Source organism: Mytilus californianus, unplaced genomic scaffold (assembly GCF_021869535.1).
Source record: "Mytilus californianus isolate M0D057914Y unplaced genomic scaffold, xbMytCali1.0.p SCAF_17, whole genome shotgun sequence".
In the NCBI taxonomy this organism is placed as follows: Eukaryota; Metazoa; Mollusca; class Bivalvia; order Mytilida; family Mytilidae; genus Mytilus; species Mytilus californianus.
The window spans coordinates 6,155,554-6,227,642 of NW_026262659.1; the positions used below are offsets into that span (position 1 = coordinate 6,155,554).

The 72,089-nt window shown below is 33.1% G+C and overlaps 2 protein-coding genes and 1 long non-coding RNA gene across 4 annotated transcripts; 2 read left to right on the forward strand and 1 right to left on the reverse strand.

Moving 5' to 3' along the window:
- Window positions 1-13,555: 13,555 nt before the first annotated feature.
- Window positions 13,556-57,123, forward strand: LOC127726289 (TBC1 domain family member 19-like). 2 transcript variants are annotated; one of them, XM_052233605.1, is made up of 18 exons: window positions 13,556-13,880; window positions 17,121-17,193; window positions 24,480-24,601; window positions 28,907-28,981; window positions 30,492-30,555; window positions 31,726-31,741; window positions 32,788-32,883; window positions 33,446-33,506; window positions 35,966-36,077; window positions 36,378-36,490; window positions 37,571-37,645; window positions 38,349-38,411; window positions 40,388-40,550; window positions 49,566-49,675; window positions 51,250-51,341; window positions 52,563-52,678; window positions 55,522-55,592; window positions 56,386-57,123. In XM_052233605.1, the coding sequence occupies exons 1-18, from the start codon at window positions 13,785-13,787 to the stop codon at window positions 56,452-56,454; spliced, it is 1,587 nt and encodes a 528-aa protein (XP_052089565.1). In that variant the 5' UTR covers window positions 13,556-13,784; the 3' UTR covers window positions 56,455-57,123. The 2 variants fall into 2 exon arrangements, with proteins under 2 accessions (XP_052089565.1, XP_052089566.1); XM_052233606.1 differs by lacking the exon at window positions 31,726-31,741 and having other exon boundaries at window positions 32,790-32,883.
- On the forward strand, window positions 18,305-20,277 carry LOC127726296 (uncharacterized). The gene is made up of 2 exons (XM_052233618.1): window positions 18,305-18,720; window positions 19,291-20,277. Exons 1-2 carry the CDS (start codon window positions 18,636-18,638, stop codon window positions 19,803-19,805), a joined length of 600 nt encoding a protein of 199 aa, XP_052089578.1. The 5' UTR covers window positions 18,305-18,635; the 3' UTR covers window positions 19,806-20,277.
- LOC127726302 (uncharacterized) lies at window positions 25,231-26,114 on the reverse strand. The gene is made up of 3 exons (XR_007993486.1): window positions 26,089-26,114; window positions 25,377-25,465; window positions 25,231-25,287 (listed from the first exon to the last, which is right to left on the reverse strand). It is a non-coding gene; the product is annotated as an uncharacterized LOC127726302 (long non-coding RNA).
- Window positions 57,124-72,089: the final 14,966 nt, after the last annotated feature.

The window sequence follows — 72,089 nt, forward strand, 5'->3', positions numbered from 1 at the left end:
ATAAACGACTATTATTCTCACCAATAATACAATTGATATTTTATAGTGTGTCTTTCTATGTTGTGATGTTATACTATTGTTTCAGAAAAAGGGAGAAGGTTTGGTACCATTAAAACGTAAAGACGTAAGAAGATGTGGTATGAGTGCCAATGAGACAACTTCCATCCAAGTCAAAATTTATAAAAGTAAACCATTATAGGTCAAAGTAGGGTCTTCAACACGGAGCCTTGGCTCACACCGAACAGCAAGCTATAAAGGGCTCCAATGCATGTTCAGGACGAGAACAAATTAACAATAAAAACAATAGTATGTCCTGTAATAGAGGGCTTCTGGGATGAAGGTCGGAGAAATTTGCACTGCAACTGGAAAATGAGGGTAATGTGGCGTTCACACAGTGTCGATTATGGCTCCCGTTTGAGATCAGACAGCGCTAAGACACGAAAAGTGAAAAAGTCGGATTACTATCCTCAATGATCTGGAATGTCCTGTCATTGTCTGAATGCAGTCGTATACGTTCGTAACAGATTCCTTCGGATCAGGAATGGTCCAGAGAGGTCGGCCAAGCACCCCCGACAGTTAGGTGCGCCCCGTAAAGCTAGGTTCACACTGCCGATCAGACCAACTCGATCAATACCGATCAAGACGGATTAGGCGATCGGAAGACTGGTCTGACTCGTTCGACAAGAATGTTCGGGGTGGTCTACCTTGCTCGTCATCGATCTGACTTTCTACCCGAGAATTTTTGACATGTCAAAAAAATTCGAGTAAGGATCGAGAAGCCAGACACTTGAGAATAGATCGGGAATTCGTCGAGTAGCGATCGAATTGATCGAGAAAGGATCGTGTAGAGATCGATTTTGGTCGGAATACAAATATTTTACCGATCAGTACTCGATCATCTCGACCTTTGCTCGACTAATATCCGATCGTTTTTCGATTAACGCCATCTTGTTTGATATGTAATCCAGATTAACTCGACCAATTCCCGATCGCTTCCCGATCACTGCGACTACTATTAATTTTGATCCCAGACCAACTCGACCAATACTCGATCTCTACTCGACCAAATTATACCACTTTACGACCTCTTCTTGGTTATACACGAGTATACATGCCTACTACAAGTTTCTATAAAAGAGTTGCAGATCTGAACTATCATATATTACTTGAATTGCTTCCGCAAGAATAAATTGTTCTTGTTTTTTTTAAAACTGTACAATAGATTACCTCCTCAAAAATTCTTCCGTGTACAGTACTTAGCTGTACTTTTACAAATTTTTAAAGAGAGGCCAAAGATACCAAAGGAAAAATCAAACCCAAAGGTCATAAAACAAACCGACACAGCCATGGAGAAAAACGAAAAACGACAAGACAAACAGCAGTCCACATAACACATCATAGAAAACTAAAAACTTAGCAACACGAAACCCAACAAACGCATACTGCACCCGTCGTATTGCTTAACATACATACCAATCCGGTGACAAGTCTCATTTGGTAGTGTCATTTTCAAGAAAAGAGCAGTTAATTTAATAAATAAGAAAATACAAATGTTTCGAATTATTTTTGAAACGCAGACAAAAGGTAATATATATACAACTTTAAACAAAACAAAACATAATTTCCTTTGATAATATCTTAAAACAATATTGACAATTTTATAACACATGAGAACAAGATGTCATACTAAAATAACTACATCAGCGGTTTTACGATGAAACTACAAGTAGCTGTATAATAACATGGATGAACTGAATCACGCTCTCTTGCCACTCAACTGAACCTACTGGTGAATTGAAATACTACTTAAGATAGTCTCGGTTTAGTTACGTATGGAGTATGGCTTCATCCAGGTTCTCAATTGGAATGCATCATATTCAATCATGAGGTATGGGGTGTTCTTCTTATCGCCGAGCAGTGAGTGTTTTCCTCAATCAAAGTCCTTAGTTCAGAATGGTTGAAGAGTTGAGCGTCGGACGCACTTCCACCAACACTGACCCATATGAACTTGTAGTCTGCGTCGACGAGGGCCAGTAGTGTGATTGAGAAAAATCCTTTGTAGTTGCAGTCAGTGTACCAGAGACCTTTGGGCATTTATCCTCACGTGCTTGCCATCCAGTGCTCCACATGCAATGGGAAAGTTCCCCTTTGCTTGGAGGACATCGGAAATATGTTGCCACTGTTCGTATGTCCCGACGGCTAACGTCAAATCTTTCGAGTACTCACGTATGCCAATACTTTCGAAATGAACAAGATAATGGTGTTTCACCCACTTAGAAAAAAAACGTGAACTCTGCATAAAAAGCGCCATTATCGAATGGTAACAGCCAATTTCAGTCCAAGCTCTAAGGTTTCTCTGAAATATGAATAAGTTACCTCGATTTCATTCGGATGAAATTATCAGTCATGCATAAACACGTCAATTTACCTAAAATTGGTTATATATATATCATTTTGTGTGAGATACGTTTTGAAAACTCCCATAACATATCAACGTCCACTCCAAGGAAGATTTTATGACCATTTGGGTCCTCTGAGTTGAGCTCCTGCATGTAACAGTCTCTTATACTGCCCATATACTGGTCGCCGTATCCATCAGCCACTGCCAAATACTGAATGATAACCAAATAAATGGAGAATGTGTCCATGGGACACAGATAATGCCCCCGCTTGCATATAACGTTATAACTCAAGAACGGTAAAAATAACGCCACACAAATTCAAATTTGATCTGTGTTTTATGATAATAAGCAGTTTGTATGAGTTTCATAACATTTGGTTGAGGCAAACCAAAGTTAGAGAACGGATACTAATTTTAAGGACGGACGTACGAACGAACGGACGGACGTACGAACGGACGGACAAAGGTAACACTAAATGCCACCTGCGCTGCGGCGGGGCATAAAACGATCAGACGTTTTTATAATGAAAATGTACATAATTGGCCAATTCCCGGCTATTCCTACGACCACTATACGATCAAGTCGATCTAGTCTGGTCGAGATCGGACTGTTTATTTGGTCTAGCTAGTCGAGTAAAGATCTTGTAGAGATCGTGAGTTGGTCGGAATAGTTGAATATGTATTCAATTAGTGGTCGTGAAGGAGTCCTTAAGGAGTCGTGAATTGTCGAGTTAAAGTCATGTACAGTCGGATAGCAGTCGGTTAGAAGTCGTAAACAGGCCCGATCAAGAGTTTTGCTACGCTTGGTCGTGGGAATTTGGGCAATCGGGATCATCGAGTTGATCTGATCGGCAGTGTGAACCTAGCTTAATTTCTACGACCAAGCGTAACCAAATTCTTGATCGGGCCTGTTTACGACTTCTACCCGACTGCTATCCGACTGTACACGACCTTAACTCGACCATTCACGACTACTTAATGACTCCATCACGACTCCAACCCGACCACTAATTGAATACATATTTGATAATTCACGATGTCTACACGATCTTTACTCGACTACACTACAAACTAGTAAAAGTCTGAAATGGCCTATATTTGTACTCGACTGTACTGATTTTTACTCGACCCGTCTGAATTGGTCTGAAATTTACTTGATAATACTCGACTGTAGTCTGAACCATACTTAACAGTCTGAACTTGTACTCAACCTTTACTCGACCAGTACTTTACCATTTTATTTTCGTCTGAACCATGCTCGACCTAGTCTGAACCATGCTCGACCTAGTCTGAACCATACTCGACCTAGTCTGAACCATACTCGACCTAGTCTGAACCATACTCGACTAAGTCTTAACCAACCTAGACCTAATTTTTGTATCTATCTATTGTATTTCATCAATTTAGGAACTGTTTTTAACAGCTATTTCCTCTGGCTAGAAATTTGAACAACAATTTTAAATTTCAAATGAATTCAATAGGGCATTGAAACCAAAATTTCACAATTAACATAATATAAATTCAACACCATATTAATCAACACTTACATATATATATCACCTTTAAAATTAAATAAAACAAGCTGATCAAATAATCTCAAAACTGAATTGTGACTAGTATTTTCAATGTTATTCAATTTTTTTTTAATGTTTCAGATATATTTTATGGTTACTGGACAATTTTCAACATTTACTTAAGCCTTGTATAGATTTATGGTGTCAGTTGAGTTTAGTTAATAATGCAGTGAACATTTTTTTTATTAAAATATATTTAAAATAGTATATAAAGCAACTTAATAAATTTTAAAAATCACACCTTTGTTTTGTAAAACCAAGAATTTAATATAATCATAATAATAGAACTTCCATAGCAATCCTTGATAACCATTTAAAAAAGGAAATGTGTTCCAAAGTTGCAGAAAAAATTTATTTCAATTAAATTTAAATAACTTTTATCAAAATTAAAGACATGGCATACAAGAAGCACTTTAATAAGGTTTAATTACCTCAGTACATGTGTGTTTTACAGGTAAAAAGAAAGCCCTTTTTTTCTTAAACTTGTGTATTACTTATCTAGTGAATTCAAAAGGCCTTGCGATTTAAGTTTTACAGGATGTTGCAATTTTTAATGAATGCTAATTAGAAAGTAATACTCTCTGACCAGGTGTGATCTTTTTAATGAGTTTGCCCCAAGCAGGAGGTATTACTTTATACTTTACCACTAATCAGAAGAAAATTTTTATCTATTTCTTTAATTTTTTTATCCCTTTTTTATATATATTATATCTAATATATCCCAAATTATAATAAGAATAGATATATTTCTAATATAAGGTTAAACAATTTCAGTGATTTTTTGGCTGTTGTTTCCCCATTAGAAAGATAATTATATAACTATTGTATGTAACCATGAAACTTATATAGTTTTTCTTTAGGAATTTAGGAAAATTAAGTTTAAAAAAAAAAAGAAGCACCTTAATAAGGTTTTATTACCCTCAGTAAAGGTGTGGTATTTAGTTAAAAGAAAATCTTTTTTTTAACAAAACTCTAAAACTTTAAAATTAATATAATTAAATTATTATATAAGATAATTTAGTTTAACTATCTCTATTGGATAAATCTGAGAATCATGTAAGGATGTAAAAATATGTTTTTATATATATCTTTATTTTATTGTGGCTGTTGTCATGTCAGAAAAAAAGAAATTAATTTTAACAGCTAAAATTAAAAAAAAAGTATAGGTTTTTTGGTCAAGTATGGTTCAGACTGGTCGAGTATTGTTCAGACCTTTGGTCGAGTATGGTTTAGACTGAAAAAATTGGTCGAGTACAGGTCGAGAATCGGTTAAGACTGTTTCAGACTGGTCGAGTAATAGTTCAGACTATTTTCAATGGCAAAAATAAGGGTCAAGTACAAATCAGTACGGTCGAGTATGGTTAAGACGGGTCGAGTAATGTCGAGTAAAATTCAGACCAATTCAGACTGGTCGAGTAAAAATCAGTACAGTCGAGTACAGACATAGGCCATTTCAGACTTTTACTGGTTTGTAGTGCTAGCTAGACCAAATCAACTATTCTCGATCGCAGCCTGATCTCCACCAGACAATATCGACCTCATCGTATAGGGATAGTCGGGAATAAGTCGGGTATGTACAATTTCAGTATAAAAACGTCTGCATTTTTTTTATATGAGGGGGCATTAAGTGTTACCCTTGTCCGTCCGTAAGTACGTACGTACGTCCCAACAATTAGTTTCCGTTCTCTTATTTTATTTTGCCTCAACCAAATTTTATGAAACGTATACACAATGCCTATTACTATAAAACACAGATCGAGTGCGAATTTGGGTGTCACTTTTACCGTTCTTGGGTAATGACTCTTAATAACGTTATATGCAAGCTTGGGCATTATCTGTGTCCCATGGACACATTCTCCGGTTATTTGGTTAGATTCAGTAGTTCACAGAAGGTCTGAGTAAAATCATACATTTAAAATACCTACATGGAAATAAAGCAGTTGGATTAGTGGGCAAGGTGGTTAGAGCTCAGAGAGACAGGTTAATAGCTGTGACGGAGCTTGAAGAGAGCGTAGAAGACGAACAGGAAGGCGTAGACAGCAACGGACGCCGAGAAATCTAAGTGAGGCAGTGGCTGACACGGCGACCACTGTGTGGGCAGTATAAAGTAAAATCACAAAAATCTGAACTCCGAGGAAAATTCAAAACGGAACGTCCCTAATCAAATGGCAAAATCAAAAGTATGAGAGACTTGCAGCTCAACAAAGAGGACCCCAATGGTTATAAAAACTTCCTAAGAGTGAAGTAGGACGCTGATATGTTATGGGAGTTTTACTGCTCTTTTCTTGAAAATGACACCACAAAATGAGATATTTCTTTTTGGTGTATCCATGGCAACAACCTGTTTGTTTTTGCTAAAAAATATTGCAAAAAGGGGGTAAAGATGTCACATATTTCCCAAAAATTTGGCCAAAAATAGAATTTCAATTCCCTGGAGTGATACCTTTTCTGAAACTGTTTACATATGTCTATCAAGAATTCAAAAAATAATCATTTGTCTTCCGTCTCATTTTTGTGTAAAATTGCGTCAAAAAGTCCGTGTGAAAAAAAGTGTTTGTAAACATTCGACCGTACGGTGACATATAGTTGTTAATTTCTGTGTCATTTGGTGTCCTGTGGAGAGTTGTCTCATTGGCAATAATACCACATCTTCTTATTTTTATACTACAAAAATTTCTGGACATACGGAAAATAAGGACAGTCAAACAAAAAACAGCCCATAAAACAGGTAAAATATAATCTTGATGTTCTTAAAAACTAACTTTGAAGGCTAAATTAGTCATCAGCTGTCTAATAATGAATTTTAATGCACAATTACTTTCATATTTGAAAAATCCTTAGGGGCCAAAATGCATGATCTACTTCCCTTCCGGAACACCTGAGATCATCCCAGGTTTTGTTGGGTTTCGTGTGTTATGTTGACTGCTGCTTGTCTTCTCGTCGGTTTTCGTTTTTCGCCATGGCTGTGTCGGTTTGTTTTCGACCTTTGAGTTTGATTGTTCCTTTGGTATCTTTTGCCTCTCTTTTAAAATTTTAACCCTCCTTGCAAAAGTACAAACACGTACTGTACATGGAGGAATTTGTGAACAGTTAAAAATAAATAGTGACAATATATTTTTGCGGAAGCAAAGTAATGAGAGTTGGTCAGATCTGCACACACTTTTAGAGAATCGTGTAGCAGTCATGTGTACTCGTGTATGGCCGAGTAGAGATCGAAGAGTGGTCGAATGAGGTCGCGTAGAGACCGGGTATTGGTCGAGTTGGTCTGGGATACAAAAAAATATAGAAGTCGCAGTGATCATGAAACGATCTGGCATTGGTCGAGTTAATCTGGACCACATATCAAACAAGTTGGCGTTGATCGGGAAATGATCGGATATTAATCGAGTAAAGGTCGAGATGATCGAGTACTGATCGGTAAAATATTTGTATTCCGACCAAACTCGATCTCTACACGATCCCTTCTCGATTAATTCGACCGCTACTAGACGAATTCTCGATCTCTTCTCGAGTGACTGGCTTCTCGATCCTTATTCGAATTTTTTTGACATGTCAAAAACTCTCGGGTAGAAAGTCAGATCGATGACGACCAAGGTAGACCACCTCGAACATTCTTGTCGATTGAGTCAGACCACGGTCTCCCGATCGCTTAATCTGTCTTGATCGAGATTGATCCAGTTGGTCTGATCGGCAGTGTGAACCTAGCTTTAAACATTCGGGGAAACTCGGCCGATTTTGTCTATTCTGATTACAATCGTGACTATATGTCGTGACAGATTCTGCTGTATCGGATCAAAATCGTAACAATGTTCTTTGTTTTCTGGACGGTGTCCTGTGGAACGGGCATGATCTGGTGAAATTTTTCAGTGCTGTTTTTTAGGCGTTTGAGTCCATATTGCATCCAGATCGTGCCGAATGCGAACCGTCTTTGTTCCGGAACAGTCCCGTTTTTAATACGAAATTCGGCAATAATACCCACGTCAGAGTTCCGACAATTACAGAACACGATACGACTGAGTCCAGACAAATCCGTTTGTAATGCGATAGGATTGCCTTCCGAAAGTACCTGATCATCTCGACTATGGCGATTTTTTTTTATAGGACAGGACTATCACTTCAAACGGTTTTCTAACGGATCTCTTCCGTCAGCGTCCGTTCACTGTCTGGTCACTGTCTGATCTCTGTCGGATGGCATTCTGCAGAATCGGGACGCTGTCGGGACAGATTCGGTCGTTTTTTACCAAGCAAAAGATACAAATTGGATTAGAATCGGATTGAGAACGGGATAATTGGAACAAATTCGGCTGGAAACGGCTAAATTTGGACGTTTCCTGATCAATATCTGTTTGTTGTCGTGATCAAGTAAATGTTTTTACAAATTTTAATTAAAGTTTAAATTTTCTAGCCACGATTCACAGGATCTTGATCAGATCTTTGACAAATTACAATCGGTAACGGTCCTTTCAAGGACGGCAGTAAAAATCGTGAATGTGTGACCCCGGCTTAAGTTGGATAGGGACGGACATTTATCCGTGTAATAGGCCACCTACGAACCCCTCAAAGGAGTTGTTACAAGGGTTCTTAACGTGCACATAGCTTGGCACTCTCTCTACACGAGGTTTAGGATTTAACGTCCCCAATCTTTATTATTTTCTTGATAAAGGGTTTCTGTTTACAATGAAGCTATTGGGTGAAGGTTAACAAGTGGTAAAGTGGATGTCATCATTTTCAGACGCTTTCACGGGTTGGTTATCCTTTAAAGAATATCTGTGATCTCAGATCACCACCACGGATATGTTCAAGTTATCGTAACGAAGACCGCGTTTGTCTTTTTCTCGATTGTGACATCACCGAATGAAGTATATAACCTATTGTGAACTTTCCATGAGCAACATTGTAGCGCAGGATCTATTTATCTTTGCCGATGGGATAACCCCCAGTTTTTTTGTGGTTTCGTGTTGCTCAGTCCTTTAAGTTGTCTTCGCAATGTTTTGTGGACTTGTTTGTCTTTTCGTCGTTTAACTGTTTTTTGCTATTGCGTTGTCTGTGTTTCTTAAACTTACGAGTTTAGAATGTCCTTTTGTTATTGCGTTGTCTGTGTTTCTTAAACTTATGAGTTTAGAATGTCCTTTTGTTATTGCGTTGTCTGTGTTTCTTAAACTTATGAGTTTAGAATGTCCTTTTGTTATTGCGTTGTCTGTGTTTCTTAAACTTATGAGTTTAGAATGTCCTTTTGTTATTGCGTTATGTCCTTTTGTTATTGCGTTGTCTGTGTTTCTTAAACTTATGAGTTTAGAATGTCCTTTTGTTATTGCGTTGTCTGTGTTTCTTAAACTTATGAGTTTAGAATGTCCTTTTGTTATTGCGTTGTCTGTGTTTCTTAAACTTACGAGTTTAGAATGTCCTTTTGTTATTGCGTTGTCTGTGTTTCTTAAACTTACGAGTTTAGAATGTCCTTTTGTTATTGCGTTGTCTGTGTTTCTTAAACTTATGAGTTTAGAATGTCCTTTTGTTATTGCGTTGTCTGTGTTTCTTAAACTTATGAGTTTAGAATGTCGTTTTGTTATTGCGTTGTCTGTGTTTCTTAAACTTATGAGTTTAGAATGTCCTTTTCTTATTGCGTTGTCTGTGTTTCTTAAACTTATGAGTTTAGAATGTCCTTTTGTTATTGTTTGCCTCTTTCGTAATTGTCAATGAGAAACAGTCCATCGCTGGTGAGTTAATCTAACACTGATATGAATCAATTTGAGAGTTGTATCATCCTGAACGGTCTCCAACCATCAGCATTTCGACAATCACGATCGTGAAAGATACAACTACTTTCTTTCACCCAGGAACAACCAGCTACATAAGCAACAAATACGGCCGAAATGATATCACTAAGACTGAACTTTCCGTAAGTTTTTGATACCACATCGTTAACTTTTATACAATCAAATGGTATGACAATTGTCGATGCATGACAAAAATTGTATAGAAAGCTTTCTATAAAACAGCACACAAACTGTTGTCCCGGTCATATCTGGTGTGGCCATTAGTACTGCCATAGTGTTTTATATACATAAATTACCAGACTACTTAGTACATAGCAAATGCAAGCAATTTGCAGACAACAACTTTATAAATCGGCAAGTCAGAACCAAAAAAAAGACTAACAAGGGAAAAATGAAAAGACAAAAAACAAAATAAAAAACAAAAAAACAACAACAACAACCAATAAAACATACATAAAATCAGGAGCCTGTAATTCAGTGGTTGTCGTTTGTTGCTGTGTAACATATTTCTTTTTCGTTCATTATTTTGTACATGGATTAAGCCGTTAGTTTTCTCGTTTGAATTGGTTAACAGCTGCCATTTTGGGGCCTTTTATAGCGGACTATGCGGTATTGGCTTTGCACATTGTTGAAGGCCGTACGGTGACCTATAGTTTTTGAGTTCTGTGTCATTTGGTCTCTAGTGGAGAGTTGTCTCATTGGCAATCATACCACATCTTATCATATATATCCTACAAATTAATAGATTATAATTGTATCATCTCCTTAATACAAATTAATTTTACACTTTTAGTCAATTCTAAAAGAGTACAAAGTTGAAACAAATAGATGATTTAACTAATAAAAGTAGCAAAAGTCTTGATTTTCTAAATCGAAATCTAAAGACACCCAACCAGAATATCAAGAGTCAGGCACACCGAGCGCTTGTCCGCCCAGGTAAGAGTCTTATTCTTATCTAGGACCAGCACACTCCATGATCTATATCAAAAACTAAAATTTTAAAGTGAGCTGGTCGGTATGTCTGTAATAAGTATGTATCTTAGTTATGACATGCTGAACACACTTAAATGCCTTACGCCATCTTTATACCGTAAACTATATGTACTATGATACGCGTCTTATTACCCAAAGATCCAAGAACCAGGAAATGCCATTAACTCGCTTAAAGACATATATATACACATCAAACGATACAAATAGACAATCATTCTTTTCTAATCCAGTCTCACTCAGTGATATCTTTACAGGACAGCCCACTGCTGATTGTCTCTGTACTATCATTTGAAAATAAATTTTCTTTTGCACATTTAACAATTGCTACATGATTCATTTCTTGTACTATCCTTTCAAATTGTATACTGAATTCAGTCCTTATGTTATTACTTTTGGTTGATTCTCGAATTTGTGTAAATAGGCAAATCATTGAACAGTTTATTATCAGCAGTCCGTTTGCCAGATTACATGATGTATGGATGGGTGGATCTGATTGATGGATGGATGGATGGGGTGGAATGGAATGGGGTGGATGGAGGATGGGATGGATGGATGGATGAAATGTGATGGATGGATGGATGGATGGATGGATGGATGGATGGATGGATGTACATATAGAATAATTGTATTGTCCGTCATATAAGGTCTACAGAGGATACTTTTCGATTTATTAGTAATGTGCTAAAGAAAACATAGCATTATATATATGGCTGCTTACGCTGATTCTGCTCGACCTGAGTGATGTGATGCTTTTTGTAATGATCCCACTGAACAGGGGGAGATTATTCGACGACTGGACGGAAAAGCGATGAGTACGTAAAGTTTTTAACCTTACGTGTGCAGTATTTCAGATTTCTACAAAGAAAGCCTAAAGTTTTATTTGCCTTACAAGTAATATTATTTATATATGTTCCACAGTCGAGATCATGGCTATCTTTAACATATTATTATACACGATTATGCAATGTATAATTAAAAGAAGAAGGGTTAATTTTGTTGAATATGTATGACATAACATTTTTCAGGATTGAAATTCATCTGCCAGTCCCTTTCCCATTGCACTCAACTAGATAAATCATTTTGCAGTAATTGTGCATCATAATTATTGTTTTCGCAGTCATCTGCGAAAAGTCTTGCATTGCAAGTAACATGTCTTGTAAATCATTAATAAAGAGAAGGAAAATGTGGGGCCTAAAACTGTTCCCTGGGAAACACCAGAGTCAACAGCTAATTAGAAGATTTAAAAGTACATCTGCTGTTGCCTGTCGGTTAAAAGATCCGATATCAAATTTAATTTTTGGTTCCTAATACCGTAAAAACTTAATTTTTGAGCTAATCTTTGAGGGGGACTTTATCAAACGCTTAAGAAAAATATAAAAGTATATCATCTATTTATTGCCATTTCCCATTGATTTTGGTAGATCTTGGATACTCAGATAATGAGTTGGGTTTCGCAAGACCTTTGATTTACTCATAAACCCATGTTGACTGTCATCATGTTTAATATGTTTTTATTTGTACGATGTTTTCGGATGTTACTTGTTAAAATATGTTCCACAATTTTACAATATATTGAAGTTAATGAAACTGGTCTATTGTTTATAGGTCTGTGTATATTATAGCGTTGTGATCCGTTATGCTTGTCACCTTTTTTATACTCCCGTTAACGGGACGTATTATGGTATACCGTTATCCGTCTGTCCGTCTGTCCGTCTGTCGTCAAAATGTCGGACAATAACTCAGAAACGCTTTAACTAATCTGCATGAAACTTTGATGAATTGTTTATATCTATTGACGTGAGCTCCTTTTCGTTTTTTTATAAATTGTAGATTCTAAGTTTCCGAGTTATGGGGTTTTATTCATTAAAAAAGGGGGATTTTCCAGTTTTCGGATAATAACTCATAAATACTTTCACTAATTTGCAAGAAACTTTGGTGAATTGTTTATATCTACTGACATGAGCTCCCTTTCGATTTTTATAAATTTTTGATTTTACGTTTCCGAGTTATGGGGTTTTATTCATTCAAAAAAGGTTTTTTTTCCAGTTTTCGGACAATAACTCAAAAATGCTTTCAGCAGTTTTCATGAAAGTTTTGGTGAATTGTTTATATCTATTGACGTAAGCTCCCTTTCGATTTTTATAAATTTTAGATTTTACGTTTCCGAGTTATGGAATTTATAAAAAAAAGGGTGATTTTCCAGTTTTCGGACAATATCTTTAAAGTGCTTTGAGCAGTTTTCATGAAACTTTGGTGACTGGTTATATGTATTAAGTTAACCTCTCTTTAGTTTTTCATAAATTTCTGAAATGACATTGAGAAGTTATTGGACTTTATTCTTTAAAAAAGCGACGGGCCGGTATCATGCGCTCATGGCGCAGCTGCCAGTTTATTAAATATAGGTACAACATTAGCCTGCTTTCAATCTGTTGGGATTTTACCAGAATCAATAGATTTTCGGAAAAAGTGTGTCAAAATGGAGACAATTCTTCTAAAAATTATGTAAGAAAATATGCTGGCAAATTATCAGGGCCAGTGATAATCAGATTACATTAATGATTAGTGGAGAAACTCCTGATATCTATGCTTTATAACTGTAAAATGAATAATCCGAGGGTCAAGTCAACAGCCCAGTAAATCATAGTGTACATGTACCATCTTTACTGGACTTAAATAACTTACTTTTCTCGAATATAGAGAAGTAGTGAAATAATTAAAAAAAGTACCCTTTTTGAGTCTTAGATCCGGATTTTGTTACACCATTCGTCGGTTATCGATTTAACTTTATATTATAAACATTTTCAAGACTCGAATGATCATTGCAATGCTTGTGTAAATACTCATTGAACCAAAATAGGATAAAGGCTGTATTTTTTCTGCAATTCAGTGGCATACCCTAAGCTTTGTACATAGTGAAACAAGAAATGTTAAACAGTAGTGAATTATACATGTGACGTGTTTGCTTACACCCTAAATATCAGTGTGTCAGCGAGTGTTGCTATGGACTCTTTATATTTTCAAAGAATTTAGTTGAAATTAAATATGACAGATCCAAATCTATCAAAGATTTTCATGCAAACTCTGATTGAAGACTTAAAATCATCTAAAATTTATACAGACCTGCAAAATGCTGCCCAGGTATGTATGTATGGTCTGTAAAACAGTTGATTGTGGTCATTATCTGGCAGAAGCAGAAAAAAAGCCTGAGTGTGAAGCCTCCTTTCACGAGGAGCATCACCATGAGATAATGTGTCAAAAAAGGACAGCAACTTGTATAGACCTTTTTGATTTGTATCTATAATTGGACATCACAGCCATTCCTGCTAACCTTTGACAAGTAGTTACACGAGCATATCTGCCAACCCTCCCATTTTGAGCGGGAGTCTCCCGCGCAAACAACGAAATTCCAGAAATCACCCGTGCAAGAGTATAGAATCTCCCGCTTTTGGATATTTTAACCCGGAATGACCCACCTAAGTCCTTCGTATTTCTCAGGATTTTTCTTTACTGTCAATAAAAAGAAACAAACAATCAGCAATCATTTGAAAACTTTGGTCAGTAGTTTTTATGTTCGATTTATTAGCAATCGAAAATCATTTCTGCTATGTCATCTCCAACTGGATAGAGGTCTTTGTCTGGACCAAGCGACAGTGTAAAGAAGAAGAGATGAAAAATTTCAATTTTTACGACCAAGTTCACTTGGCACAATGTATCTTTACTGTGCACATTATGTTCAATCAACTTTTCGGTTGCTTCTGGTGGTCTGTACGACGTTCAAATGCATGTCAGTGTGAGACTCTCAACAGAATTAAAATATTGAATTTTATGAGTTATGAGACTCGGAGGTATTGAATAAGGAAAAAAAAACAAAACTTTGTATAGATTACAAAAATGAATTGAAGAAATAAAGTATATTTGTTAACTCTTATTGGTGTTTTATAGATGAATAAGTGTACAGGTCATATATTTAGTTTGAAAATGTCGTTCATGCAAAACCTCCCTCTCAGCTGTCATAGCTGAGAGGGAGATCTCCCTCTTTGAAGGTTTCAGAGGTTGGCAGGTATGCAAGAGAAAATGTCTGATGCATCAAACACCATCCTGATAATTAATAAAATATGATTAGAGACAGGTCACATGCTACATTTTGTACATTTGTATCATAAATGTCACACCTCCGTTATTTCTGACATTTAGTGATACAGCAAAACATAAATGAACGGGTGCACAAATTACTAAATTCATTTTTTTTGTATATGAAAGAAGATCAAATTTATAATGAGTCTCCTGAAGTGGATACCTTGTTATACTTGGTTGTCAATTAATGCAAACTACAAATGTATTGCAAAACTTAAAATACAAAATGTACCTATTTATGACAACAACACTCCAAAGAGTCTGCAATTTTATCAAACTTGGTGACAAGTAACTGGTTTTGCCTGCCAGGCAGGCATCATCAAGACAGTTTTACATACAGAAAGTACTGAAGTATAAAGCTTGGTACATAAAATTTTGGCCTCACAATGTGTACAAAACTTGCTCTGGGTGAGAGAAATAATGAAAAGTGAAAGTAGAGAGTTATAAATAGATCAGATAGATATAGAAAAATAAAGTTTGTAAAAAGTCAGTTTGAGTTTGATTTTGTTTTATACGATGCATGACATTGTTCTAAAAGGCTTGTTATGTTATATAATAGACGAACTTCTTATAGTCCCCACCGCTTTGCAAGGCTTCCCTTCTGATCCAGTGTTAGAGGGTTCTACTGTCTGGCGCATCCCTAAGGCCAAACAAAAAAGTATGTGTGTTTACTGTACCCCTACCTACCCTAATTTTTATTCCCTACCCTAAAGTTTTTTTTTACCATTTTTGATTAAGCACTGTTAAAGTCACAATGTTGCTCCCATAGACTCAATGTAAAAATAATATTAAAAGTAAAAATAATTCCCTACCTACCTACCCTATTTTTTTTCAGCATGTAACAATATGGGAATTTTTTTTATCTGATTCTCTGCTAATAATAAATAGTGTTGTCAGAAATAGTTCAGATGTAAAATTATTTGGTATAGGCCTTTTATAAATTTGTTGATCTTCCAGCATAGTTAATCTGTTTATTGGCATAGATGTAAATTTATAATTCAATTATATACGGCTCCTGCATGGTATTCGGTTGTTTCTGTCTCTCATTTATAGAAATAGGTTGGTATCAGAAATCTTGGTGCTGTTGGTTTCTTTTTTGTTGATCAGTTGCACGTTTGGAATATTTCATAGTCAGTATGTTCACTGGTGACCTGTAGGTTAGCCCTGTTAGCATAGCTGTTTCTTTCTGATGCAGGGGTTCACATAAAATATAACAATTATAACTCCATGTGGTGAACCAACCCTGTTGTGTTTACTTTCGATAGAGTCGCCTGAAGTGCATAAAAAAAAGATGACATGGGAGTGACAATAAAATTCCGCTTGATAGTATAATTTATTTCAGTTGGATATATATACAATAATGTACCTTAATATACAAGTGCTAGCTTGGCTCTAATATTAAAACCATACAATGGTATCAATTGTCTGGTAACTACATTGTAGGCAGTTCAATTTGAATTTTATTTAGGGAGATGTAAAAATTGTATGAAATGAATTTAACAGCTGACTACAGGTGACATTATTTAGGCAAGTTTGAGTTCTCCTGTGTAATTTTGGTTTCCACACAGTGTCACTTGAAATATTTGTTTATCATTCTTAATCATTTAATTGTGTTAATAAAATCAGAAAAGAAATGGCATGTTAAAAGAAAACTGTATACCATGTTATAATTGTTGAAGTAACAAAATAAGTGTGAAAGATAGATTGAACTGATTTATGAACAAATTATCATGATAACACCTCAAAATTCCAAAGTAATTGGCATGCATTATCAAACCTGAGCATGATCATCAAAAGGCTGATGAAAGTGGGTAAGAAAGAGTTATTTTTCATTTTGTGTGTTAAATTATATTTTTATTTCACATGTTTAAATGATTATTAATCTGTTTCTTGTAAATTCATAAAAAAAAGCACTTTTGTATATATAAACTACATGTATCTTTTATTTCTTTTTGTCTGTGCAAATACCCCCAATTTACAACCCCTGTTTCCCTAAAAACTAATGTTATGTTATTATAATATTCAAGAATTGGGGGGATTGCCTCTCCTGACTCACTGCAACAATGAATGATCTATGAATTATCAGAAATATATTATATACTATCAGATTATTCAATCCATCTTGTATGGGGAAGGATTTGTATAGGTGTTATCTTTTGTCAAATCCCTTTGTTTAAATGTACGTTTGATATTTGAGCAATAAAAACAATTTTGAATAATATTCTGTACATGTGCTAATTTCAGATTGAAATCACCAAACCAGGTGTGAGACTATCAGAATTAAAGAAAGGTGTACAAGCAGGCTTAATTCACTCAGGTAAACAGTTTGTATCATCATGCAATGAATTTTCTTAAAATTTGTTATATTTTTATTTTCTGCTTAAAACCTTTATATGTTTCATACATCTGAAAACTGCATGTTTAACATTACTGATAGGGTACAGAATGTTATGTAATTATAATTTCAGGAAGACTTTAAGCTCTAGATATGTGAGATATGTAAGGAATGTTGTTTTTCTCTTGAACAGAAGATATGACTAGTACTTCATGAAGAACTAGAAAAAAACAAAATCTACATGTATTACACTATATCATGTATATACATGATATACACTGGGTGAATATTAGCTAACAAAATGGCGTTTTCAGTTTTTGTTCAATTTCTGTATATTTAATGTCCACTTGGTATCTTTAGCCTCATTTTTAAAGGCAGTGCTTTAATGCCTTTCTAGTTGCCGGGTTAATCCTTCCTTCCGCGATATCCAACTTATCTACGTGGGGGGTCATTAGACTCCAAGTAGATCCGGAAATGTTGAATTCTCTCCTCTTCTTATTGCGATATAAAATGTTTTTTGTTTCATTTCATTTACATTGGGAAATAGAGAAACGATCATTGTGTTTTGTTAGTTTTAAAAACTTTTGATATATTAGTATTTTGCATTATAAGCAGTCAACCGATTGACAAACTAGAATTATTCTCAGATCTGCAGTGACATCACAACATGTAACTGACCAATCAATGATTAGCATTTGTGTTATGTAAACAATGTTGAGAGGTGATGCCAATAAGAATCCTCTAGATTTTCCATATACTTCAATGCAAATTAATTTAATTGATAATATCGACACCAGTTGAATATAGTAATTTTACTCTTTTAATATTGTTAAAGACACTATATAATATCTCCATTTTTATTTTTATCATACTATATCCTCTGGTTAAAAAATAATCGGCAATATAAATAATCAGTAATCACCTTCAAATAGAAGAAAAATCTAGAGGATTCCTATTGGCATCACCCCTTGAAAAATTTAAATGCCAGGATGTCCGGATCTGAGAATTTGAATTCCGTGTGGAAAGAGCTCGGGTTAATTTCGAGTGTTATCTGCAATCTAGATGTTTATAAATCATTTCAGTCGTTGATATAATAATTAAAGGTCGACTGAACATGAATTATATTATACAATTTAAAGCGCATTTCTGTTTATGCACGTGAACCCGTCTAACGTTATTTTCGCAGTTATATAAAGTAGCAAATTATCGTTCCTGAATAGGTGGCGCCGTGGTAGCGGATCCTGTTCCTCTTCTTCCGGTTTCTGTGCAACTATTTCAGTTATATTTTTAATTAACGATGCCAAGTACTTGTTGTTGTGTACCTGGATGTCATTTAAGAGGAGGACATGCATTTCCAAATGACTTAAATAGAAGGAAAAGTTGGATCAACGCCATGGCCCATTCGCAGATTGGACGAGAACACGATGATATCGTGGAGTCCATCTCAATCAGCTGTTGTTTGCAAGGCACGTTTTACTGAAAAAGACTACGTGCAGGAAACTATTAATGGTAAAACTCTATTTTCTTTGTGAAATATATAGTTATATATGTAATCTCCATGCGAATAAACCAAAGTCTGTTTACAACCGCAATTATCGTTTTAGAATAAAATGGGGTGGGTAATTCAAGACGTCATAATTTTTTGGATTACGATTCAATGTGATCTGTTTGAGATTTTTTGGTGATTGCTACAATTATAATGATTTCTTACAAGAGGTATATCATACTGAGAATTATTTTAGCAGTAATTATGCTAATGAAGTAATGACAGGAATGCATAAGCTATGCCTCATAGACTTTCTTGAAAAATATAAATGACAATGTTAACAGGAACAAAACAATGACATGCTCTCATCTATATTATAGTTATTTAGGTACAAACAATGTACGTTTGTTGCATAAGTCTCTCATTGTTTGTCCTTTGGATTTACATAACATACATTGAATCAGGCAAACATAGTTTTATCCAGATGTAATGAATAAATCTAGTTAATATTTCGCCAGGTAGTACAAAGTATACATTGCTAATGGAAGTTCATTTAATTATAAAAAAATCTAATGTTTTATAACCTTTTTCAGGGCGCAAACCCACCATACAGAGACTTAAGTCTACTGCAATTCCCAGCCTATTTTCCTGGACCAAGCAAGAGACTGAATCGTCCGCAAAAAGAAAAATCAGGGCAGTTTCCTGTGAAAACAAAAGAACTAAACTTGATGAATATTGTAGTAGAAATCTAGAGGAAAGTTTTGATTGTAAAGTTGGTTTTCCTGAAGAAGTCATTCATACTGCAGAAAGGATTTATGACTGTCCACCACCAACTGCCGAGCTAATGTTGAGCTTCACAGATGGAATTACGGAAACACCATCAATGCCTATGTTTTCAGCAGAGAATTTTGAAATGAAGACACGTGACACAGCCATGCATTTTTATACCGGTTTAGAGTTGTATACTAAATTTTTATTTGTTTTGACCACACTTGGTCCAGCAGCACATTGTTTGAGATACATATATTTTCAAATTGATAGGGTGTCAGTTGAAAATCAGTTTTTTTATGACTTTGATGAAATTGAGGCATCATACAACCAACTTTGAACTGTCTAGATTTTAGATTGAATCTAGTGTTAAGAATATTGTGTATACATGGATTATTTTTATGTCTAAACAGTGGTGTGAGGCTAACACTTGGCCATCTAGTGGTTTAGTCAGGTATTTTTCACCATCCAACTTCAAATTAAAGTTTCCTACGACTTGGATTATTATTGACAGCACAGAATATCCCGTGATAAAACCTAAAGCTCCTAGAGCTCAGGCAACCTTTTCATCAAATAAAAACAGAAACACTGAAAATTCTTGAATGTTCGACACCTGGTGGTTTAGTCAACTATGTCTCTATGTCACATAGAGCGAATTATTGGACTTGGCAAAACATACAAAATTCTAATAAATCCTATGAATGAAACTGAAACAAAACTTTCATCTGAAATAACATTTAGTTGTTGTATGTTGTGTAATTTTAGAACTTGTATTGTGCCAAAGGATGCATAAATAAAAGTGACGCAATGAATTTTGTTCTGATATATATATATTTACAATTACATGCACATATAAATTGTAATGCATATAAAAATAAGGAGATGTGGTATGATATTCAGTGAGTTTATCAAACTAAAGTGCGTAAGAAATGGGTTTAAGCAGTAACAGGTGTTACTGTCACCGTACAATCTCCAACAATGAGAAAAACTCGTACCCTGTAAAAAATTTCAGAGATCTTACAACTAAGTTTTGTTGTCTCACCTTGACTTTGGTGAATTTTTTATATCTGTTGATGTAAATATAAAAAAGAAGATGTGGTATGATTGCCAATGAGACAACTCTCCACACATGCACAAGAGACCAAATGACACAGAAATTAACAGCTATAGGTCACAGTACGGCCTTCAACAATGAGCAAAGCCCATACCGCACAGTCAGCTATAACAGGCCCAGAAATGACAATGTAAAACAATTCAAACAAGAAAACTAACGGCCTATTTTATGTAAAAAAATGAACAAATATAACAAATATGCAACACATAAACAAACGACAACCACTGAATTACACTTTTATAGGCTCCTGACTTGGGACAGGCACATACATGTACATACAGAATGTGGCTGGCTTAAACATGTTAGCGGGATCCCAACCCTCCCCCTAACCTGGGACAGTGGTGTAACAGTACAATATAAGAAAGAACTATAAAAATCAGTTGAAAGAGGCTAAACTCATCAGATGGATAAATACAAATACAAGTGGACGTGGTCAGGTAGTTGTACATCCAAACAACAAAAAGACACTAAGTACAAATCTGACAGTATTCGCAGTTACTGACAGCTAGTTCAAAGCCACTAACAACTGATAAAAAAATCTTGCATCTAAGACTAAATTATCAATCCGTAAGCTCCCTTTAGAATTTTATAAATTTTAGATTTTACATTTCTGAGTTATGGGGTTTTATTCATTAAAAATGGGGGGATTTTCCAGTTTTTGGACAACAACTCAAAAATGCTTTAAGCAGTTCACATGAAACTTTGGTGAATTATTTTTATAGCTATTGATGTAATCTCCCTATTGATTTTCATAAATTTCAAATATGACATTGAGAAGAAATTGAACTTTATTTGTTTATAGTCTGGCAACAGATTTATTAAGTATTGCACAACAGCAAGAAATCTTTAATTGAATATAAATTCAATTCATATAACCGATTTCAAGTTCATTGACTACATTTATTCAGAAACTATAATATGTCAAATATTTAATTACAATCCAAATTCAGACCTGTATCAAGCTTGAATATTGTGTCCATTTTTGCCCCAGCTGTTCAGGGTAGTACCTCTGCGGGTGTATCCAGCTGCACTCAGCGAATCAGTTTATTTCTTAATTAAGAACTCCTTTTTATACGACTGCAAAAAAATTTTGTGGTCGTATATTGGTATGACGTTGGCGTCGTCGTCGGTGTCGTGATCCGAAGACACATTAGTTTTCGCACTCTAACTTTAGTTTAAGTGAATGGATCTCAATGAAATTTTAAAATAAGGTTCAATACCACAAAAGGAAAGTGGGGATTGATTTTGGGGGTTATGGTACCAACAGTTAAGGAATTAGGGGCCAAAAATAAGCATTTTTGTAACTTCCAGACATAACTTGTGTGTAAGTGTATGGATCTCACAAGGTTCCATATCACAAAGGGAATGCTGGGATTTTGGGGGTAATTGCCTCCAAATTTTAGGAATTAGGGGCCAAAAAGGGGTAAAAAACAAGCATTTTCCTAGTTTCATGACAATAACTTGTGTGCAAGTCTATGGATCTCTCTGACATTGTATCACAAGGTTCCATGAACAGCTGGGGCAAAAATGGACACAATATTCAAGCTTGATACAGGTCTGAATTTGGATTGTAATTAAATATTTGACATATTATAGTTTACTTGTGTGTAAGTGTATGGATCTTTATGAAATTGTACTACAAGGTTCCATATCACAAAGGGAAAGCTGGAATAGAGTTTGGGGGTAATTGCCCAAAAAGTTTAGGAATAAGGGGCCAAAAATAAGCATTTTTCTAGTTTCCAGACAATAACTTGTGTTCAAGTGTATGGATCTCTCTGAAATTGTACTGCAAGGTACCATACCACAAAGGGAATGCTGGGATTGATTTTGGGGGTAATTGCCTCCAAATTTTAGGAATTAGGGGAAAAAAACAAGCATTTTTCTAGTTTCATGACAATAACTTGTGTGTAAGTCTATGGATCTCTCTGACATTGTATCACATGGTTCCATATCACAAAGGGAATGCTGGGATTGATTTGGGGGGTATTTGCCTCCAAATTTTAGGAATAAGGGGCCAAAAAGGGGCAAAAAACAAGCATTTGTCTAGTTTCATGGCAATAACTTGTGTGTAAGTGTATGGATCTTTATGAAATTGTACTACAAGGTTCCATATCACAAAGGGAAAGCTGGGTTTGAGTTTGGGGGTAATTGCCCTAAACGTTTAGGAATTTTGGACCAAAAAGGGGCCAAAAAACAAGCATTTTTCTAGTTTCCAGACAATAACATGTGTTCAAGTGTATGGATCTCTCTGAAATTGTACTGCAAGGTACCATACCACAAAGGGAAGGCTGGGATTGAGTTTTGGGGTGATGAATCATAAGGGGGTTCAAAAAATTTGGGGGGGGGATTCTTTTTCCTTTTTTTTCTTTAAAATTTTCCATTTTAAATTGGTTATTTCTGATTTATATATAAAAGCAAATAATAATGATATGGTTTGAATAGGTAAATTAATTTTTTTTAAGTATCTTAGACCACTTTCATTCTGTGTCAGAAACCTATGCTGTGTCAAATATTTAATTACAATCCAAATTCAGTGCTGAATCAAGCTTGAATGTTGTGTTCATACTTGCCCCAACTGTTCAGGGTTCGACCTCTGCGGTCGTATCAAGCTGCGCCCCAGCGGAGCATTTTATTTCATTCATAAATTACTTTATGCTTGGAAATATAATTTTGCTTGGAGTTGAAAGAGTTGACATGTTGCAATGTACATTTACTCTACATAGTTCTATGGTACCAAATCAAAAGTTTATATAAAGAAAGAAGTCAAAGGTTTCCCATCATAGTTTAGTTACATACATTTTTTTTGTACCTGAGGTCGTTGAATATAGATCATTATATAAATAAGGAGATGTGTTATGATTGCCAATGAAAAAACTAAGGATTTTCTTATCCAAGGAATAGATTTCCTTAGCCGTATTTGGCACAACTTTTTGGAATTTTGGGTCCTCAATGCTCTTCAACTTTGTACTTGTTTGGCTTTGTTACTATTTTGATCTGAACGTCACTGATGAGTCTTATGAAGACGAAACACACGTCTGGCGTATTAAATTATAATCCTGGTACCTTTGATAACTAATTTGACTATAAACATAGATAAAAAAGGTACAAACTGGACATAATGCACTAGTTCATAAACAAGTGAGAACAATCGCCTTCATATAGTGCTCAGAATATGACATTCATAAAACTTATTCAATATCATTAGAGAACTCTAAATCTTAAATACTGAAAACCACCTCTGATAAGTACACTGTACTATGCAAGATAATGATATAACTGGACTTAAAATACACACAACCTGTAATTAACTGCCTTTACAGCCCTTTCGTGCTTTGATTTCTTCCTGGGGGTCAATCTTTTTGTGTATAAAACAGGGTAATTGGTGATTGAAGTTGAAAAATCTCTGTTTTGCAACCATGGTATATATGTTACCATGCGGGGCAGGTATCTATGACATCTGTGTATACAGAGGAATATTTCATGAAAATTCATCACCCATGAATGATTTTTAATTAAACCCCCTTGTGTTGAGTATATCTGGTATTTATCTAGTAATCACCAGAGTATAGTTTCACAAATCCATTTAAATTTTAACACACTAATTTGTTTATACAAGAACATCTATTGCATTTGCATATGATGTCTGTTCTCAATTATTTGTTGGTGGGGATACAGGTATATGTGCAAGGGTCATGATTGGTCATATTTGCCAGTCATGACTGAAACTGAAAGCTATATATCTTAAACAGCAGATTTGGATTTAGGTCAAAATTCATGTGCCTCTGTCACAGCTGTGCCAATTATATTACAGATTTTTTACAAATGGCATAATTTATTTATGTATATATATAACAAATGTTAACATTGATACAGCTTAATGTATCAGCTACTTTGTTACAGGATGGGACAAGAGGTTAAAGAACGCAGTATTTAAATACCTACAGACCAAACCAAAGTTACAATACCCAGTAACACCACCAGAACATGCTAAAGAACCTCTTCTTTACCTCAGAAAAGCTCAGGTAAAATATCTACAAAACCAAAGTTACAGTACCCAGTAACACCACCAGAACAAGCTAAAGAACCTCTTCTTTACCTCAGAAAAGCTCAGGTAAAGTATCTACAAAACCAAAGTTACAATACCCAGTAACTCCACCAGAACATGCTAAAGAACCTCTTCTTTACCTCAGAAAAGCTCAGGTAAAATATCTACAAAACCAAAGTTACAATACCCAGTAACACCACCAGAACATGCTAAAAAACCTCTTCTTTATCTCAGAAAAGCTTGGGTAAAGTATCTACAAAACCAAAGTTATAGTACCCAGTAACACCACCAGAACATGCTAAAGAACCTCTTCTTTATCTCAGAAAAGCTCGGGTAAAATATCTACAAAACCAAAGTTACAGTACCCAGTAACTCCACCAGAACATGCTAAAGAACCTCTTCTTTATCTCAGAAAAGCTCGGGTAAAATATCTACAAAACCAAAGTTACAGTACCCAGTAACTCCACCAGAACATGCTAAAGAACCTCTTCTTTATCTCAGAAAAGCTCAGGTAAAATATCTACAAAACCAAAGTTACAATACCCAGTAACACCACCAGAACATGCTAAAGAACCTCTTCTTTATCTCAGAAAAGCTCAAGTAAAATATCTACAAAACCAAAGTTACAATACCCAGTAACACCACCAGAACATGCTAAAGAACCTCTTCTTTACCTCAGAAAAGCTCAGGTAAAATATCTACAAAACCAAAGTCACTATACCCAGTAACTCCACCAGAAAATGCTAAAGAACCTCTTCTTTATCTCAGAAAAGCTCAGGTAAAATATCTACAAAACCAAAGTTACAATACCCAGTAACTCCACCAGAACATGCTAAAGAACCTCTGCTTTATCTCAGAAAAGCTCAGGTAAAATATCTACAAAACCAAAGTTACAATACCCAGTAACTCCACCAGAACATGCTAAAGAACCTCTTCTTTATCTCAGAAAAGCTCAGGTAAAATATCTACAAAACTTAAGTTATAGTACCCAGTAACACCACCAGAACATGCTAAAGAACCTCTTCTTTACCTGAGAAAAGCTCAGGTAAAATATCTACAAAACCAAAGATACAGTACCCAGTAACACCACCAGAACATGCTAAAGAACCTCTTCTTTATCTCAGAAAAGCTCAGGTAAAATATCTACAAAACCAAAGTTACAGTACCCAGTAGCACCACCAGAACATGCTAAAGAACCTCTTCTTTATCTCAGAAAAGCTCAGGTAAAATATCTACAAAACCAAAGTTACAATACCCAGTAACTCCACCAGAACATGCTAAAGAACCTCTTCTTTATCTCAGAAAAGCTCAGGTAAAATATCTACAAAACCAAAGTTACAATACCCAGTAACTCCACCAGAACATGCTAAAGAACCTCTCCTTTATCTCAGAAAAGCTCAGGTAAAGTGTCTACAAAACCAAAGTTACAATACCCAGTAACTCCACCGGAACATGCTAAAGAACCTCTTCTTTACCTCAGAAAAGCTCAGGTAAAATATCTACAAAACCAAAGTTACAATACCCAGTAACACCACCAGAACATGCTAAAAAACCTCTTCTTTATCTCAGAAAAGCTCGGGTAAAGTATCTACAAAACCAAAGTTATAGTACCCAGTAACACCACCAGAACATGCTAAAGAACCTCTTCTTTATCTCAGAAAAGCTTGGGTAAAGTATCTACAAAACCAAAGTTATAGTACCCAGTAACACCACCAGAACATGCTAAAGAACCTCTTCTTTATCTCAGAAAAGCTCGGGTAAAATATCTACAAAACCAAAGTTACAGAACCCAGTAACTCCACCAGAACATGCTAAAGAACCTCTTCTTTATCTCAGAAAAGCTCAGGTAAAATATCTACAAAACCAAAGTTACAGTACCCAGTAACACCACCAGAACATGCTAAAAAACCTATTCTTTATCTCAGAAAAGCTCAGGTAAAATATCTTAAAGCTCAGATAAAGCTTCTCAGAATCCTATTTCAGAAAAATTGCATAAAATATCTTAGCATAGAAAATTCCTGTGAACACTATTACATCTTTGAAACCTTCCAATTTCCATCAAACTAATTGCTGTGGTGATGTATTTATTTTTAAAAAATAAGAAAAGGTATATTACACATGCAAGATACTACAAGCAACATACAAAAAATATCCATTGTACAAACCAGGATACTATTTATGGTTTATAATTTGTTCATACAAATGTCAGACAAGTTTTTTGTCTATCGTTAAGATTGAAATATGTGTCAGAAAGACAGCAAACTGTATAAAAATTTGAATGGCACAATGAGGAAATAAATGATACTAATTAAGCACAGTTTTTGTTGGAAGAAGACTTTCAAGTCTTCTGAAATCCAATATTGCCAGCTGGTCAAGTCTAAACATAGAACATTTCCAGGAGTGTTTCCACATCCCTTTCTGTGCTTTACAATTTTATAACTTCCATGCCTCATCTCGACACCAATTTGTAAACATGATCGGTAACAAGTTGGTAGAATAACTAGCGTCTGCATGATTTTATGATACAAGGACAGAGAAACAAATGTACAGTTACCTGAATTCAGGCTTGTATCGTCAGCAGTTTTTTACTCCAAAATTAAAATTGCAGACAGGAGTGCGGATTATAGAGTACAATAAGCAAGAAATAAAAGAAAAACTTGATTTCTCGAGGTTTGTTTACATTCCGCCATGTTTGGTATTAAAATTGTAAAGGGCACCCTTATTATTATCAAAACTAATAATTTACCTAATCCATATTAATATGCAATTTAAATTCAAAGTCCAATATTAATTGATAAAGGATATCAAAATTAAATGCTTCATTACAAATTTCTCGTTTCTTTTCATAGCATTGCATAACATAAACTGGGATCCGCTTGAATAAAACAGAATGAAAAAGGTGTATAAGTGAACTGGGAACCAGCTTTTGCATTATGATGTATAAACTATAAAAACGTAATCGATTATTTGTTCCTTTTTGGTATTTCATCCTGATGCATGTGGTTTGTTTTAGCTAAGATCCTTCAAATGTTGATGTGATGGATAAATTTAATAGTATTTTACTAAAGGACGGAATTGTTTTAATTTCTCAGTCGTATTCTATTATATATGATATCTATTAAGTACAGATTTTCCGCACACTTTTATTTATTTTTGATTTACATGTGCTATTCATACATCCACTTAATGTCAAAGACAAATTTCCCAATTGTTTTTTTTGTGATTCTGACTTATTTTAGCACTCGTGTTGTGTTTTAAAATCTTTAACAAGCATTTTCAACTTCTGTTTGATGATGAAAAACCGAGTGGATCACACAAGATTTGAAATTACCAGAGTTTCATTAGAAGTTTTCAACCATTAAAAGTATTTTTTTCCTAAATTCTTATGGCGAAATGGGGGTGCAGACTTTTCTTTTTATACTTTCTAGTACAGAGCATGTGAATGTCATTTATAGGAGCAGCATTTCATCAGTCCTGTCTTTTTGGCTCTGATGATACAGTACAACCTGGGACATACTCAGTCCAGATCATTTGACCATAAAACTTTGAAATGTCTGACATATGTTGTTACAATGTCAGTCCAATTGTCTGACACAAGGAAATTAAATTTTTTGATAAAATTTTACAGGTTCCTGACTTGGGACAAGCAAATACAGAAAATGACTGGGTTTAAAATGTTAACAAGTGCTCAAAACCCAACCCCTGACCAGGGACAATTGTGTAACAGCACAAACATAAAAAATCAGTTAATGAAGGATTCTGAACCACTTTCATATAGAATAACAACTATAACTGTTCGTGATTGATTGTTGGGTTAGTGTTGTTCAAATTTTAGTTTCCGAGGAATCATAAATCATGGTGGCCAGTTTTTATTGACAAAGGAAGCCGGAATACCTAAAGTGAATAACCACCTTTGTCAGAAAAACTTTCAAGTGAATCCTAATGAATTCCTGGTATATTTGCTTCCCTCCAGTTGAACATGCTGGGATGCAATGTATGGAATTATAGAAAATGTAATTTGAATCAACAATATTAGGAGATTTTTATGTTCAGTTTAATCTGTTTTGGTGGAGACATAAGTTTATTATTCTTGGAAGAAAAAAATACTTCCAAAGAAACAATATAATGGCACAAAGCAGGCTGAGTTGATGTGGTCTGCTTTCATTGTAATTCAAGTTATCCTTAATTATAATCTTCCACCCGAGAGCTATCAGCTCTTTGATTTCTATTTGAAGACAGTTTTATTTTATACAAATGTAAATTACATTGTAATTAATTTTAGCATGCATGGGAGAAAAGAATATTGAAGAGTTTAAACAGCATGTGTACAGAACTGAATATACCTCTAGCTAGGAAGGTAAGTTGTGTACAGAATAGAATATACCTCTAGCCAGGAAGGTAAGTTGTGTACAGAATTGAATATACCTCTAGCTAGAAAGGTAAGTTGTGTACAGAATTGAATATACCTCTAGCTAGGAAGGTAAGTTGTGTACAGAATCGAATATACCTCTAACTAAGAGGTAAGTTATGTACAGAATTGAATATACCTCTAGCTAGGAAGGTAAGTTGTGTACAGAATTGAATATACCTCTAGCTAGGAAGGTAAGTTGTGTACAGAATTGAATATACCTCTAGCTAGGAAGGTAAGTGGTGTACAGAATTGAATATACCTCTAGCTGGGGAGGGTAAGTTGTGTACAGAATTGAATATACCTCAAGGTGGGAAGGTAAGTTGTGTACAAAATTGAATATACCTCTAGGTGGGAAGGTAAGTTTTTTACAGAATTGAATATACCTCTAGCCCGAAAGGTAAGTTTTTTACAGAATTGAATATACCTCTAGCCTGGAAGGTAAGTGGTGTACAGAATTGAATATATCTCTAGCCGGGAAGGTAAGTGGTGTACAGAATTGAATATACCTCTAGCTGGGAAGGTAAGTGGTGTACAGAATTGAATATACCTCTAGCCCGGAAGGTAAGTTTTTTACAGAATTGAATATACCTCTAGCAGGGAAGGTAAGTGGTGAACAGAATTGAATATACCTCTAGCCGGGAAGGTTAGTGGTGTACAGAATTGAATATACCTCTAGCTGGGAAGGTAAGTGGTGTACAGAATTGAATAAACCTCTAGCTGGGGAGGGTAAGTTGTGTATAGGATTGAATATACCTCTAAACAGGAAGGTAAGTTAAAAGTGTTTTTCAGAGGGCTCTTTTTGTGTAATCACAGATTAAGGAATGAAAATTCACTTATATTACTTTTATTTTCAGCTGGAAATTTTGATTTGCCATTAATATGAAAATATACAGCGAAAAAAGTTTAGCAACATGTATTTCGATTAAAATGCTTAAAAAAAACAATGGCCTGACTTTAAGTTATAACATTAAATGTAAAATAGCCTCTGGACGGAAGACTCCTGGCTTGACACAGTGAAGTAAAGAATGAAGCAGAGTTGTGTTTCTTTGTGTTCTATACTCAACAGCACAACTTTAAAAAAAATTGTAAAAATCAGTTGTAAAAGGCTAACCTCATCAGATCAGCAATAACAAAATAACAAAAGACATTCATACTGATCTTAGAGTACTAACAGTTTGATTCTGAAAGCTTGTTCAACCAAATTCCAAATTTCAAATAACCATTAACTAATCAATATTTGTTAATATTAGATAAACATATATCTACCTTATTTGAACTCTGGTAGATATTTGTCTTATTGGCAATCATACCATATCTTTTTATTATTATATATGATTTGGTTTAATCCAGTGGTAAATGAATACATGACAATTGAATTATTTCTCCACAAAAATATATTTATTTAAAATTAGAATTAGCAATTTATGTAAAAACAATTTTATTCTTTTTTTCTCAGCGTCCAGAAAAAGAGCAAAAGGAAATGAATTCCAAATGGACAGAGCTTGGAGTTGAAGGTCCAGGTTAGTAGTTATGAATGGTTTACTGTAAATACTGTAAATTCAGAAATTATTGCAAAAAAAGCTGTGACTGACTGACCATTGCAATAATTAAACCTCTATTCTTACATTTATTTTGCCCGGGTCAGTGAGTGATCCCCTGTAACCAAATATGCAATCAGTAAGTTAACTTTTACCTGCAGCACTTAAAGATTGTTGTTTTAACAACTATGTTCTGTGGACTGTATGATGGTTAGCCAAGTCACATTTTTAACAGTTTGATTGCTTATTGAATTTTTCTCATGTTAAGGTGTGATCAAAAGATACGGGGAAGTCAAATGAAAAGAGAAACTCTCCATCGTCTTGAACTATGCTGTTTGGTTCATGTGTCCATTTAAATATCACAATGTTTACATATCTATACTTTTGCTATAAACAGATATTTCAAATTTTCATCACTGTAGGACAAATTAAATTTTGAGTATTGAATAATTTGTTTTACCACTAATGCTTTTGATTTGCTGTGATATGTAACTTTGTAAAGAGCTGATTACAGTAATGATTATTCATCTGACTCAATTGCATGCTTTTGTAAATATTCACAATAGAAACAAGATAATGAATGCCAATGTCAGGAGATCAAAAAAGAAAGCCAGTACCTTTCAAACAAAAGTTTTTTCCAACTTTGTACTTTATAAAATGAATAAAAATGGATTTCAAGTTGCCATGTATTTATTAACTATATTGTTGTTACTTTAGTGAATTAAAAAAGGATGTGACTGCTACATTTTAGCCAAGATGCATATAAAAAAATTCAGAATTTTGTTTAAAGACTGTTTAATATTTTGATAACCCTTGATAGATTGAAATTCAAAGCTATAAGGAAAACCTTGATGCTTACTTGCTGTAGTAAGGAAAAAATAGAAGAATAATAACTAAAGGGAGATAACTGCATGCCCATTTTATTTCAGATATTTTATATTCAGAGGATTATATCATACATGGTATTGTTACAGGAATTGTTCTGTTCATTTTGTATTGTGGTTAAATGTTATATCAATTTGTTTTACTTAAGTACATATATACAGGTTATATTTACTGTCAGATTGTGTTGCAGGTATATAATTCACAGAAGGCTATATGTTCTCATACACTTTCATTCAACTGTTATCATTCATAATTTCTTTTCTTTAGGATATTTTTCTGTCAAAGATAAGTCTAATTAGAAAAACTTATATAGCAGGATGTTTTTAATCGTTTAAATTAGTTGATGCATGCTTAATTATCAAGTTGTCTATAATCAGTTTAGAAATACTCATGCTTATTTGTACAAGCTTTTCCTCAAAAATATTTACAGGGTGCATACTGTATTTCTAAGGACTTTTATATGAAATGAAGAGACTTTGTAGTTTATATGTGTATTTGAAATATTTAAATAGACAAAAAAGGTGGTCAAAATATCTGATGCATTTACATAGGTCCTTCATTGTTTAGCCACATATAGAAGTAATTTTCTTCTTAAAAATTGCATAAAACCTCCATATTTTTTCCTGTTTTGAGAATTAAATCTATTCAATTAACCAATCACTTATTCCAAAAATTCCTTTGTAGCGAAAGAATATATTTAACATGCCTGCATGCATTCAGTAAATAGATTATATTTTTCATTCCCAATGTAGGTGTTTATTATTTATCAATTAGATATTAATTCATAAGATCCAAAAAAATATACTCATTAGTATTATGTTACTAATATTACAGTCATAAATGAAATAGGACAGTACACATTATATATGAACACTACAGACATTACACTTTGTATATATAGACAGTACTGTGGACACACACAAATGACAAACCTGTGCATTATTATGTCCCACTTTATTTACTTGTGCAAAACCCAAATGTTAAAATACAGATATTTTCTATATGTTTGATATTTATGCAATCTTTTAGAAATGGTATTAAATATATTTCTTTAGAAATATTTACAGTCATATGTTGATAATTTAGACTTATTAGTGCTTAGAAATTTATGTTGTTTTGTTTGACTTCAGACAAAGATGAATTATATCTGGTTTATTTAAGACTTTTGTTTCTTAAATTTTTTATAAGTACCAACACACATTAATGACTTTTTATATAAACTGTAATTAGAAATAACAGTTAAAAGTTTGATTTATATACTTAATGTGACATACTAGTATATATTCATATCTGTAAAGGACATGATATTTATTTATTGGCTTCTTTTTTAGACCTTACCCAAATCCGACCAGTATATGCACCAAAAGATTTCCTTGAAGTGATTGTAGGCATACAGAATCCTAACTACCATGGGGATAATAATGGGTAATTAATTTACATATTATATTAGTAATGGTTTACATTTACATAACAATTATCATAACTTAAGAAAGGTACTCTTCTTTTAATGAAGACACTTGCTAAATCAATGGTATGTGTTTAAAGAAACAGAAAACTCTGCATTTCCATGCTTTGATTAGATCAGACAAAACATTTTTTTTAAATAAATGAAAGTATTTGTCAAAAGTAAAAGTTAAAATTTCAATTTGGTTGTTGGAGTTATGGCCCTTGTTCATATCTCATTTGCTGTTGATCAGGGTGTCTGCATCCTACTGAAATATCCACTCACTTTTTAAAACTATATCTTTCTATTGTTATTCAATCATATCAACTTGGGAGGTAAAGACATTGGGAATATAATTGTAACCTCTCTCTTGACTGTTTATCATGTTTTTTTTTTAAATGAATTTAGAGATAACTTTGATAGTACTAGTATCCAGTGGTGATTATCTCTATTTTTTAACTTTATGTCAAGAGGTGATTAGTATTGTAAAGCACAGAAGAATCTTGATGAAAAATACATGAACTTATAAATTTTATTTTACAGATTTTTCCCACTGTGGGGAATAGTTCAAGTTCCTGTCAAAGTCAAAAGTATAAATAAACTTGTAAGTTGTCATGTTAAAGTCAAGGGGAGATAATGTTCAAGTAAACATATATCAACCAAGGGTAGATAATGTCTAAATAGCCTTATGTAGGTTCAACTTTCACGATTTAGGCGTGTACAGTCGTGAAAAAGCTCTAAAACACGATTTTGTGAAATTCTACACCTAAAAAAAATTATTGTTCCCGATTTTGAATTGTTCCCCAGGTAAGACAATCGTGATCAGCCAATCAAAGTCTGTTTCTCATGATCACATTTATAATAAAATTGAGAATGGAAATGGGGAATATGTCAAAGAGACAACAACCCAACCAAAGAGCAGATAACAGCTGAAGGCCACCAATGGGTCTTCAATGGAGCGAGAAAATCCCACACCCGGAGGTGGGCCTTAGCTGGCCCCTTAATAAAAATGTGTACTAGTTCAGTGAAAATGGACGTCATACTAAACTACAAAACATATAAATGAACTAAAATTAAAAAACATACAAGACTAACAAAGGCCAGAGGCTTCTGACTTGGGACAGGCACAAAAATGCGGCGGGGTTAAACATGTTTTGTGAGATCTCAACCCTCCCCCTATAACTCTAGCCAATATAGAATAAAGAAACACACAGCAATACGCACAGTAAAACTCAGTTTAAAAGAAGTCCGAGTCCGATGTCAGAATAGGTAACAAAAGAAAGTAAGGAAAATGACAATGATACATAAATAAACAAAGGACTACTAGCAGTTACTGACATGCTGTCGTTGTTTCTCGTGATTATTATTGGGCATTGCAGACATGCTAAATTTGAACTTGTTTGGAACATTTGAGTTGTATTCCTCTGTATGTATGTCAGAATTGCAAAAATTGTGAACATAGCAGGTGAATTTTCATCTGCAAGAAGGTTCTTACAAAGCTTAAGAAGAAAAGCATGGCTGATTAACAAAATTCAATGATGCAGTACTACCTTAAACATAATAAATAGTGGCTTATGGACATTACACTTACTGTAACATATCAAACCCTGTTGTCATTCTTGTAATTAGATTACCAAATCATTTAAAGTACAATGTACTATGTTTTATTTTCACAAGGATCAGATAAATTTTCTTCTTTGTGCATAATTTTAAATTGGAACAGTCAACAATCACTTTAATATTCTTACACAAGAAATTATATCCTGGTATTGTAGCTAAATGTTCATTTTTTCTACTGATATAAGTACTAGAATCATGCAAATAAAAAGAAGAAAAAGGCTTGTAAGCTCATCATCAGTATACCATATAAAAAAAAAATATATGAACTTTTTCTAGAGCACAAAACAGCATGTGCAAAAAACACTGCAAAGAATTTGAAATTGTTGTCACGCACTAAAACCCCCATGGGGATTTTCAAAAGTTGGCAGGTATGTAGGTTACGCAAACTACAATAATGGTTTTTCCCACAGGTGATAATGGTACCTCTTTATGAGATACAGATTTCATAAAGCTGATTTTTATTACAAAACTTTGTTACTATTTAGCCTTTTCTAAACGGAAGATCGAGCCTACAAGGTGTCTAGTAATAAATAAATATAAGGTCTTATAACGAATAATCAGAATTAGTCATACTTTTAATTCTGAATAGCATGTTATCATCATTTCGATAGCTGCACACATGTTACTCTCATTATTGTAGCTAGTAAACTGTCATATGTGTTATCAAAGAGAGATAATGTTTACGATTTGATTTACTGTACTACTTAGGAAAATACAATTATTATACCATATTTCCTAGCAAGTTTTCCATCCATTATACTTTGCATGAAATAACAACTTTCTGAAAGATATCTTTAGAACTTAGAATTTGGGAAGAATATATTCATGGAAAAGTGTAGATGAAAAGTTTAATTTGTTATTGAACAGAAGTTAGTTTGTTTTATTACATATAGATTCTTATTTGTTGTAAGTTTGATACAATGTGTTTATTCTCTCAAGTTAGTTAAATTTAGATTTTGATAATCTTTGCTTAAATGAACATGTTAAAGTATATGATTTAACTATCAGCTACCAATCGCAGCATCTGAAATTAACTGTTTATTGCACTTGATCAAGACAAATTTAACATTTTTTTTATGAAAAATAGTAAAAAAACTAAGTAATGAATAACAGGTTATTACAATTAGAGCAGTTTATTGTAACAAATACCTTTACTTACCAACATGTATGTCAGATATGAAAAGAAATGGGTCAGAAGATGTTTATTTTTGCCATGACATTGTTTTTCTTTAACTTATGAGTTTTGAATGTTTCAAGTCCACAAATCACTATAAAACCAGGGGGTGAATTCAGGTGCCCCTGAAGGAAAGCTTATCCTGCTTCACAAGAGGCACCCATCATGTTGCTCATGCAAGTACAAATCTGGTGATAACTCTCATTTGGTGAAAAAACCAACACTTTACATACATAGTACTTATTCTAACTTATGACCTTATCTTCCAGAGATTACAGTACAGTGAGATGGCAATCAATCAATGTCAATCTGGTATAGATGACTCAACAGATATACCTTCTGAATTGTTTGACTTAGATAGGAGCAAACTTGGTAAAAAAGGTAGGTCTAGTGAACCACATCGTATGGTGAAAAAGGTAGGTCTAGTAAACCACATCGTATGGTAAAAAAGGTAGGTCTAGTGAACCACATCGTATGGTAAAAAAGGTAGGTCTAGTGTTAAATATCATATAGATGGCTATACTATTATATATATGGATGTAGGCAAGAGTAAATGTTGCAAAAAGTCTGATCGTAAGTAAATGGACAAGAAAGATGAAAAATTCTGACTTTTTTTGCCTATGTCAAGTCAGAACTCATATTGGATGATGTTGTCATTAAAAATTGATTTGTATTTTACAGTTGTCAATGCAAACCATGGTCCAGTAGCACAAGAGTTTTCTAAGAAAGGATGTCCAAGCAGTTTAAGAGCCACACTATGGTCACAGATGTTATGTGTAGAAGTAGATGATGTGGTAAGTCATATTTGTTTAGTTACACAGAACATTTAATCTACCTTCTACATAAGTTACCTTCTTTGTCATGTCGTCGTCTGATATTTTTGTAACAGTTTATTTGGAACACTTCCATTAATTATTTGATTAATCATGTAACATTAAAAAGACAGTTGATACAATGTTTAGAATGGTTCTGGAAGGAAGAGGCTTCCAAGGAATAAAATTAAATTATAAGATTTATAAATTAAATAGATGCAGACAGTTTGTGTTGAGGTGGTAAAGCTTTATAAAGATGCAGACATTATGTGTTAGGGTGGTAAAGCTTTATAAAGTTGCAGACATTATGTGTTGAGGTGGTAAAGCTTTATAAAGATGCAGACATTATGTGTTGAGGTGGTAAAGCTTTATAAAGTTGCAGACATTATGTGTTGAGGTGGTAAAGCTTTATAAAGTTGCAGACATTATGTGTTGAGGTGGGAAAGCTTTATAAAGATGCAGACATTATGTGTTGAGGTGGGAAAGCTTTATAAAGATGCAGACATCATGTGTTGAGGTGGTAAAGCTTTATAAAGATCGATGCAGACATTATGTGTTGAGGTGGTAAAGCTTTATAAAGATGCAGACATTATGTGTTGAGGTGGTAAAGCTTTATAAAGATGCAGACATTATGTGTTGAGGTGGTAAAGCTTTATAAAGATGCAGACATCATGTGTTGAGGTGGTAAAGATTTATAAAGATGCAGACATTATGTGTTGAGGTGGTAAAGCTTTATAAAGATGCAGACATTATGTGTTGAGGTGATAAAGCTTTATAAAGATGCAGACATTATGTGTTAGGGTGGTAAAGCTTTATAAAGATGCAGAAATTATGTGTTGAGGTGGTAAAGCTTTATTAAGTTGCAGACATTATGCATTGAAGCACATGTGTGTTGTTGTGAACATGTATTTTCAAATATTATCCAATTTAGCGAAAGTTATTTGGTCTTTGATGGAAAGTTGTCTTATTGTCAATCATACCACATCCTCTGATTTGTATATTGATACATATTTTTATGCACTGATGTTAGTTGAAATAACAACATACTAAAACTTATTTCAGGACAAACTGTACTATGAACAGTTGAAGACCAGTGTACTACACCATGACCTTTTAGTAGACAGCTTATTGTACAAGGTAATATCATGTGTAAATCGTTCATTGATTGATTGGTGTCTGTTTAATGTCCAGTGGCAAGTTAAATGCATATTCAGGACAAGAACATGTTAATGTGATATGTATATAAATCCTGCTTTGTACAAGACCACCATTTTGAACTAGATTTCTAAAGTTCTAGTACACAATGTAACATTCCAAAAAAAGACTGTCACCCTAACCTTACACATTATTCTGACTCCTGGCATGACCAATCTTTGCTTTTACTTCCAAATGTTGTGTGATAGCGAGCATGAGACCAAGAGGCGTTAAAATCTTTCATCATAAAGCAAGAAACATTTAACTGCAATGGGTGCAGAAATGTTTTACTTTGAGAATTAGAATTATCACAAAACTGTTTAAAGTAACAGTTAATATTTATGTTTTTGACACAATGAATGTAATGAAAATTTAGTATAAGAATATTGAGTTGTCTCCCATTAGTAGCAAAAATTTATAAGAACCATGAATTTGTCATTTAAATTGAAAGAATTGCAGGATAAACAAAATTGGAAATATGAATATGAGTTTTTTCATAAAACAGGAGAACATTGAGTTATTTTTCTTCTCTTTTACTTACCAAAAAAAAAAAAGAGTATCTTGTAATTATACTTTATGATTGATTGTGTCAGTTAAGTAAGACAAATCTATTTAGTTTTAATGTTTGTTTTATCTATTTTGATAGGATGTCAAGCTTACAGCAACCAATGATGATCAATATTTTGTGTTCGAAGATTTTTTATACCAGGTAGGGTTATTGAAAGTATAGAGTTCCAAGATTTTCATTCCTTTGTATAAATTCCCTATAAACATGTACAGCTTAAATGGTTCTTTCTGCCATATTAACCATAGCTATAACTTGGCAACCATTGTCTTATGTGTATCATCTTTCATCAGTTTTAAGATTTTTATGCCCCTGCCCAGGCCGAGGAGGCATTAAGTTTTACCCTTGTCTGTCTGTCCATACATCCCAAAAATTAGTTTCCGCAATCTACCTTTATTTTGAATCAACCAAATGTTACGAAACTTATACACAATGCTTATTTCCACCAAACACAAATCAAGTTCACATTTTGGTGGCATCACTTTTGCTGTTCTTGAGTTGTGTCCCTTTGTAAATTGAAAAATTGCAGAATTTGTTGAAAATTTGCAAGCCGGGGCATCTGTGTCCCATGGTCACATTCTTTATTTATTTTTCTTTGAAATTACAGTTCTTATTCAAACCAAAGTTGACCTTACATGTTTAGGTTATTATTTATGGATTATAATTTGGTCCATCTACCTACTTGACAGATATTTCTTAAAATGGAATCTCAGGATAAAATGTGTTAGATTGTCTTAAGCTTAGATCTTGAAAACCCTAAAAAGGTAGGCCTACTTTCCATTTTTACATAATAATTAGATGACTCCATATTGAAATTATTGATCTTAAAATACAATTTTAACCAATATTAGTGTTTTAGTCTGTTATTTTGAAAACTTCATTAGATAGCAATATCTGTAACCAGACAAAACTATCTGCACCACAAAAAAATAATATCAATTTGGTATGAAGTGATATAATTAGAAGATACAGATTGTATTTGGGGTTTGTTCCTGTTTAATGATTTTAGCCTAAGCTATGAACCATGAATGAAATCAAATCTACTTGAAAATATCAGAATTCCTGAAAACAGCATGTTAACCATAAAACAACTTTATCAGAAACAGTTATCCTTCTTTTTATGGCAAAAACAGCTTTGAATGTTGTAAAACCAGGGTGGTAAAGCTAGGGTGGGTTTAAATTATCGACCTCTCAATTAGCCCGTAATGGCAAAGCCAAAGGGAACCTAGTTTGTCCATCTATCAGTCACTATGTCTGTCTGGTAAGTTTTCTGCACTTTTTTCTGTGATACTTTTATCTATTGGTTTGATATTAGGTATTTAGTCATATCATAAGAAATTACAGACAAATTTGAGCTTAGCTTCTGTTGAGCAATTTTTACTGAAGTTTTGGCCCAGGGAAATAAAAAAAAAATGCTTAGAAATCTGAGTTTTTTCTGTTATGCCTGAATCTATTGATTAGATATTTGGTAATTCTAAACAGTTATAATTGCAGATAATTAAATTTTGTTCCAGTTGAGTATTTTCCAAAGTTGTGATGTAAAAAAAAAATATGTTTAAAATAGATGCTTTTTGGGGATTGGGCCTGCATCTTGAAATGAATTTTCTGGACCAATGAATGATAAGACTGAAATTCCATAACTTCCCTGGTACATCAGTTGAAACGTAATACTTGTCCCAAATAAGTGTTGACACAAGTTATGTAAAGATAACAGCCAGACTGAGCCAGTAGAGGACTTAGAATTGAAATGCTATACCGACAAAAATGCTTGTTTAATTTTGTTAGTCACTATTTGTGAGGGAGTTACTTGACTTAGTGTTACTTGTTATTGAATCAGATAACTGTAAATTCAGAAATTATTGCCTGCTTTTTTTTTTTGAAGAATGAACTAAAACTGCGATGATTAATTATTGCAATTTTGAGTTAAGCTGCATATTGATATATCTATCAGATATCAGAATCCTAGTTCATGATTTTTTAAAATACTTAACAATTGCATAATTTGCATTGATAAAAACCTCGCAATAATTTCTGAATTAACAGTATCTCATATATAATCTCTATGTAAACAGCTTTTGCAATATTCCATTACATAAATCGGAATATTATTCCTTTTTCAGGTTTTATTGCCATTCTCAAGAGATACCTTTGTGCTGAATCATTTCTCACAGAACAGTGCTACACCCCCTAAATCATATATCCGTGGAAAGTTAGGAGTTGAAGAGTTCTCTGTTCTATATCCACCCAATGGGGTCATTCCATTCCATGGATTTGCAATGTATGGTATGTTACAATGTTGAAATTAAGGTCATTTGAAATTTATATGATTAAGAATCAAACAGAAAGATATTTTGTGAGAAGATCATTTTTAGTAACACACTTCTTCTGTTTAAATATGTGATGGCTAAGGCATGTTCTGCATGTTAAGAAAAGACTAAATGGCTAACGATTGAAAATTTGCAGTGTTTACTGTTTTTGTCTTCCTTGAGAAACATAGAGAAGACACAAGAAATGATTGTAAAGTGTACATGTCCATCTGGCAGGGTTTATCTTACCATGACCTCATTTTCATGGATCATCGATAATGTTAATTTCATGCATCATTTGTAGTAAAGTTTGATCATAGAGATTTTCAACATTATCTCAGTCATGATCATTTACAGGGGCATCAGCTACGAGATATAATAAAAAATTAAAAACCAATTGTTCACAGAACAATTGAAGGTCTAGATCTTTCCACATCAATTTTCTAAATAATTGATAAGAAGCTACTTCTTCTTCACTCAAAGCAACTATTGGCGTCCAATCATAGGTTTCTTCATACTGATTCAATAAACATATGGTTTCTATAGACTTTTGCCTGAAATAAGGGAGATAATTGCCAACTTCCGGTCTCATATGATAGCTTTATTCACACTGATTCCAAAAATATATAGTTTGTATATACTTATGCCTGTAATAAGGGACATAATATGCTACTTCCGGTTTATAAAATGTCACTTCCGGTCTCAAATGATAGGTTAATGTATGACCATTCAAAAAATATATGGTTTCTATGTACTTTTACATGAAATAAGTGCAAAAATTACTACTTCCGGTTTGCTCAAGGTCACTTCCGGTTGACGTTTTTCAAGGTCATATGTCGCCCAACATTTTGCAAAAGATCTTATGGCTTTATCATGTACCAATCTGAAGAAATAATTAATTTACCTTAAATAAAACATTTCAGGGGCAATAACTCCTATAAGATGTCACTAGATTGATTCAGACCAAATGTATCATATCTTCATTACAATATAACAAACATTTTGCACTAGTTCTTTTATATATAACGTTAAAAATATCGAAGAAAATGCAAAAACAAGCAAAAGACAAAATTCAGAACATGACCTTTAACCTTTGACCTTGACCTCATTTTCTAAGTTAAGACCCAAAGACCTGAAATAAAAAGACTATAGGTTTATACGGATTACGGTTTATGAGTTACAAAAACTTTACGACAAATTTATTTGATAAAGGTAGATAACTCCTATAAAATTTCACTGGATCGCTTCGATCCAAATCAGCCAAAAATTCTTTAGGATGTAATGAACAAATATGAAAATGAATTTTGTGGTTATCTTTTTTGGTTACGGAGGAGATACACTAACAAGAAAAATAGTGTCTTGGGAGATAACTCTTACAATAAAAAGTCTTTGCCTTAACAAGATGAGTTTTTAAAAGCGCAATAACTGTTTGATACAATATCCAAAATATCTAAGCAACATCTTGCGAAACAACTTAATACCGCAAGAAAAGGGTTTGGCGGAAGAAGAAAAAAAAAAATAAAGATAATCAGAACAAATACAATAGGTCTTTCCACAGAAAAGTGGAATGACCTAATTAAGATATGATTTTTTTTTGTTCAATCATTAATGAAAGTGAAATAGTGAAATAATAATAATAATTCGCTTTTAGTAGCCAGTTTGGTTCAATTTTGTCAAAATAAGCTAAGAAACATCGCTGATGAATTTTTCACTTGCAAGTGAATAATTCAAGCTCATTGAATCCATATTCATGTGATCTTCAATTTAACCGATTAGCTAGAGATGGGTTAAGCATAAATTAGGCGTATTCAGCTATTAAAAGGAAAAGAATGTCAGTCAACATTGAAAGTGAAACCAATCGGCTGACTGATTCGATCCACAACAACTCATTCTTACTCAGGTAAAAACGATGATTAACATATTTTTTAATCTGTAATATGAAACGAAACAGATCTAGAAAAGTCTGATTGCAGTGTTTGCTATTTATGTGTATATCTATATTTATGTTTTTATTGGGTTATTTGACCGTCTGCAGCCTTTGGTTAATTAATCTAGACTAAAATACACACGAAATGCCGATACATATTATCTATTATCGATCCCATGCATCATAAATCGTTTGAAAAGCAAAAATAATCAATGATGAAAGATTTAAGCAAAAAATTAAAGCCGAGCGATTCAGGCTCTTGAGAGCCTCTTGTTAATTGTTTATTTAAGACTTTTTGTAATTTGGATATACATTTTAGTATGTTATAAATCAAATATGAGAATTGGAGTTAAATCAGTGAACATAAATTTGACAGCTAATGCCCCTTTAAGCAGGAGAGACATTTTAACCTGTGCAGTCTTGTTTGATACACTTGGAATTTCAGATAAAAAGGTCACAAAATAAAATTTTTGCTATTGTTATACATATTTTCCAAGCATTTTAGCAAAATCTATCTGATTAGATAAATGGCATTTTTTTTTCCACAAAAAGGTTTCCTAGCACTTTGTCATTTTACAGAAAATCTTGTTTAACCATTATTTATTTGTACAGGGATGAAATTGATTAATACTGCTGGTTTAACCAATGTCTGAAATACTTTATGTATCAACACTTTAATCTAAATGTCAAGTAGATTGTACATTATTTAAATTAAATGTTTCAATTTTTCGTTTTGTCTTGTGAATCACTTGAACTAAATGATCCTTGGACGGACTATATATATGTTTGCTTATTTTTTGAAAAAAATGTTTTTTACAGTTAGATATTTATTTTACAATTTCCACCTCTGATTGATTGATTGATTGATGATTGCTTAATGTTGCTTCAGAGCAAAAATACTCATTGGTGACAATCCTCTTCCTCTGAAGTTCAAATCTATTCCAAAAAAGTTGAGAACAATTGTTTAAGAGATCTTGCTTTTTTCAAAGTATCATATCAAAATTGACCATGTATGGAAAATAAAAAGGTGTGGTATAATTTCCAATGAGACAATAAGCCACCAGAGACCATATAATGGAGATGTTTGCAACTATATAGCATGTAAACTATTAATTATTCATATTGTTATCTAATATCCCTGCTCTGAAGGATGGTATACTGTTTTACCTCTGTCTGTCAGTCTGTTGCATTAAATTCTGCCACATTTTTTAATTTTTTTAAGGAACTACAATTAAGAGCTACCTGAATTTTCTTTATCAGTCTCCATGTGAACATGCTATACCTTGTAATGTGGTTTCAGATTCATCAATCCTTAACTTCTTGTTTACTAAATACTTATTTATTCTAACACAAAATCTTCAGATTTTTCTAGGTAGAGACAGTACAAATAAGAGCTTCCTGAATTTGTTAACAGGCTTCATTTTAACAAGCACACTTTACTGTGTGATGCTCTTTTTAGATTAATGGCTTATCAACTTCCTGTTGACAGAATACTTATATTTTCTTACATGTAATGATCAAGTATGAAATATTTGTCACACTTTTTTATGGAATTACAAATAAGAGAATCCTAAAATTTGATGTTAGGCTTCATGTGAACATGGTTTATCATGTAAAATGTTTTGAGATGATTTATCACTCACCAGCTTCTTGTGCACAGCGGGGGTATCATTAGTGAGGAAGAGCTTACAGTTTTACTTGTTTCAGAATGGGGATAAAGCACTTTATATTTCTACTTAAATATTTACTACAACTGTTTCTCAATATTGAACTGGCAATACTCCCTCCTCCCCTCAAAATTAAAATAATTGAAACAAAAAGAGAAATTCAAATAAAAACAAAATTCAATATAGACATATTTAATGCATGAAATAGAGAAAAATTTAAATGCTATTTTGTGTTTGAAATTATGTTTTATGAATCATGATGAATAGCAGCTTTTTTAAATTGAAAACAATAAAGTAAAATTATTTTAGATTGTACACCTATGTTTTTTTTTATGTATTTACATGTGAAAATGTGAAAAGTACACACTACTAACATGAGTGTGTATTTATATGAGAGATCACAAAGGTCTATAACCTCAGTCTTAATCAGTAAAGGATCAGCAATATAAAGACTCATTTATTTGAATGGTATTGCTGTAGTTCAAAATCCTTAGTTAATTGGAAGTGTTGGTCGAATAAACATCATGATCATTGGACATTTGGTTCAGATAATTATTGCTGCAAATAACTATTAAACTTGGTCTTTCAAAAACTCTATTGTTATTCTTCTGATACAGCACTGGAATAGATTTAAAATGATTAGGTTAGATATAAGAAAAAAAGATTAACAAATCCAATATCTGAATTTTTTTATTCTGGCTGAAATTTCAACATATAATTTGATTTTGAATAATTTTTTTCTCAAAATGTCAATAGTAATTTTGGGTAATTTTTTTATTGATATTTCAAATTTGGTGGTTTGTATGTCTTAATATTTTCCTTTAAAAATTTCAACAATATTGGTAAGATATTCTGAAGTGAATCTCCAATGCATCAATCATTTCAATATTGTATGGGGTAGACAGTGTATTGCTATCAATTGTAATCTATTAAAACAGCCATGCATCAGTAATGAAACTTGTGTCCATTCATGTCCTTCAGTCTATTTTGATCTGTTTGTGACCTTTTGTCAAACAAGCATATGCTTCAGTTTAGTCAATGTCATCTTTTTTGTGACCTTTTGTCATCCAAGGACATGCTTCAGTTTTGTCTATGTCATGATGTTTTTGTCTTATACAAGGACATGCTTCAGTTTAGTCTATGTCATGATTCTTTTTGTCTTTTTGTCTTACAAGGACATGCTTCAGTTAAGTCTATGTCATGCTTGTTGTGTCTTTTGTTATACGAGGACATGCTTCAGTTTTGTCTATGTCATTATTGTTGTGACCTTTAGTCATACAAGGACATGCTTCAGTTTAGACTATGTCATGATTGTTGTGTCTTTTAATCATACAAGGACATGCTTCAGTTTAGTATATGACATGATTGTTGTGTCTTTTGTCATACAATGACATGCTTCAGTTTAGTCTATGTCAGAATTGTTGTGTCTTTTGTCATACAAGGACATGCTTCAGTTTAGTCTATGTCATAATTGTTGTGTCTTTTGTCATACAAGGACCTGCTTCAGTTTAGTCTATGTTATGATTGTTATGTCTTTTTGTCATACAATGACATGCTTCAGTTAAGTCATGTCATCATTGTCGTGACCTTTTGTCATACAAGGACATGCTTCAGTTTAGTCTATGTCATGATTGTTGTGACCTTTTGTCATACAAGGACATGCTTTAGTTTAGTCTTTGTCATGAATGTTGTGACCTTTTGTCATACAAGGACATGCTTCAGTTTAGTCTATGTCATGATTGTTGTGACCTTAAGTATGTCATGATGTTTTTGTCTTTTGTCATACAAAGACATACTTCAGCTTAGTCTATGTCATGAGTTTTGTTACCTTTTGTCATACAAGGACATGCTTCAGTTTAGTCTATGTCATGATTGTTGTGACCTTAAGTATGTCATGATGTTTTTGTCTTTTGTCATACAAGGACATGCTTCATTTTAGTTTATTATACTTCATGTTAAAATGCCAGATTTTGATTGGTTAATACGAGGGAGACAATTTACTCTATTACCCTTCACGGAGACGTTTGATCAAGTGTGCGTTTTAATAAATACGGATGGTTGTTATGTACAAGACCTTATAGTTTATTACTTTGAATTTGAAATTTAATAGACAGTAATAACAGAACATTCAGTATAATAAATTAAATAACACATATCTGAGAGGGTGATAGAGCAGATTGTTACCCCTCGAAAAGACATTGTCAACCTTGGCTTCGCCTCAGTTGACAATGTTTTCTCGGGGTAACAATCTGCTCTATCACCCTCTCAGCTATGTGTTATTTATATAATATCTCATGATTGTTGTGTCTTTTGTCATACAAGGACATGCTTCAGCTTAGTCTATGTCATGATATTTTTGTCTTTGTCATCCAAGGATATGCTTCAGTTTAGTCTATGTCATGAGTTTTGTTACCTTTTGTCATACAGGGATATATTCTTCAGTATAGTTTGTGTCATGTTTTTCATGTCTTTTGTCATATAAAGACGCACCTCAGTCTAGATAAAGTCATTGTTAAACCCTTGAAGTCTATGAAATAGCAGACTTAAGAGATTTATATTCTACAGACATGTTTATCTTTTGATTAGATAAGATAGACTTCTGAATCATAGCCTATAGATGTCATTGAATAAGATATAATAGAATTGATATAGTTGCCTTTATTAATTTCCACTTTTATATAATATCATAGAAATGTAAATCAATGGATATGGACAAGCATACTAATAATTCATTTTGATAGCTAGATTTACACAACTTATATAATACATTTTCCAAAAATGTTTCTCGTGTAATGTCATGAGTGCGATATAATTGAATTTGTATAAGAAGTACGACCTTATTTTATACTGGTGGATTGAAGTATTAAAGCAGCCGTCCAGATTTTGATTGAATATGTACCTTTGATCTAAGACTATATGTCTATGGTCAATTTCTAGATTAAACTTGGCATAACTTTAGTGACAATAATTATAAGAATTTACATAAACCAATTTTATGGATTAGATTCTGACAACTATAAGGGTTTTACATAACCTTTGGTTAACGTCATTATGTAATTTACATTTATTACTTAAAGCTGAACAGATCGATTTCATGGTGTTATATGTCTATAAAATGAAATGGGAAGAAGGCCATCTTTACATTAAACTGCAACAAAAAAGACATTTACACAGGAAATCTTGTCTTTCTTTATTACCATGCTTGATATATTTGTTTGTACCAAAAACTTTCAGATTGACGCAGAATCAAATAGAATTAATGAATTCAAAATTTCTGGATTCTATATAAAAGCCTTAATTGGTCTATTTTTTCACTGAGAATGTTATTTTTTATTTGAATTTGCACATTATATCTATGCCATGTTAGAAAAACAGGTACATCTTGATCTATAATATCAGAGATTTTATTCAAATCTTATTTTTAGATATTTTTGTTAAAATGCACATATTTTAGTGAATTTTCAAATGGTTTTTTTTTAACAAATGATGAGCACGTGCAAGAACCTACTAGGTGATTTTTTTTTTTTTTTCATTAAGTGAAATTTATTTGCTTAGCACTGTTTTTCTTCTTGATTTTGGTTCTGAAGGAAAGAACTTTACAGTTTGTAGTTGTTGGTAAACACTGATAAACTCCTTTTAACTGTTGGGCTGAACAAAAGAGAGTATTTACTCTTCTTGACAACCCAAAAAAAAGGAGTTGATTTGGTGAATACTGTGGACATAGGGGAACCAAGGATTCAAATGTTCAACAAAATATAAATTTTCTACTGACTGTATGCAGAATTTGTCAAAAGCATGAACATAAGTATCAATGACAATACATTTTTCCTTCAATTCATGAAAATCAGTACCCACGAAAATAAACATTTCTTTAAATTGCTGAAATTTTTGCACATGTTATCAAGTGTTTCGCACAGTAATTGATTTCATTGAAAAACTGTCAAATTATTTTAAAAGAGGAATAATTTATAAGATTCTCTGAATTCTACTAAGTGGATATTTATTCTTTCAGATTGTCAATTATTTTCACCTTATGAATAAGTCAGCCTATAGGTGATATTGCATTAGAATGAATTAGTAGATTACATAATGCTGTGTGTTTAAATCAAATTGAACAATTTGAGTAAGGTTACATTATTATATTGTCACTCCTGTTATAATTGGAGAGCTGTGAAACCTATTGACATTTATTAGATCCCATGTTGTTAAAAGACAGTTTGAGATATCTTTACATTAGCACAATATCCTATGTATGATCAGGGAAGTATTGATGTCAATATATTACTTCCTTGGTATGATGTTCTATTTTTGGCTGTTTTGAAATATTGTGTTCAGCCTGTGTTATTTGACAGTTCTGTAAATTTCAAGTATTTATTGAACAGAATTAATTATGAAATCGTTTGTCTTTTCCAAAAAACTTATTTAAAATTGACTGAATAATAGGAAATAACTTGAAATTGGTATTGTTTTTGTTCCCTATAGCCTTTTATATGTTTAATATCAGATGTGAAAATATATAAATTTAGTAGTTGTTAACAGTGAAATGAGCAGGTTTAAATCAGGTCGTTGGTTTTCTCATTTGAATTGTTTAATTGTTTCACATTTTGTCATGTCAATGTCTTTTATAGCTGACTAATCAGTTTGGGTTTTTCTCAGTATTAAAAGCCATACTGTGCTCTATAATTCCAGTAATTCACGTACCGATTTGTCTCAGGTGGATAGTTGTCTCATTGGCAATTGGCAATAATAACACATCTCCCCTATTTCATATTAATTGTTAATTCAGGTATACCTCATTTTTAAATTCTAATTTATGATGGATCTATGGATGGATGGCTGTTTAACATCTGATGGTTCTTACTATGAGTGTTGAACAATAGGAGAAAAAAATCTTACATTTTAGTGCAACGTCAGTTATTGTTATGAAAGAGTAATGCTATTATTAGCATTTAAAATGAAATTTCTTATTTATTTGATTCTTCCATCATCATACATTTGTAGAACATGTATATAAAGTTACAAAAACTATTTAATTTATAGTTATACTATCTACATTTACTTATAATGGTATAAACATTTGTTTATCATTTTGTGAGACTGGGGACATTGAATTATAAGTCCTTTATTTTTTTGCATAGATTAAAATGTGCAAAAAGAATATCAATTGGATAAGATATTCATTGCAGTTTGCAAATTAATCATTGAAATAAAACATTTGTAACTCATCAGCATTCATTTTTTGCTCCAAATGTTCAAAATTCTATGCCAATTCTCTCCACCAACTAATCATACAATATATTGTTTTCTATATTCTCAATCTTATCATGTATTTTGTATTTACAAGTGGCAGTAAACTAGCAAGAAACTATCAATTAATCAGTATTTTTTATTATTTCAGTTGCTCCTTTATGTTACCTATATAATGATCCAGTCATATTGTACTACGTGTTTAGAGAGATCTACACTCGCTATTTCTACAGATTACATAGTATATCTTCTCATCACCAGGTTGGTACACTTTCTGGACACTGTGGATTCATTTATTTTCATAATTACCAATTTATGTGGATTGAGGAAAAAATTGGATTTCCATGGATACTTGATGTCATTGTTTTCACAAATTTTGTGTACAACTCTTTTGGAAATTTGTGTACTTATTTGAACAATGAAATTTGTTGTTAGACTTAACCCATGGTGACTATGTAAAAATTAGTACCCCATGGATTATAATAAATCCACTTTATATTCTAATTCGCCAAGCTCTAACGAATGTAAATTATTAAATAAATAAAACAACACATAAATAGGATAAGTGTGCCTACAGGTGTAGCAGCCTTTAATATATTTATTACAATCAAAATTCTTCAAAAAGTCCTTCACTATAAATTCAGGCAAGCACACTACTAATCCAATCATATAATAGAATACACAATCAAAATCTATCTACAAAGAGGAAAAATACATATTAATATAATTTAATGAATTTATATACCCACATTAACAATAATCAACTCAAAAAGGGTGGGTGGGTGTATAAACATAGTAACAAACTGCTGCTACGTTAACTATAGGCAAACTTCTAATTAACCCGAATAATTCAGTCGTTATATTCCTCTGCTCTACGATGGCTACATTAACTCCTGAAGGCCTTGTCAATAAAAAATCGTCAAATAATCATTCAGAATAAGCTCAGGATTTACCTATCTCGATAACATCGAGCTATTAGCTGATTGGCTCTCTCTCACAGAGAGCACCAATCAAAATCCTAGATTTTTGACATGTTTTTATTGTATAAAGAATTCAGGCCCCATAGCAAGTGGGAGAGTCGATAACCAGAGGGACTGAATTATTCTGGTTAACTTTGAATAACTTTATTTTCTCAAACGAACCCCTTAAGTAATACTTAATTATGCTTTTCACAAATCTCATGAGCTGCATATACGCGTGTATATGCCATCCAATCATATTTAACATAAACACAAACCATGTGCTTGATATAAACACAAACATGTGTTATAGTAAACAATCACTTGACCGTTACTACTTCATGTGACCAATAACTTTAATAAATATATGTAATTTACTGTACCCATATTCATATTTATTTTTTAATGTTTAATTCTGTCACATCTTTAGTAAAATTATGATAAGTCAGACAAGGAAATATGGCTGGTTAATGATATTAAGTATCAGAATATTATATGATAAATGTGACTTTGATCTCATTTTCGTGCTCCATTGGTCCGGTTTAATATTTGAGTTAGGTTTTGTAATCACAGAAATTATACATGATAGATATGAATATACTTAATATGTGAAATTATTACATGTACATGAATGATTTCAATATTTCAGCCTTTTAAGATATTTTCCAACTTTTATTATTTGAGACATTTAAGTGTGTTCATTTTTATTGCCTGTTATATATTCTGTAAAATGTAAAAGGAAAAAATTATTAACAATTTTTCTCAGTCTTGAAATAACTTTAACACATTTTTGATAAATTTTTATTGAAAGATTTGTTTAATGAATTGAAATAATCAAATATACATTTATATAACAATCTGTAATTTTACTGCCAGGGAATTGTTGCACTAAGCCTGTTATTTGAAGTTTTACTACAAACCCATGAACCCGAGTTGTTCTTCCATCTAAAGACAGTTGGATGTCAGCCGTAAGTTTTTTAATCGTTGTATATCATGATTTCAGTATCATTTAAATCTATTATGAATGAATATAGTCTTTGTGTGATATAGAGAGCTTCAAGTTATAATCAAAGCCAATGAATGGTAGTTTCATTATTTATGATTTTGCATGTGGCATTAACTATTTTAAACAGAACAAGGATTTTTCCTTAAATGATTTTATGAAAGAGAAAAAAATACTTTTTCAACACGATTTCAAAAACTAGCTAGACAAGGATGATTCTGTATTTAAAAGTGTCTAGTAAATAATACCACATGGGAAGGGAAAGTTCATTTTAATGTCTTGACAGTCTTGGTAGAAGGACATTTTTTAACAGTAATTGTCAAATATCATAAAACAGTTACTATGGCCAATAGGTAAATATGTGATTTTTTCTGGTAAAAAGTATTTTAAGGAGTTCTACATCAGTTATCCTTATGTAAAACTGGTAGGTTTAGAATTAAAGATTAATATAAATTGAAGATTATATGAAATACTGGACATGTGAAACACGGTTTTAATTAAACTAAAAAAGGAGTTACTTAATGGCTTATCAAAATCATATATCGAAAAAGGTCAGAAATTTCCATGAGCAAAAGAGAATGAATATACAATAAAACACTTTGCAGAACACTAAAATTTGAGCATTATGAATCCCACCAAAACTGGATTTGGGGTTGAACTCAGGTGCTGCCTGTGATTAAACACTTCCTGCTCTCCATTTTGCTTTCTTTGTCTTATTCATGACATGAAAACATCTTACAAGTTAAAGAAGGATAGAAAACTGATTATGGCTTCTTATAAAAAAGTTAAGTTATTGAAAACAAATGGTCTGTAATAGTCAACCAAGCCATGATTTTATATTAGATATGACTTAAACTTATGACTTCAACTTAACAATAAAGTAGATTTATTGTAAACAGCAACAAATTGCTATCATGGTTTAATCCTTATTAGAATATTATTTCAACTTAGAGATAAATATATCATTGTATGGTGTTGCTGAAATGGAAATTACACAATGAGAAAATTGTAGACGTCTCTCTCTCACAGTAAAGTTAAGTTCTCAACCAACCCTCACAGTTGTTTTTGTTGTATATCAGCATTAATTGTGTTCGAATTATGATGGTTAAGAAATGTTCTATGAAGCCTTGTATTTGTTTTAACTGTATATATATACAGACTATTAAAATGATTAATTTTATTCCAGATTGAAAATAGCTTTTAAGTGGTTAGTAAGAGCATTTTCTGGGTATCTGTCCAGTGATCAAGTATTGTTGTTATGGGATAGAATTTTAGCTTACAACTCATTAGAAATCCTCCCAGGTAAGTGAAATTAGAATTTTAGCTTACAACTCATTTGAAATCCTCCCATATAAGTAAAATTAGAATTACTGGTAATAAAATACAAATTTTATGTTTTATGTTTATTTCCTGAAGTCAGGTGGTACTGTTTGGATGTCAAAATTTAAAGAAAAAAGATTTGTGATTCTCTAAACATGGAATGTAAATATTTATTCTGTAAATAAAAATACCAGTAAGTTAAAAGATGACCTAGAAAATTGAATTGTTTTTGAAAATAGACTTATTAGGAAGAAAGTTACAAATATGTCCCTTTATAAAAATAAGGAGATGAGGTATGATTGCCAATGAGACAACTATCAACCTAAGTTCAAATAAAGTGGATGTAAGCAATTACAGGCAACGCTTTGTCTATCTAGATCATGAATAACTTTCTTCCTAATATTTTTTTTCCAAACAACAACTAGAGGTCAAGATACACTTTTTAACTATAGACAATCATCTATGCAATGATCCAAGCTCTTTATTGCCCAGAGTCGAGGACAGTTGTGAATGAATTTGTCAGGGAGTAGACAACCATCTATGCAATGGATCAAGCTCTTTATTGCCTAGAGTCTAGAACAGTTGTGAATGAATTTGTCATGGATTAGACAACCATCTATGTTATGGGTCAAGCTCTTTATTGCCTAGAGTCTAGAACAGTTGTGAATGAATTTGTCTTGGAGTAGACAACTATCTATGTTATGGGTCAAGCTCTTTACTGCCCAGAGTCTAGAACAGTTGTGAATGAATTTGTCATGGATTAGACAACCATCTATGTTATGGGTCAAGCTCTTTATTGCCTAGAGTCTAGAACAGTTGTGAATGAATTTGTCATGGAGTAGACAACCATCTATGCAATGGATCAAGCTCTTTATTGCCTAGAGTCTAGAACAGTTGTGAATGAATTTGTCTTGGAGTAGACAACTATCTATGTTATGGGTCAAGCTCTTTATTGCCCAGAGTCTAGAACAGTTGTGAATGAATTTGTCTTGGAGTAGACAACTATCTATGTTATGGGTCAAGCTCTTTATTGCCCAGAGTCTAGAACAGTTGTGAATGAATTTGTCTTGGAGTAGACAACTATCTATTTTATGGGTCAAGCTCTTTATTGCCCAGAGTCTAGAACAGTTGTGAATGAATTTGTCTTGGAGTAGACAACTATCTATGTTATGGGTCAAGCTCTTTATTGCCCAGAGTCTAGAACAGTTGTGAATGAATTTGTCTTGGAGTAGACAACCATCTATGCAATGGATCAAGCTCCTTATTGCCTAGAGTCTAGAACAGTTGTGAATGAATTTGTCAGGGAGTAGACAACCATCTATGCAATGGATCAAGCTCTTTATTGCCTAGAGTCTAGAACAGTTGTGAATGAATTTGTCTTGGAGTAGACAACTATCTATGTTATGGGTCAAACTCTTTATTGCCCAGAGTCTAGAACAGTTGTGAATGAATTTGTCTTAGAGTAGACAACTATCTATGTTATGGGTCAAGCTCTTTATTGCCCAGAGTCTAGAACAGTTGTGAATGAATTTGTCTTGGAGTAGACAACTATCTATGTTTTGGGTCAAGCTCTTTATTGCCCAGAGTCTAGAACAGTTGGGAATGAATTTGTCTTGGAGTAGACAACTATCTATGTTATGGGTCAAGCTCTTTATTGCCCAGAGTCTAGAACAGTTGTGAATGAATTTGTCATGGAGTAGACAACCATCTATGTTATGGGTCAAGCTCTTTACTGCCCAGAGTCTAGAACAGTTGTGAATGAATTTGTCATGGAATAGACAACCATCTATGTTATGGGTCAAGCTCTTTATTGCCCAGAGTCTAGAACAGTTGTGAATGAATTTGTCATGGAATAGACAACCATCTATGTTATGGGTCAAGCTCTTTATTGCCCAGAGTCTAGAACAGTTGTGAATGAATTTGTCATAGACTGTCAAATATTGTGTTTTCTTTCTAGCTTTGATATTTTATAGGGAAATTACCAGTGACTATTTATGTCAGCTTGGTTTTCAACATGGCAACACCACCTCAAGCATAACTAGTTGTTAAGAGTAGAAAAGATTGAAAACCTTTTACACTTGGGATTATTTTTATACTATTCAGTATGCAACTGATCGATACAATTCCTCCAACATGCTATATCAAATGATCATAAATCTTTGTGATTTTAAGATTGTAACCTGAAGATGTAAGATGTATTTATTGGTAGGGCATCCTGGTCCATTTTCAAATCTTAAAGTTTACCTTCTAATAAATACTTAGATTTTATTAAATCTATTCAGTATGCTTTTTAATGGACACAACTCTGATCCACCTGTATGCTTTTTAATGGACAAAACTCTGATCCACCTGTATGCTTTTTAATGGACACAACACTGATCCACCTGTATGCTTTTTAATGGACACAACACTGATCCACCTGTATGCTTTTTAATGGACACAACTCTGATCCACCTGTACATGAGTTATCAGATATTCATGAAACTTTGTTCATTGTAAAATCCAAACACTAGGATACAAATTTTAGTAGGGCATCCTGGTCCATTGACAAATCCAAAAGTCTCATCTGTTTGATCGATATAAGTGAATAATAATTTTAAATTTAAACTGAAATAAAGTTTGGATGCGATGACTAATAGCAGAAATGTAAAAGTGCCTTACCAGAAAACCTCTTACACGCTTTAAAAGAACTGCCATATTCATGTAGAATATACATGTTAACCTTATCATGATAAATCTTACAAGCTTTAATAGAACTGCCCTTGATAATGAAGAATATAGATCTTAACCTATAGTTTGATTTATATCTACATATTGTTTTTCAGTGTTAGCTGTAGCCATCTTCTCATTTAGGAAAACGAATTTACTGAAAGTGCAATCTTACAATGCAGCAGAGGTAATTATCTTATATAAGTACACGCTGATAAAGGCAATCTCTCGAGAGTTCAATATCTTTAGATTGAATGCTTCCTTTTATTCTTTTAATGAAAGAGGTTTTGTATTATTCTTTACATGAAGTAGGTACAATACACATTACATAGTTCAAGAGTAGGTTATTCATAAAAATAAGAACAGAAGTATATAGTATGAAATAAAATAACTAGCATGAAGCTCAATTTTGTTGCTAAGAAAAGAATTTTAGCTTGTGATTGAACATTGTATAAGTATCCTATTGAATTCCTGTTTATTGTTCAATATAGAATATGAATTGGTGTTACAGGTGTTTTATGATGCATGCTAGAAAAATAGATTTTTCAAATTCAAATAGAAGAAAATGTCTGGAGTACCTGAGATAAGCTCCTGTTTTTGGTGGAAGATGTACTTTATAGACTGTTGTTTGTCTTTTCATTCTTCCTTTTTAAATCATACCAGTTAAACTGAAGAAAAACGAAAAACAAAATGCAGATCAATCAACTATGAAAGTTTGTTCTTTCTTTCCAGGCCGTGTTAGCAGAAAAAATTACGACAGTATTACAATTTTTTCTTCTTTGAGCAGGATGTGTAAATAGAAATAAGAAGGGCAGATGTGGTATGAGTGCCAATGAGACAACACTCCATCCAAGTCACAATGTGTAAAAATTAACAATTTTATGTCAAAGTACGGCCTTCAACACGGAGCCTTGGCTCACACCAAACTGCAAGATATAAAGTATATATACTAATGGAACACATTCTCCTTCTCTTTGTAGGCTGTGTTAGCAGATCTAACAACATTACAAGTTATTCCATTGATACAGCTTAGTTTGTTTTCCAAATGAATTCAGTTTTGAAGAGGTGGTCTTATAATTGTTTGAAAACTACATATATGAACTTGATAATCATATTTATAAATTGCTTTTATTTATTTTTTCTATTTATCATGATTTTGATCTTAATTTGAATAACAGCAATAAAACTGTATCACATATAAGGACCATTACACAAGTTACCCATTTGTATACAGATATTTATAATGACAATAATTTCATTTATATTTAATGCCATTCAAACATTCCTTCTTGTCTTAAATATATTACAAATATACAGCATCATGGAAAGTATACCAACATTATTGTGAACAGTTGTCAAACATTTTAATTGAGCTGTCAGGAATTTGAAGGAATATTTGATATTATGTGTTTTGTGATTATTGCAGATTTTCTGTATGAGTTTTACCATTTCTGAAGTGAATATTATATTACAAAGAGATGTGACAAGACTTTTAATGATAAATTTCTTTGACATAACCATGTTTAGTTACACACTGTGAAGCACTGTAGAATCAACATTATAAGACATTGTCTTTATAAAATTGAACAATGTTATCCTTTATGTTATATTCAAAATTTATATTGTATCATTTGAAAAAAATGACATATTAAGATGTAAACGTTTTGAATTTGTGAAGGTGAAAGATATGGTTGTGATAATAAATGCTTAATCACTGATCAGATGTTTAGTTTCTTAATAAAGAAGCTGACAATAGATTCTTGAGATTATATATTCCGAGTCAGACTTTGCACACACCAAATTATTCCAAGTATTTGTATATGACTCTCCTTATGTATCTGTACTTCCCTATAAATGTTTTATCTGGATTTAGAGGATTGATTGCTTTTTCAACATGGATTTTGTTTACCTTCTTTTTTTTATAGAGCGCATTTCACTCTGACTTTAGTTGACTAGGATTACTAGTTTCCCTGCTAAAGGATGGTGGTTCCCTCTAGGTTTGCCAACTTCCACCCCGCAATACAAAAACTGGCCGCCCTGATATATATAGCTAAGAGCGGTGAAAGGGGCTTTAACCACCAACAATCAATCAGTCAATCTTTCTTTTGTTAACTTGGTAGCTGTGCTTTAAAGAAAACTATGAAATTGATATCTTTTGAAAAATATGACTAACAGAATTTATTTGGCTTAGGAATGAGTGGAGTAGATATCAATGAGACATGCAGTGAAAAACAACTATAATGTTTACCAGTATTAATACATATTGCAACTGAAAATCTTATTTTATTTCATATTTTGTACCAACATCATCTTTTTAAGCTATTGGAAGCTAGTTTTACACACCAGATAAAACGATAGTTGTGTACTAATTCTCACTCTTATTGCATCATCTGTGTCACAGTTTAATTCAAAGACACGTCCTTCAGCAGTTATCTGAAATTAAAGAAACCTGTAAGGTAAAACTATGGGAGTCTAAATTCAGTTGATTGTTTCCCAGGTCAAGTGAGGCTTTCAAAAAATAGGGTCCTTACGTATGCAAAATGAGCTATTAGGTATTTGGTATTTATAGATCAGGAACTTCTTGAATAAATATATTTGTTTTCACTAAAAAGAGAGATCAAACAGGAAAAGTGTCTTCAATCAGCTGTAATTATGTACAGGTCTTTGATATTACTTCATGAGGATATCAATTTATATGGATTTCCTATCCCTTAGCTAGTGTTTAAATCTATATAAGGAAGTGCACACATTTCTAATCTTCAAAATGTCATTACTTTAATAGACTGTAAATCTGGTTACATAATAAATAGAAGTCTGAATCATCCTTCAGAATCATTTCAAAACTACTTTTAATGACTGGTCAGCAGCAGCACCATTTCATTATAAGGCCCACAATAGTTATAATATTTTATGAATTAAAAACCGATCCTGTTTGTACAATAATGAGAAACAGATGTCTTCTTTTTGAAATTTAACAGATGAACCCATCTAAAACATAAGACTGACGGCACCAAATCAGATTTTTGTTATGTAAGACTAAAATGAAAGAAAAACAACTGTAAATATCAACAGAAGAAAAAGATGTCCAAAAATATCAAAATTATTAGAAAAACTAAGAGGTGAATTTTTTCTGCCATCGTTTGTAGTTGGAAGAAATTGCATTTTAGCACCAATGATTGTATTGTTTCACCATGATTTCATTGCAATTGACTTAACCAACTTAAAGGCCCATAAATTAAAAACGCCCATCTCTTTTGTTTGAAATGTGTGTCTGTCTTTGTTTTCTTAATTTTTGGTGAAAGAATTTTAAGCATGCAATTTTGTATTCTTGCCTCAAGCATTTACGTCATCAAGGGTCATTACAACCTAGCATTTGTCTCACCATCTACAAGTGTATTGTAATCCAGCATGGTAATTAAATTATTTCTATACACCACGCAATTTTAGTCAAGCAGACTTTGGCAGATTTTGAGAGGATCTTGTGAAATAATTGGGAAATGACTAAAATATATGATTGATTAAATATTTTCTTTGACAAAAAATAAATTACACAACACAGCATTTGAGGACATTGTATTGTAGAACCTGTCATATTGATATGCCCAGTATGAATGACTCGAAATGAAATTTAAAAAAAGTTTTCATAAATAACACATTATTAATTACGAAGAATGTACCGTGATGGAAAGCATGTTAAAATAGTTAAAACTACTAGTCTATGGTCTACTATTAAAAGGGTACATGTACACACATTGAAACACGGACCGAAATAGCTTACTACAGAATAGCACAAAACAGGAAACTCCGTTGATTTTTTTAATAGTCTTAGTTAAGACAATTGAACCAAATCTATTTAGAATAAACTGAAAGAGGTGATTTCAGGTTTTCATTAATGCCAAACCTAGTATGCTTAATAGTGAATAACACTGTCAATTTTAAACGATTAGGATCGAAGTAGATCAAGAGCCTTTTTTTAAAGCCTTTCACCTCTAACATTGCGTTTAGATTTTCGTCTCACGTCGTCGAAGTCGAAAAAGAGAGACTTAGGCGGGCTTTGTCGACGGCGGCGGCGTCAACAATGTATTAGTTTGTGATCAGGTCAGTTTATGAGGGACCACTAGTGGTATGTCAGTGATAGTTGGTATGCAGTTGAATTAGCATTCATACATCTCATTTCCATGGAGATTATATGGCCCTTCCTCCTCAGTGACGGTCTACTGACTTCGAAACTTTGCTTAGTTCACATGTATTAGTTTGTGATTATATCAGTTTTAGGGGAACCATAAGTGGTAGGTCAATGATATTTGGTATGCAGTTGTATTTAAGCATTAGCACATCTCATTTCCATGGAGATTATTTGGTCTCGCCCCTTCAGTCATGGTCTATTGACTTTGATTGTGTTGCATAGTTTACATGTAAAATTTTGTGTTTAAAGGGAACGACTTATGATAAGTCAATGGTGTAATTTGTATTTGCTATGTATATATTCCCGCGCAATGCCAGAAAATGACAAACCTGCTCCAGATTATCTTCAACTAATACTGTTCGTTCATCAATGAACGGAAGAACCTTTTCTCTTTCTTTTTCACATGACATTACTTGAAAACCCAAAGCCTCATATATCTTGTAACATGAACAAAACCGAAATGTAGTATTCAATATGTAGGGCAAACTGGACGTGAATTTTTCAAACGAGCACAAGAACATCTATACCGCTTCCGCAGACCTAATTAATAAGAAATTCAAAAGTTTAATTTACCAACATTTAGAAAAAGACAAACACAATATTAAATTTATAAAATTCCAACCACTTCAAACCGTCCAGAAACAACCAGGAAAATCACATAAACAGTTTAAAGATTCACGTAAACTTTGCGAACTCTCTTGGATTAAACGACTACAGACAGCGTATCCCCTAGATCTAAATGACAATATCATGGGCCAAGTGAACATATCTAAAACTTCCTCTATTGATATCATGACTATTGTTGATAAAAGACAACGCAATCATAGGTCTCAAGGCAAACGCATTAACCACAATCAACGAAATAAACATCGTTCTAATTTTACACTTGGTGATTTTTTTATCTTTATTTTAAAACAATGGTATGGTTGGTGGTCTAATGACCTGTAGTTGTTAATTTCTGTGTCATTTTGGTCTCTTGTGGAGAGTTGTCTCATTGGCAATCATACCACATCTTATTTGTATAGTGGTTAAGACCGATGGCTACAGTGCTGAAGGTCCCGGGTTCGATCCTGACTCGGGGCGCTGGAAATTTCAGTACATTAGAAGGGTGATTTTCACCCTCCCACACACATCTCTGGTACCCATACCGGAGTTTAAACTAGAATGGGTACTTTGGGGGCCTCGGTTGATCGAAGTGGCCCCGACTTTGACCAGGAGATCCATCTTCAGATATCAATTCGGTTTGTCTGTTCCCGCCGAGTTGCCCGGTGGTTCTCTCCGAGTACTTCGGCTTCCTCCACCATAATAACAGACATCCCGGTGTGCTAGCACTCCCGTGGTGTTGGGTTGGGGATTTGTCCTTGGTGGTGGGTTGTACATATGTTATTTTGGAATTTCAACCAAAGATGAAGAACTGGATCTTCCATCACTGTATTGGATACCTAAACTACATAAGTGTCCTTACAAACAACGGTATATTGCTGGGTCTTCCAAGTGCTCCACGAAACCTCTTTCTAAATTATTAAAATCTATTTTATCAGCAATCAAAGCCGGGCTCCAAAGTTATTGTGAAACTGCCTATTCTAGAGGTGGCGTGAATCAGATGTGGATACTAGAAAAATTCCAAAGATCTTTAAGAGTACATACAATCTAAGACTCTCTCATCTTGCAATAGTATTAAAACATTTGACTTCTCTACACTTTACACAAGTATTCCCCATTCCAAACTAAAAGACAAATTGAAAGAGTTGGTATTACTTTGTTTCATTAAAAAGAATGGCGAACGTAGATACAAGTATCTTGTCTTGGGGAGGGATAAATCTTACTTGGTAGACAAAAAATTCTCTGAAACTGACATTATCAAGATGCTTGATTTCTTGATTGACAACATATTTGTTACGTTTGGAGGACGTGTTTTTCAACAGACTGTCGCAATTCCAATGGGAACCAATTGTGCCCCTCTTCTTGCCGACTTGTTTCTTTATTATTATGAGGCTGACTTCATACAGGAACTTCTTAGGAAGAAAGATAAGAAGTTAGCAATATCCTTTAACTTTACGTTCCGCTATATAGATGATGTTCTCTCCCTAAATAATACAAAATTTGGTGACTATGTTGAACGAATCTATCCCATCGAACTAGAGATAAAGGATACTACAGATACAGTTAAGTCTGCCTCATATCTTGACTTACATCTAGAAATTGACAATGAGGGTCGGTTGAAAACAAAACTTTACGACAAAAGAGATGATTTCAGCTTCCCAATTGTGAACTTTCCATTTCTATGTAGCAACATTCCAGCAGCGCCTGCATACGGAGTATATATCTCCCAATTGATACGATATTCCCGGGCTTGTTTTTCCTATCATGATTTCCTTAATAGAGGATTGCTGCTCACAAGGAAGCTATTAAACCATGAGTTCCAAATGGTGAAGTTGAAATCATCCCTTCGTAAATTTTACGGACGCCATCACGAGTTGGTTGACCGTTATGGAATAACCGTTTCACAGATGATATCGGATATGTTCCTTATGTCGTAACTACAATACCCTTCCCTTTTCACGAATGTGACCTACCGAATTAGACTATTTACCGGATTTGTAATAACATAAGCAACACGACGGGTGCCACATGTGGTGCAGGATCTGCTTACCCTTCCGGAGCACCTGATATCACCCCCAGTTTTTGGTGGGGTTGGTGTTGCTTAGTCTTTAGTTTTCTATGTTGTGTCATCTGTACTATTATTTGTCTGTTTGTCTTTTTATTTTTGGCCATGGCGTTGTCAGTTTGTTTTCGATCTATGAGTTTGACTGTCCCTCTGGTATCTTTCGTCCCTCTTTTAGTGACACATCTCAATTAATCCTGTTAGGGAGTGTTCATGGATACCACTGTACCCTCGCAGCTTTCGAACGGAGGTATCAACCCGAACATACATGATAGACATCAATTATTATGTAAACTGGGTCAAATACCAATTAGTAAATTACATAATCTGGTTAAACACAATAACGGGGACATTTACAATTGGTCTTTAATTTGTTTTGTAAGCTCTACAGCTAACTTAAACATATAAGAATGCCAGTTGTCTGTTTTTTATATTTGACATTGAATGATTTAACTTCATTCAAAATTTTAAGATTCTATCTTGAATAGTTTTTGAACACCGGTAAGATTAGTGGTCCAAAAATGGTCATTTTCAGACGTTATGCGGTTGCGTTTTAAACTTTGCAAATATTTTTTTTAAATCTTTTAAACAGTAAGTGTGATGATCATTTCTCGTGTTATCATTTACAGATTATTAAATGGCGATTAAAATTTAAGATTCCAACATTACAAAAATCTGAGCTAAATAACGTTTAAACCCGCTGCATTTGTTTGCACCTGTCCTAAGTCAGGAACCTGATGTTCAGTGGTTGTCGTTTGCTGATGTGATTCATAAGTGTTTCTCGTTTCTTGTTTTTTATATATATTAGTCCGTTGGTTTTCCTGTTTGAATGGTTTTACACTAGTAATTTTTGGAGCCCTTTATAGCTTGCTGTTCGGTGTGAGCCAAGGCTCCGTGATTAGGACCGTACTTTGATCTATAATGGTTTACTTTTACAAAATTGTGACTTGGATGGAGAGTTGTCTCATTGGCACTCATACCACATCTTATATCCAATTTAAAAATTTAACATGCAGAATTGTAAAAGTGGTGCTTCGTTATACATTTTTAAATTCATTAAGTGTTGATCATTTATGGCCCTGAAATTAAAACTAATTGCAAGATTATTCATTGAATATGTGTGTCAACATACTCAAATATAATAAAACTAAAATAAAATACAGTTATATAAATGATATGATTCACACAGAATATTTTTAAAATTTTCAAAGTAGAAAAAAATATTTTTTTCAAAAAAAGTGTAGTGTCCGTAACCAGCTTATTTTTCTCCTAGAAAGAATAGTTACAGTAACCAATGAGCTATTTTTCTTTATAGAATTGACACTGAACACTAACATAATAACAAAATTTTGCACTTTATTAAAATTTAGTCCAAATAAATGAAAATATGGTTACGGACATTACAAAAATGATGTAGTGTCCGTAACCATGATATTATAAATATTTTTATTTCATCAAAATAGGCTTAATTTCTAGGATGTCTACTTTGCTGCATCATCATTGTGTCTTGATTATATATTTTTTTTAAAATATGAAAACAGAAAACTGTTAAAAATAATCGAACTGATAGTATTCTTTGACGTTCTAATTTGAAACCAGAAAATCTTATTGTAACACCCCCATTTTGGTATCAGTTTGTCATAAACTCAAAAGATGAGTTCTTTTGTAATGTTAGGTTAAGAAAATTCATCTTCATGATTATTTTTATGGTTTTTATATCTTCAGATTATTTTTGTAGTGTCCGTAATCCAGGGATTTTTTTTATTTCTGGGTCAAAAAAATTTATTACCTTTATCATTTTTCAAAATCTCATGTTTTTTTCTTCCTCCAATTGATTTATACCATGTATACTAGCATGTAGATTTGTTAAAGACCAATACTTGTCATTAGTATATGACATTTAATTTAGTTAATTTAATGAACTCAAGTATATTTGAAGGTAAATTATGCGTTATTTTTGTTTTATCTACAATTCTGGAAGTGTCTTATGATAGAAAATTATGAAGTTTATGAAGTTCTGTAGAAATGACTTCCATTTAATCCACAAAAAATATGTTTTTTTTAGAAAATTGTTGGACAAAGTAGCCAGTGTGTAGTGTCCGTGACCATCAGCATACTTTTTTTCTAAACATACAAAGGTAATTCGAAGGATTTTCTTTTCAGAAATATATTTTTTTATCATTCCTTTAAGTGCATAGCTCCTACTTTGTTTAGATATGTTCAGATTTTAAATGATATACTTTGTCCCATCCATGTCACCATATCATGTGTGTTTACATGTAAATAACTTTAATTACATATATTTATTTACAATCATAACTTTAATTACATATATTTATTTTCAATCATGGGTCATTCTGTTGTTACAAAATGTAAACAATAAAAAGAAAATACACAAACTTAATATGTTACCCATGAAAAGTTGTTCATATTGAGTAAATTATAAACATAAGATCAGTGTAGTGTCCGTAACTCAAATAACTTACTGAGTTTATTTTAGATACCATTTATGTAAGGAATACATTTTCTGCTGTGATTTATGTTCCCATGAATAGAAGGTCAACTCTTAATGGTTTTGATGGGCTTCATGTATATAGTCTTTCATTTTAAGAGTGGTGCTGTTCTTACAATAATCCCTTTTTTTTTACTAATTAAGAAAGGGGGTATAATTTTGCAGAATGCTAAAGTTAAACTTAAATATTCCTGTGATTTGTTTTGGTTGTTATTTTGTTAATAAATTGCATTGGAATTATAATTGTGCAAAAAGACTCGGGAGAGTTCATTAATGACATAAATTTCTAGAGGTTAATTTTACAAGTAGTGTCCGTAACCAGCACTTACCTTACCCCATACAAAGTAGAAAATAAAACATTTCTCATTGTTTTTTTCCACTAACAAAATGAGTTTTAAAAATTTCAAGCATTACTTATTCAAGATCACAACTTTTTTTTTATTGTGTTGACCTTTATTTTTTACCTCAAGTGCAACCTTACTGTTCCCTTCATTGTCTTTTACCCGAATATTTATAACTTGACGAGTGTGATACAATATTGTTTTTCTGTCCAAAATATGAGTGTACACGAATTATTACAGCCTTTTGTCACTATAAACTGTTCCCTCAAATTGACAAACCTGAAGATCATAAAAAATATTTCATAAAAATAAAAATCATTAATAGAGGTATTGATTTTATTAATTTGTCTATTATTTTTCATGACTCTACAGTTCAAAACGTTATACCTCCATATTTTGATAACACCTGTAATTTCTTATTCGTATAAAAAAAACCAGTAGAGGTTTAATTTCTAATTATACGTCACTTTCATCAGACGTCAGTATAGAAAATAATGCTCCTTCGACATGAGACTGTGAAACATCAAAGTTTAGATAAGATCCCTATGGCCATGTAATTACAAGGGACCTCAATATCGTCCAAAAAGTAAAACCACAAAAATACTGAACTCCGAGGAAAATTCAAAAAGTAAAGTCCCCAATCAAATGGCAAAATCAAAAAAACAAACACATCAAACGAATGGATAACAACTGTCATATTCCTGACTTGGTACAGGCATTTACAGTACAAGACCGAGAGATTATAAACTTCTGTAAATAAGGACCAACTAGTCCACCGTCGAAAATAAATTGGGAAGAGTGCCGTCAGGTTATTAAAGATGCTCTTTCATCCTATTGTAAATAAGGGTGCAAACGGGAGAAATCTGAGAAAAAGTCACTTGAATCCTATTTGAATAAATGTTTGAATATTGATGATATTCGCATATCACATTTCGAAAATAATTCAGAAAGAAATATAAGAATAAGTAAGACGCCCATTTCTAGGATTAAAAACAAAATTCAAGTACTCGCAAAGCGTTTTGTGTTCGTACCGGCCGACAAAGCAGCCAACAATGTGGTGGTGGTATGACGTAAATACTACACGGAAGTCCTTAAGAATGAAATTATACATTCAATTACATTCAAGGCCGTACGCTCTACAGAGAGTGATATAGTAAATAATCATGTGGCAACCACAGCTCAGCTTAAGGCCTCTCTATGTATTGGTTACCTAAACTTTTTACATAAAACCAGTAAAATATCGTTTCATCTCGGCCTCTAGCAAGTGTTCTTCTACTAGAATTGTAGTGCTTTTAACGGATTCTTTAACTACTATCAGAGAACTGATCGTTAATTTTTTGTAATAAAACATATGAAAATAGTGGAATAAACCATTTTTGGAGTGTAAAAAAGTCTTTGGATGTTTTAGATAAATTACGTGCTTTTGATGGTCCTTTTCATTCGGTTGACAGTTTTGACTTTTCCACTCTTTACACTACACTTCCACATAATCTTATCAAACAAAAGTTTTCCTATTTGATTAAATGATCATTCGATAAATCTAATTGCAAATGTATTTGCTGCAATTCATATAAAGCCTTTTTCTCAGACGAGAAAGGTAAATATGCTAGATATACTTACTGGAGGTGTGATGAGATGATTACAGCCATAAATTTTCTCCTTCTTTGACAACATTTATGTACGTTTCGGCAATAAAGTTTATCGACAGATTGTAGATATTCCTGTGGGCACCAAGTGTGCCCCTTTATTAGCATACTTGTTCCTGTACTGTTATGAATCACAGTTAAATGCCAAACTGAGTAAAGACCCGTCTGAATTCCATTTAATTGATAAAATCAACAACTCTTACCGTTATCTTGATGATATTTTTTCGTTAAATAATCAAGAATTCTCTAAATATACTGCCGAAATTTACCCACAGCAAATTACTTTAAATAAATCAAATATTGACAGCAGCAATAAGTGTTCTTTCCTTCATTTAAATTATTTCAGTTTTACACAAGAAACTCTACACAAAATTTTACGACAAAAAGGATGATTTTTCTTTCCCTATTGTTAATTTTCCTTTTTTGGACGGTGATGTTCCTGTGGCACCATCTTACGGTGTTTATATATCCCAACTCGTTCGTTATGCCCGTGACTGTAGTGACGTTTTGGATTTCAATGAGCGTAATCTATGTATTACTGGCAAATTATTAAGTGAGGAATTTCGTTACCACAAATTACTTAAAACCTTTACTTAATTCTTCCATAGATACAAATATTTGGTTTGCAATTTTTGGCTGTACCTGTAAAAACTTATTTCAGACGGAATAGCACATCCTAAATTTTACGGTAATGTTGTTTACCGAGACCGGAAATGTATATACGATACGGATAAACTTATCAATCCTTTAAATAACCTTATTCTAAAAGGTTACCAATTCAACACTGTAATTAGATCTTTGAATATTGTTTTTATTGGTATAAATATTGATTTTGTTATCAGTAAATTAAAATCATACTTAATAGTTTTGTTATACACTTATGCACTTTAACGGTACTACAATCTGTCGGTATCTTTATTTTGGCATTCATTTTTGCACAAGGTCATGTTTTTCTCTGAATGTTAAAGACGTCTTTACACTAAATCCATTGGATGTTAGATGTGTACTGATTGATATTTTAGTCTTAGATACATGATGTTTTTATTAGTTGTTATTGGCTTTGAACTAGCTATCAGTAACTGCGAGTATTCTCAGATCTGTACTTTTTTAGTGTCCTTTTTGTTGTTAGGAATGAGGGATGGATAAATACCCTGCCACGTCCAGTCTGTATTTATGTTTGATGTTTTTCTGCTTTGTATCGATCTGATGCGTTCAGCCTTTTTCAAGTGATTTTTATTGTTTGTTCTTATGTTTTGCTGTTACACCACTGTCCCAGGTTAGGGGAGGGTTGAGCGCTCACAAACATGTTTAACCCCGCCACATTCTTTATGTGCTTGTCCCAAGTCAGGAGTCTGTAGTTCAGTGGTTGTCGTTGGTTCATGTCTGTCATATTTGTTTTTCGTTCACTGTTTTGTTACAAATAAGGCCGTTAGTTTTCTCAATTGAATTGTTTCATATTTTTCATTTCGGGGCCTTTTATAGCCAATTATACGGTATGGGTTTTTCTCATTGTTGAAAAGAATACTGCTTTGGAAAAATTGTATTTCGTCAGTTAATTGCCTTACAGATCCGTGTATATTCGTGTTTTCTTTTTGTCTTTTTTTTTCAAGACGGAAAACGAATTGACGCAAATAAAAAAAGGACCCAAAGAGCAAGTTTTTTATCTGAATTTGAATAGCTGGACCGCCTACTTGTTTTACTTTAACGACATATGGTCTAGATAGGCAAGATAGAGGTTTGTGGGCATAAAGATCATCATATTTAGTGTACCAAGTCAAGTCATCTGGACAACGCATTGTTCGTTGTTTGTCTTTGTACATCTTTAATCGGCGAAGTCAGATATATATAGGTGTGATCTGTTGTAGTCCCCATATTTTTGGTAATTCCAGTTTTCTCAATTAAATTGTTTCATATTTTTCATGTCGGGGCCTTTTATAGCCGACTATACGGTATGGGTTTTTTGCATTGTTGAAGGCCGTATACGGTTGCCTATAATTGCTTACATCCAATTTATTTGAACTTTGGTGGATAGTTGTCTCATTGGCTATCATAACTCATCTCCTTATTTTTATATGTATTGGCATTTGCAAGTTTCGTTTCCATGGAGATTATATGGCCCACCCCCTCATCATGGTTTATTGACTTTGAAATTTTGACATAGTTTACAAGTTAAAGTTTGTGTTTAGGTTTGTTTAAAGGGAACGACTTATGATAAGTCAATGTTATTTGGTATGCAGTTCGATAAGCATTTGCATATCTCATTTCCATGAAAGTTATTTAGCTCTGCACCTTCAGTCATGGTTTTTTGACATTAAATGATTTGCATAGTTTACATGTTTAAATAGTGTCATTTTAAGTTTTGCATTAAACTATAAAATTTACAAAACGCCAGACATATCTCTATGTTATCAGTTTATTTACTAAATCAAATTAGATTCGAGTTTTCAAATGGTTCTTCAAAATCCGTAAAAAGGTTTGATTTTTTAAAATAAAAGTAAATATCGGTTGAAAAGAATACTGCTTTGGAAAAATTGTATTTCGTCAATTAATTGCCTTACAGATACGTGTATACTCGTTTTTTCTTTTTGTCTTTTTTTTTCAAGACGGAAAATGAATGGACGCAAATATACATGGACACATAGTACAGGTATTTTTCTGAATTTGAGTAGCTGGACCGCCTTCTTATTTTACTTTTGCGACATATGGTCTAGATAGGCAAGATAGAGGTTTGTGGGCATGAAGATCATCATATTTAGTGTACCAAGTCAAGTCATCTGGACAATGCATTGTTTGTTGTTTGTCTTTGTACATCTTTTATCGGCGAAGTCAGATATATATAGGTGTGATCTGTTGTAGTCCCCATATTTTTGGTAATTCCAGTTTTCTTTGTTTTATTTTTTGACAAGCTTCCACATTTTTTATATCTGCTTCATAAATAATGCGTGCATGATTCACCAACTTTCTTCCAACATAATGGTTTTATTTGAAGATTATTTTCTATTTCTTAATAAATTGAATCACAGCAATCAGTTGCAAAGAATCATGTCTAGATACAACCATATAATTTCAAATAAAAATATTTGTCATTCTTTTTGTTGTTGTTACGATTCACAAAAGTTCACTCAGTACAATTCAGTATTGAGGGAATTTAATGGGACGAGTTATTGGTATATTTCTTACAAATATGAACAGATATCAAGGATGAATCAACCAAAAAGTAAATCTTTCATATAATATTCTGTAACACCAATAGATATAGATTAAATTTAGAAAATACCAAGGCGACGGTAATACAAGTATAGTGTATCGGCCACTTCTCTATGTACTACTTTGGGATTTACCGTTACAGTTCCGTTTTAATATAATATGGTGAAAAGAAAAGGAAAAGATTTTTTTCAAATACCCGCAACACAGAAAATAATAATTAAAGGGAGTTCATCCCCGAAGCGCCTGTGATTCGATATTTGCATTCAATGCAGTAAGGTTCATAGACAGTTTCTTAGTGTAATATATCCTTTATTTCAAGTTCAATAGTAAAAATGACATTAAGCTAAGAGAGTCACGAAACCTTAGATAATTTGTTAGTCAATGAACACATTATTAAACTGTACGTGATACTTGCTGGTCAACGACTTAACATGAAAACAAACAATGTAAAGCACCACAATGATCTTTATTGTTCACATCATTGTCCTTTGGTCATCATACCACATCTCTTATTCTTATATTCAGTTATATAGTTTGAAAGGTTAAATCCCTTTTGTATTTTTCATCTCCATACAATAATATTTCTCCTGATTTTATTTTAGGTTTTTTGTAATTGAAATAATCAATTTGATCAAAGCGCAATAACAAACATCTGATTAACAAGCCTACACAATCTAATCAGTGTAATCAACATTTTATTGGAAATTGAAAACAAAATCTAACTATTTGATGTTACATACGACCTCGGGGTAATATCTTGCTGTTATGATTGTGGTCTTCAGTGAAAGTTAATTTTTTTTTTTTTAGATCTGAATGGTATATTACTATTAATTTCTAAATTCATATAATTGTATTGGATTTTGATTTTGGATTTAGCGCTTGTTTATCCCTCTGTGATTAACCTCCACGTACATTGGCTGATAAGCTTTCTCTGCTGCACCCAACAAGATTGGACTTCATATAATTTATTTATTTACATGATAAATGTCATGTCCTGTATTTCACTGCAGATGCCTAACAAGAATGGTATTTTTTTTATTTTACTCCAAATAAGACTGGAGGTGATACTGTGGGTAACTTTGCTAGATCTTGACAGTGTGATAATTGAAGATTCCGATATGATCCATGTGGCCATGTTGAACAGGAGACCCTATTATCATACAAGACCAAGATGAACTTTTGCCAGTAAAAGTGCCGAAATATCATCTTATCTCTTAAAACATGTATGAATTAGGTAATGTAAATCATATATATCAGCCGCTCGACACAATGTGCAGCTTTTTAGCTCGCTGCTGATATTTTACGAAATCAATGTGTATAAAATCCGATGATAAAATCCGATAACATATACACTACAAACCAGTAAAAGTCTGAAATGGCCTATATCTGTACTCGACTGTACTGATTTTTACTCGACCAGTCTGAATTGGTCTGAATTTTAGGCAAGATAGAGGTTTGTGGGCATAAAGATCATCATATTTAGTGTACCAAGTCAAGTCATCTGGACAACGCATTGTTCGTTGTTTGTCGTTGTACATCTTTAATCGGCGAAGTCAGATATATATAGGTGTGATCTGTTGTAGTCTCCATATTTTTGGTAATTCCAGTTTTCTCAATTAAATCGTTTCATTTTTTTCCTGTCGGGGCCTTTTATAGCCGACTATACGGTATGGGTTTTTTGCATTGTTGAAGGCCGTATACGGTTGCCTATAATTGCTTACATCCAATTTATTTGAACTTTGGTGGATAGTTGTCTCATTGGCAATCATAACTCATCTCCTTATTTTTATATGTATTGGCATCTGCAAGTTTCGTTTCCATGGAGATTATATGGCCCACCCCCTCATCATGGTTTATTGACTTTGAAATTTTGACATAGTTTACAAGTTAAAGTTTGTGTTTAGGTTTGTTTGAAGGGAACGACTTATGATAAGTCAATGTTATTTGGTATGCAGTTCGATAAGCATTTGCATATCTCATTTCCATGAAAGTTATTTAGCTCTGCACCTTCAGTCATGGTTTTTTGACATTAAATGATTTGCATAGTTTACATGTTTAAATAGTGTCATTTTAAGTTTTGCATTAAACTATAAAATTTACAAAACGCCAGACATATCTCTATGTTAT

Coding starts and splice junctions, on each gene's coding strand:
- LOC127726289 (XM_052233605.1), top strand. CDS start 13,785: ATGACAGATCCAAATCTATCAAAGATTTTCATGCAAACTCTGATTGAA. Junction 36,491..37,570: donor GTGTAGAAGTAGATGATGTG/GTAAGTCATATT, acceptor AACTTATTTCAG/GACAAACTGTACTATGAACA. Junction 40,551..49,565: donor CCATGGATTTGCAATGTATG/GTATGTTACAAT, acceptor TTATTATTTCAG/TTGCTCCTTTATGTTACCTA.
- LOC127726296 (XM_052233618.1), top strand. CDS start 18,636: ATGATATCGTGGAGTCCATCTCAATCAGCTGTTGTTTGCAAGGCACGT. Junction 18,721..19,290: donor CGTGCAGGAAACTATTAATG/GTAAAACTCTAT, acceptor AACCTTTTTCAG/GGCGCAAACCCACCATACAG.